This window comes from Lactuca saligna, chromosome 6 (assembly GCF_052625555.1).
Source record: "Lactuca saligna cultivar CGN05327 chromosome 6, ASM5262555v1, whole genome shotgun sequence".
In the NCBI taxonomy this organism is placed as follows: domain Eukaryota; kingdom Viridiplantae; phylum Streptophyta; class Magnoliopsida; order Asterales; family Asteraceae; genus Lactuca; species Lactuca saligna.
Window position 1 is genome coordinate 169,397,950 of NC_136422.1, and position 63,377 is coordinate 169,461,326.

At 34.5% G+C, this 63,377-nt stretch overlaps 1 protein-coding gene and 1 long non-coding RNA gene across 16 annotated transcripts; one reads left to right on the plus strand and one right to left on the minus strand.

Moving 5' to 3' along the window:
- The first annotated feature begins 21,060 nt into the window (after positions 1–21,060).
- LOC145000263 (MADS-box transcription factor 23-like) lies at positions 21,061–48,540 on the plus strand. 9 transcript variants are annotated; one of them, XM_078959459.1, is made up of 11 exons: positions 21,061–21,292; positions 21,654–21,851; positions 38,163–38,238; positions 41,043–41,121; positions 41,286–41,368; positions 46,323–46,384; positions 47,423–47,522; positions 47,631–47,672; positions 47,760–47,843; positions 47,918–48,078; positions 48,173–48,540. In XM_078959459.1, exons 2-11 carry the CDS (start codon positions 21,670–21,672, stop codon positions 48,177–48,179), a joined length of 876 nt encoding a protein of 291 aa, XP_078815585.1. In that variant the 5' UTR covers positions 21,061–21,292; positions 21,654–21,669; the 3' UTR covers positions 48,180–48,540. The 9 variants fall into 9 exon arrangements, with proteins under 9 accessions (XP_078815585.1, XP_078815586.1, XP_078815584.1 ...); XM_078959460.1 differs by having other exon boundaries at positions 21,062–21,292; positions 21,668–21,851; positions 38,163–38,232; XM_078959458.1 differs by having other exon boundaries at positions 21,063–21,292; positions 21,668–21,851.
- LOC145000265 (uncharacterized) lies at positions 40,570–50,342 on the minus strand. 7 transcript variants are annotated; one of them, XR_013661180.1, is made up of 7 exons: positions 50,076–50,342; positions 49,744–49,819; positions 49,494–49,559; positions 43,978–44,096; positions 42,716–42,807; positions 42,319–42,441; positions 40,570–42,249 (listed from the first exon to the last, which is right to left on the minus strand). It is a non-coding gene; the product is annotated as an uncharacterized LOC145000265 (long non-coding RNA). The 7 variants fall into 7 exon arrangements; XR_013661178.1 differs by having other exon boundaries at positions 42,319–42,603; XR_013661179.1 differs by having other exon boundaries at positions 40,570–41,380; positions 42,125–42,249; positions 42,319–42,807.
- Between the last annotated feature and the right edge of the window lie 13,035 nt (positions 50,343–63,377).

Here is a 63,377-nt window from a genome sequence, read left to right on the forward strand (position 1 = left end):
CTTCATGGAACTTCCTCCAAAGCCTGGAGGTGAATCAGACATTGCGGTCCGAGACCATGATATCGGCACTCCGTGCCTGACCACCACCACTTACACATAGATATCTGCTAATTTCTAAGCAGTGATACTCTCAGAGATCGGAATAAAATGGGCACTCTTCGTCAACTTGTCCACAATGACCCAAATGGAATCCACACCCCTCGCTGTCCTGGGTAACTTCGTGATTAATTCCATGGTGAAGCACCGCTCCTACAGGTCAAGCACCGCTCTGATGTTCGGCCTTGACCTTCCTACAGGTCAAGCATCGCTCTACAAACCAAGCAACCTCTCACTTCATGCAGGGCCACCAGTAACTCAAACTCAGATCTCTATACATTTTTGTATCCCCGGGATGAATAGAAAACTTGGACTCATGCGCCTCCTCCAAGACCTTTTGCCTCGCTCCCCCGGATACCGGTACCCACACCCGGCCACACTATGTCAAAAGACTCCAACCATCCTGAACAAACAATGGAATCTAACCCTGAATCCGCTCTATCTTCTAATTTTCTTTTTTAAAACCCTCCACCTAAGCCTCCTTGGTCATATCCAGCAACGAGGAAATCACAGTCATCCTCAGGCAAACATCTCTGATCGGAATACTTGCCGCCTTATGGCTTAGAGCATCGGCCACCATATCGGCCTTCCTGGAGTGGTACAAAATCTCGCAATCATAGTCTTCCAGTACATCCAACCACCTCCTTTGCCACATATTCAAGTTTTATTGATCCATCAAATATTTCAAACTTTTATGGTCAATATAGATAGTGCACCGAACTCCGTACAAGTAGTGCCTCCATATTTTGAGGGCAAACATCACCGCCCCCAATTCCACATTATGAGTGGGGTAGTTCGCCTCATGAGGCTTCAGCTGCCTCGAGGCGTACGCGATCACATGCCTCCTCTGCATCAAAACAGCCCCTAACCCTATGATAGACGTATCACAATACACCACCAAATCATCCAACCCCTTTAGGTAGTGCTAAAATTTGGGACCACACATAACCTCTGCCTCAAGGTATCAAAATTCAACGGCTGATCTGGCCCCCAAGATATCATCGATAAAAATGATCATGGACCGATACAACATCGGCCTACACACCCTGTTTATGAGGTCCATGAACGTTGTTGGAGCATTAGTGAGCCCAAATGGCATCACCATAAACTCATAGTGCCCATACCGAGTCCTGAAAGTTGTCTTCGGTATATCCTCATCCCTAATCCTCATCTGATGGTACCACGACCGAAGATCAATCTTGGAAAACCAGGATGCACCCTGAAGCTGATCGAACAGATCATCGATCCTCAGAAGCGAATAATGGTTTTTCACCGTTATCTTATTCAACTCTTGATAATCGATGCACATCATGTGTGACCCGTCCTTCTTCTTTACAAACAGGATCGGTGCTCCCCACAGAAATCTACTTGGATGGATAAACCTTTGATCTAGCAACTCCTGAAGCTATTTAGACAGGTCATGCATCTCAGGTGGAGCTAGCCGATACGGTGCCTTGGCTATCGGAGCAGCACCCGGCACTAAATCAATGTGAAACTCTACCTGCCTCTTCGGAGGCACCCCAGGCCACTCCTCGGGAAAGACCTCCCGAAAATCTTGTACAACCGGTATACTGCCCAAATCTTTCGTGGTCTCAACCCTCATATCTGAGATGTATGCCAAAAATCCTAAACAACCTTGATGGAGAAGTCTCTTAGCCCTCTTAGCCCAACAAAGGGTTGGCCCCTGTGAGGCCCTCTCTCCATAAATAATCAGTTCTCCCCCAACTGGGGTTCGAACTCTCATCAGTTGGCGCTCGCAGTCTATCATGGCCCCATTGGCCCCCAACCAGTCCATTCTGACAATCACCTTCATCCCTCATAACGGTATCGGAACCAGATTGACACGGAACCTCTCCCCAAACACATTCAGGACACAATCCCGATATACCCTCATAGCACCCATAGTGCGGTCATCCGCAATCTCAACCTCAAGCGGGGAATCCAATGTCCCCGGAGAATCCTAAAACTTCTTGCTAAGCACAAAAGATACGAACAATCAGGTAGCTCCCGAATCGAAAAGAACATGATTCAACATACCAGTGACCAAAAAGGTCCCTATATAGAAGCACATACATACATAAGCATAACAAATTAGTATCAAGCAGGAAAATAAATTACGTACCAGCCATGATCTCTGGCACTGCTCGAGCCTCCTCGGTAGTCAACTGAGAAGAATAGCTCTTCACCACGGGAGCTTCCTCCTTGACAAGGCAGCCATTAACCTCGGACAATTGACCTTTTTATGGTCGGTCTGGTTGTAGTGGAAACAAATCAAGCCCTTCTTGGGGCAGTCCCTACACACGTGGCCTGGCTTACCACAGATGTAACATACCAGGCCGATCACCTAGCAAACTCCACTGTGCGACCTCCCACATTTGGCACACCATCCATGGCCTTGCTGACCCCTACCAGAAGAATCAGAGGTCTTAGGCTTTTTAGCCTGACCTACAGTTGTTTGAGTCTGTTCTGGCTTACTCTTGGTGCAGAGTTCCAACTCCATCTCCTGCTCCCGGGCCTTCTCTACCATCTCATTAAGGGTTTTGGACCCTGAAAAGCTCACGAACTCACGGATATCATCCCTCAACATGGAATGATACCTCGTCTTCCTCATATCCTCATCCGCAGCATATTGCGGAATCAATAGTTCTCGTTCCCGAAACTTGGTGGTGAATTCCGTCACAGTCTCGGTGGTTTGTCGTAGCTCCTAAAACTCCCTCACTAAATGTTACACCTTAATGGATTGTGCAAACTCCAAGTCAAAATGCCTAACAAACTCCTCCCATGACATCTCAACCACTCCAGGTGATCCCACCTAATTGATGGGTTTTGGTCATAAGACATCCTATGTGCTCATACAAACCCTAATGCTTGGATCTAGGTTTCTCTATTGTACATGCTTTGAATCCAAGACTATAAACCCTAATTCTAGCATGTAAGTAATCATATTAACATGTAATTAGGTTTAGAACATACCTTGATTGTTATGTAGCAATAACAATCCCAATTCCTCCTTGAATTGACTTTGGAAGGCTTAGAGTCACAAGTGCCACTCCTCTAATGGCTCACAAACACCATAAGCAAGTGGAGAAGGTATAAAGAGAGAGGTGAGAGGTTAGAATTCGTATCTAGGACCTCTTGGGAAAGGATACCCGAATTCATGACCCTAGGGGTGTTTATATAGGTGTAGAGATAGGGTTTTAGTCATTATCCTTATCTAGTTGATTATCCATTAAGCAACCAATAAGATAATCCTTGAATCCTTATCATACTCGAATTCTAAGGCTTTCCAACCTTAAATTCGTCCACCATATAAATAAGATAATCCTTACCTTATTTTGTAACTATCACATAATTACAAATCAGCCCCTCTAGTTTAATTAATTACATTTGATCACAAAACTAATTCTTAATTAATTATTGACCAATATTAATTAAACAAATATGATTTCTCCTTTAATATATTATTCTTATAACATATTAATAAATCATATTATCCTCTCTCTCTTTATTCATTTCTCCAATCAAGTTGCTTTGGTGAAGGCAACCCAAAAGGACCATGCACCATCGGGTCAAGTACATACCAAAATAGTTATGGACTTAGACACTAATCCAACAGTCTCCCACTTGGATAAGTCTAACAACTATTCTACGTATGACTTCAGATCCTGATCTGCAATCGTAGCTTTCCAAAGCCGCTGTCAACTCTGGTCATATCAGATACGCGTGTCCTTAGATAAGGGATCAGATATTCCTCCATTCTAGATATCGTATGAGATATGATTTCTAATCATTCTCTTTGTACTATATCTCGATTTCCGATTTATGACGACAGACTAATTGAACAAATCATATTAGCCCTAGCCCGGCCGAGCATTTATGTATGTCATCACTAAACCATCGAGGGGCCCAAAGATATCGCTTTTATCCTACTTTGGATAAGAGGAACGGATAAACTTTGATACAATGCTCGCTTGCACTCACTCACCGAATTACACACAACAATATGTTTTATAACACCAAGTTACTGGTGCGTTTACATATTATCAATGTGCAACCGATTCGCAAGATACAACTCACACATCTCGGTTTCAAGAATATAAGATGTTATCGTCTCACTAATCACTCGTAATAGTGATCCAAGTGAGCGTGGGTTTAATCCAATGCTCAAATCATATTCATAAGCACTCATGAACATTGCAGCAAACATTTGCTTATGTCTAATACTTTTCTAGACAATCCACACACCAATTCATGACAGTCTTCATTCATATCTACTTCCAACATATGAACGACTGTGGCCCGTTTGAATAATTCGATTATTCTTAATAAACTCAATTATTCTGGAAGTCAAAACATGCAAAGTGAAACACAAGAATAATACTAATCCCATATGGCCTCAAACCTTTGAGTATAAACAAAACACGTTTTATTTATCACCATATTGATTACTCATTATTTGTCGTTTCGGGTAATCAACTTCTTACTTGAATTCCAATACTTGTCCCATGCTCCTAGCATGCACACAATGTTTACCTATGGTTCTTACTTTTGTGAAATAGACAAATTGAACACGTTTCCAATCCTTCTCATTTTACAACTCCAAATCCATTTTCTTAAGTGTATGAATATCAAATTCTTGTTACTTATAGAATATACTAGATTCTAACACTTTATGCAACGATCCTTTTGTAATGTCACTGCACTAAAGTCTCAAAGACTATTGCCAATGATATTACAAAGTCCTCTATCGGAGATTGTTACAAGACAATTCCTTAGATATGATGTCTCTCACTCAAAGTACATTCCTTTGAACATCCTTTTGCATAAAAGTTTCTAATCTAGACATAGATTTTCAATATTTACTTCCTAATATGGACACGCTTCCATATTTTCCATATGACAACTCATTTCTTAATAGAATCTTATCTATTCGTAATGATGTCGATATTGTCCATCCAATATGGAAACATTTCCATAATTTCCAATACTATACTTCCAACTACTCACAAGCGACCAATCCTCGTCGAACTTTGGATTGTCCTTTGATAGTTGTTTAATTATTTTAGTCAAAACCAATTCTAGTCCCTTTTCCCTCTAAATGCACTAGACATTGGAAAATTTTAGAATGGTCAAACATTAAAGCATTTGCAATCCATCCTATACCCGAAGCGTATGGGAGACGACGCATAATGTTTTATTTGTTATGTTCTCACAATTCGAATTGTGAAGAGGAATACCGTAATCATAATCGAAATTTTAAGAACACACTATGTACCCTTGACTAAATTTATTAACATTCCACAACCTAATCCTTTAGATTTGAAATGAAGCATAATATTCTCTCCCTTAATTATAGCAAAACAACTTTATAACCCTTACTACTTTGCAAGGTTTAACTCTTGTTTTCTATAATTAATATTGCTAACTTTGCAATACGTGTCTTAATAATCATACAATCATAACATTTATGCTCCCACTATCATGATGATTATTATAAAACATAACACTTATGCTCCCACTAGCTTCGACATGTATTCATAAACATCTTAACTTTCAGAAAACAATACTTATTGAATTTCTTAAGTTCATGTTTCTAATACTTAGTGCTTTGATAATCTTTTATCAAGGCTTCTTGAACTTATACACTTTTGTCTTAGATAGTTCATATGTGTGTCTTAACAATTAAGACTAATTGCCAAACCTCACAATTCAAATTATGGAAAGGGATGTCGTAACCATGATCGAATTCGAGAATGCAATTTTACAATCACTATCTTTTAAAATCTTTCTTAGTGAAAGCATTTTCTCACAATCATTTTCATGAAGGAGGAAATCTTATGACACTTAGATTTAAACGGTGTATGTGTTCCTATCCATGTGAATTTGTTAAAACCAAAGTTTACGACAAATTCAAACTCATATGGATCGAACTTCCTTAATCTTGATTTCTTGCCTTATGGTAGCACAGCTGCCCACCACGTTTTCCAAGTAGTTAAGCAGCTCACCTTTTCCTATCAATGTACTTTCCATTGATCAAGGTCCTTGCCTTTTATGCATTCAAATGAGAACTCATGCATAATTAACTCGATTGGATTGGCACAGAAACAAAATAATGTCTTCACGATAGGTTGTAAACCTCAACTCGTGTGCTAGTGATAATCAATAAGGTTTATTTGATTTGTTCTTGAAACTTTTCAAGACTATTAAGACTCCCACTGACTCCTTGACATATACGATTCTCTTATCAAAACATTTCTTGACAAACAAATATTCAATAGTTAGTGTAGCTTTTATCAAAACACTTCATAAATTGGTCCAAGTTGGTCTTTGTCTTATCCAAGACATCACAACTTTCCCCAATTGATGAATGTTATAAACCTTCTTAATACTATTCACTCAATGTCACAGTCTTGACTTTAAGACTTGTTTTGGAATGAAGTATGATTGACTTCTTGATTTGACCATTTCTTCAATCTTTGATTCCTCTTCTTGGACATACAATTGTACCAAGACTCACTTAGAGGATCAATTGAGATATGGTTCTTAATCATTAAGACCTATCATAAAGCATAAAAGCTACTCTCCCTTCTTCTTAGAATGGAGAAACTCTTATCTTTCTGCCTACCTGATTCTTCTTATTCGTTTTGCTATTGATCTAAACCCTTTAATCAATTCAAAATTACACTTAATCTTGTAAGTGTAATCATGTTTACTAAGCCTTTAGTAAATCATGACGAATATCTTTGTTACTCTTATGGTGAACTTGATCAACACACAACTTTGTGTACTCGATCTCCTAGTCCTTCACTTGACACTTTGTCAACGAATTAGTCTAATTTCCAAATACGAAATTTCTCATTCATCATGCAACCAAGTTGCGTGATTCCAAATTTCTGTCCAATTGAAACTTTGGGCGATGAGAAACTCTCCCTATTTGGTAAATTCTCGACGTTTCCATAAATAACATAACTAAGAATCATATCCATTCGTTGTAGAAATATGTAAACATCAATTTTCATAACGATTTCATTGCAAGGAAATAAACAAACAAATAAGTAAGTCAAAATTTGTTTTATTTATAAAAGCAGCGGAAAATCATTTGTCCTTACAATGCAAAATCTATTGAAAACTATGTAAAAAGAAAATTTCTAACAACTCTATCATAACTATCTAAGCTCAAAATCCAATCTTCAAGTCCATGCAATCAGGATCCATCTCTTGTGATTAGATTCATCTTGCTCTCTTATCAAGCTTCCTTTCTTTTCACCGATCCTTCAAAACATTCAAATGCAATCTTATCACATCATGTATTAAGAATCAATGAATAGGAACTTAATGGAGTTAGATAGTGGATTCTTACCTAAAGCGTAGTCATACTTTTGACTCTCCCATCTCTTAGATCTCTTAGGTAAATAGGGCAACTTCGTCTCCAATGCCCCTTCTCTTGGCAATAAAAGCAAATTTACTCCTTTGGAACAACACATGGAACTACTTCAGACATCGCCTTTCTCTTATGATCAAACTTTTCGATCATTGCATGTCTTTCATTGCCATTGTCTATACCCATAGAGGTCTTGAAGGCAGATTCACTAATCAACTTTGCTTTTCTATTGCGCCAAACCATTGCTGATTTAGCAGCAATAAGCATATAGGTGAGATCTATAAGGGTCACGTCGTAGCTCATCATATAGTACTCTCTTACGAACTCACTATACGAGTTAGGAAGTGACTGAAGAATCCAATCAACAGCCATCGCTTCACCGACAACGGATCCCATCATTCTTAATCTATCAATGTGTGACTTCATCCCTAAGACGTGTGCACACACCGACTTGCCCTCTTTATGTTTACTTGCCAAAAGGGCTTGAGTGATATTGAACCTTTCCATTTTACAATCTTGTGGGTTAGGGAGAATAATTGGAGGAGGAGGAGGAAGTGAAGCATGATTTCTTGTTCCTCGATCGAATCGTGGAATACCATCTTCATGTGGAATACTTGTTCCACGGGATTTGAGAAGACCATAGTTGTCGAACTTTGACATCGGGAGAAAAAACGAATTCAAGTTAGTTGATTGATTGAGTCCTTGGTAAATCACCCAAATGAAATTCCAAGGCTAGGACCCAACACAATATCCTACAACTCGAGAGAGGGATGCCGTAACCCAAATTGCAGAACATTTGAAGGTAAGTGAATGACGATTCACTAGTTTCCACCATGAAAAACGAAAAAGAAATTTAAGTTTTAAATGTATGAAAACTCCTAGATCTTTTGAGATTCATTGAACATTTCAATGGCATGTTTAAATCTCGATATGCCCCTCTTGTTTATGACTGGGATGCCGAGGATCACAAAGCGGGTGTGAATAACCATGCAAACTACATGGTGCCCTCACATGTTACAATCACCTATTCGATGTGCCGGTAAACCACACACGCTCCACCGAACTATGACAAATATTGAGTCACCCTTTGCTACCTTTGCTTAGAACCATTTAGTGTGCCGGCAAACCACACACACTCCACTAACGTCTTCGCAAGGGCACAAAGTGTAATTTCATGGAATTGCATCAATTCACTTTTGCCTAAGTAACTAAGATTGGGAATTTGAAAAACATTTAGTTACTTTGTATTTCATTATACTTATAATGGAAGGTTTCGTCCTATCCTACCCGTTCGGCTAACGACCCTCCACTAGTCAAGAGTGCGGTGGGTAAGAGTGGATACCCATTCAATCGCCATTTTATAGGCAATTTCCTTAAACACCCCTTAAAGACCAGCTTCGTGAATGAGGCCTACTAACGGTAAGACTGACTTTTACTCATACATATATATAATATTAGACTTTTAATGTTATATATAGTATAGGGTGTATTTTATACTTTTAAAATACTATATGGTTAACTTTAACAATTACACTTTTAATTCAATTAAAAAATTAACCTAAACCTTTATGGATTTATTAAATCTCTTTTAATTATACTCCTTAATTAATTAATAAAACCATAAGGGTGTGATTTGAACTTTTCAAAACATTACTATGGTTTTAGAATTTAACATTTCTAATTAAACCTTTAATCAACTTTTAAATTCCAAAACTTGAGGGCAAGTTTTGAAACCTTTTTCAAAACATTAGGGTTTTAACTATTTAAATTTCAAAACTTCAAAACTTTTGGGTTCAAATTTAAACTATAAAACCTAAAGGGCAAAATATGAAACTTTTCATAACAACAAGGATCAAATAACAAATAATCTAAACTAACATTTAGTTACATAATTATCCATATTTGATTGTTTAATGATTTCTTGCAAAACAATTTATCAATTTACTCAAAATAATTAATCAATTATCTTATAAGGAAACAATTATCTTGTTAATTGATAATTATCTTTAATTAGGTCAAGAATATAGTCATATATATCATAAAATCGGATTTATATTGATCTAATATGATAAGGTAACTATCCAAATGCAAAAACAGCAAGAAATCTCGAGATAAGCATTATCTGACGCTCGAACTCGCCGAGTACCACACTGTACTCGCCGAGTTGAGGTCTACTCGCCGAGTACACTGTGGTACTCGCCGATTTCCTCAGCCATAAAGCCCAAAAAACGATTTTCCAGTTATACAATGCATCAATACAATTGAAACCAAGCTAGGCTCTGATACCACTGATGGGTTTTGGTCATAAGACATCCTATGTGCTCATACAAACCCTAATGCTTGGATCTAGGTTTCTCTATTGTACATGCTTTGAATCCAAGACTATAAACCCTAATTCTAGCATGTAAGTAATCATATTAACATGTAATTAGGTTTAGAACATACCTTGATTGTTATGTAGCAATAACAATCCCAATTCCTCCTTGAATTGACTTTGGAAGGCTTAGAGTCACAAGTGTCACTCCTCTAATGGCTCACAAACACCATAAGCAAGTGGAGAAGGTATAAAGAGAGTGGTGAGAGGTTAGAATTCGTATCTAGGACCTCTTGGGAAGGGATACCCGAATTCATGACCCTAGGGGTGTTTATATAGGTGTAGAGATAGGGTTTCAGTCATTATCCTTATCTGTTTGATTATCCATTAAGCAACCAATAAGATAATCCTTGAATCCTTATCATACTCGAATTCTAAGGCTTTCCAACCTTAAATTCATCCACCATATAAATAAGATAATCCTTACCTTATTTTGTAACTATCACATAATTACAAATCAGCCCCTCTAGTTTAATTAATTACATTTGATCACAAAACTAATTCTTAATTAATTATTGACCAATATTAATTAAACAAATATGATTTCTCCTTTAATATACTATTCTTATAACATATTAATAAATCATATTATCCTCTCTCTCTTTATTCATTTCTCCAATCAAGTTGCTTTGGTGAAGGCAACCCAAAAGGACCATGCACCATCGGGTCAAGTACATACCAAAATAGTTATGGACTTAGACACTAATCCAACACTAATGGGTCACCTCCTCCCACTAGTCCCTGTCTCGGTCCCTAAACATGCACGAAGCAAACCCCACTTTTGCCGCCTCGGGGAAAAAGCTCGTTCAATGGGCATTCTCCATGTCTTCCACCTAGCATCGTCTGACTATGGGATCCCTGACCCCAAAGAACTCAAGTGCCCCGCACACCTTGAACTCCCGGAACGAGGGAGTTCGGGCCCCAACCTGGCCCACAGCAATCTCAACTCAAAAAGACCTGAGCCACTCCTCCATGATCTCTATCATCCCCTCCTTGATGGTCCTGAAAATCACTAGGGTAGCTTCAAGAATGCCCCTCTTAACCTCGGCTGCAATAAGCTCACGCAACCTCTCGTTAATAGGCTCGGTATCGTAGCCCGACCCAGATCTGGATCCTGATCCTGATCCTCCTGTTCCATGATGCGTCACCACCATTCTGATCTAACATACCATAAAATAGAATGATCAAGATATTCAAAAAGAGGATCCTTCCACACCGGTCTCCTTAGAGCTTCCAGATCTAACATTAGTTCGGGTATAAGTCCTGTACTTTTAGTAGTACAACCCCAATACTACCTTCCACACCTACACGTACCTTCCACAAGGCTCTACCTGATAACTCTAATTCATCCCAGAACAAAACATATCTCACAAACTATCGCATAAATCAAATCCTAGGCTATCCTAAGATTTGCTCCATTCCCATCAAACCAGAACTCAAAAAGAATCATAACAGGTTGCCTTATTCATGCAAATTATATATATAACAGGATCGCATAGATTGTTGAATAACAGACTCTACCCTAGGACCACAACCAAACGAGGAAACAGGTAATGATGCCAAATCAATTATTCTAAGGCTATAAGATCCTAACCGTATACAATTTTTAAAGCATACACATAACAAAATCCATCTGATTATCACATTCCAAATATCAATAGAGCATGGCTAACATATTGGGGAAAACACTTACTTAAGCTCGATCGATTACGCGCATTGCACTCTCACTTTTTCTTACAAGAAATCGGTTTAAGAACTTTTTAACTTTGATTTTTGAAAAAACAACTGTTTACCATTTCCTCGGTTTGAGTTCTAACACGCTTGAGAGTGTGTCCAAATCCCTCAAACCAAGGCTCTGATACCAACTTGTAACGGTGCAAATTTCTAATAAAAATTTTTCATTTTTAAGTAACAAAATCATTTCCATAAAATATAAAATTCCAATCACATTTGTTTTCAAAATCTATAACATCAGACAATTTATTCATAATATCAAAGTTTACCCAATAAAACACCAGAGAGTGAATGTCGCGCCATCACGCCAGGCTCTTTTGTGAAATTCTTCTAAATTCACCTCAATGATGTTAGAGGTGGAAACACGTTTATATAAAGAGAAGTTTACAAATTACTCCTATAATCAAGGGGATATTAGATACAGAGAGTATGTCTAAATAATTACAATTAATATGGCTAATAATAAAGTAAATCATCCAATATCCCCCCTCAATCTGAATGGTCACGGACCAAGTTGAAGCATAGTACGAAGTGTCTAAAATTGAGCATGCGGAAGACTTTTAGTAAAAATATCCGCCACTTGTAGATTAGTAGGAACAAATTTTGTGTATAGATTGTCAGGTGTAACAAGTTCCCTAATGAAATGGTAATCTAGATCAATGTGTTTGGCTTGTTTATGGGATACTGAATTTGAGTCATAAAAAGTGCACTTTTATTGTCACAAAGTATAGTTGGGCGGTCGGGAGGAAGATCATGAAGCTCTTGAAGCAAATGAGTGATCCAAACCAATTCAACAGTCATGTTAGCCATCGCTCCATATTCTGATTCACAACTTGATCTTGAGACTGTCGGTTGTGTCTTTGCACTCCATGAAACAAGATTTCCACCGAAGAATATGGAATAACCATATATGGAACAACGTGTATCTAGACAACGGGCCAAATCTGCATCCGAGTAACCGAGTAAGGATTATTTGTGAGGATGACTAAATGTAAGACCAAAGGAGATTGTGTCTTTAACATATCTGAGAATTCGCTTGACAGACTGATAATGATTTATAGTTGGAGCCTGAAGAAATTGGCTGACTTGATTAACTGTGTAAGACAAGTCGGGTCTTGTAATAGTTAAGTAGTAAAGTGCTCCAACCAATGAGCGATATAGAGTAGGATCAGAAAAGGGAACACCATCTGTTGTGAAGAATTCATGAGGCGCGAGGGGAGTGTTCATTGGTTTGGAATCATACAAGTCGAACCTTTTTAGGATATCAATAGCATACCTAGACTGAGTAAGGAATGCCTCAACAAAACGGTCGTGCGGAACGCAAACATAGGCATATTGTGGAAAAAGAATTAGCAATGATGTTTAATGCTAACATTACAGTCTTTTTTTGGCCCGATGCTTTTAGCTCAGCAACATACATCATCAATCGTTTACCAAATAAATTATCAGATGGCATTTCTCCATTTGAGTTGATTTTCTCTCAACCACCAAATTATGCTCACTTTCATGCCTATGGTTGTCAAGTTTTCCCTTACTTGAGGGATTACTCATGCCATAAACTTGCACCAAGAAGTATTCCTTGCATTTTCATTGGTTACAACTCCCAATATAAAGGTTTTAAATGTCTTAATCCAATCACTTCCCTCATTTATATCTCAAGACACGCTCTGCTCAACGAACTATCATTTCCCTTCGGCAGATCAAAAAGAAGCATTGATCTATCTACATTGGATCTTACCACTTTTGATAGAGATCCTCTTTATTCATTCTTACCCACCCCAAATTTCATTTCGAAACCTACAAGAATCAATACAGTTAATGAACCTCCATGTTCTCTATGTGATTCAAGGCCATGTTCAGCTACCACATTTAATATTCCTTCTTCTCCTAACAGATTCTCATCGCCTTCCATGTGCTATATCCAACCATCATGTGACATCCCCATTTTCATGGCTAGAAAAGACCGATTTTGTTTATGCTTTATAAAAATCAGAGTACCTCTTTTAATAAAAATGTTGCGGAATTTGTTCCCAGTAAAACATGATAACTACTTTATCAAAGCATTTCCGAAGAAAAGTATTTTTATTCATTTTAAAACATTTGGGATGTCATCGTTAATACAGAAACATAAGCATAAATAGAACTTACATTCATTATCACTAGTGATTTATATCTCCTTAATCTATCAGTGTAATGTGACTTCATTTCAACACCTATGATATAAATAAACTGAGTGGTTCAGGTTGGGAAACCTGGTGAGTACATAGGGTTTTCAACCCACAATAATATAATTATTATGTTTAATCATCAAACAGTTAACCCAATTACCCATCCCCATTATCTTCTTTACTCTTAAGGATCTACCCTAAGAATCAGTTATTTCGCATTCATTCATTCCTAAGGATTATCCTAAGGAATAGGTACGAAGTCCATCATTGTCAATGACACAACTGTCAAGCACAACTGCTAGTTCTATCACTTAGGCACAGCTGCCAGAATTGTGACATTCTCTATGAGGCGCAGCTGTCAGTTTTGTCCTTCGGGCACAGGTGCTAAGGTTATTTCATTTATTGAAAGTATCATTTTCAAGAGTCCATTCACAATACATGTCAATGGGTTTTTAGAGTACACCGGTGAACACATCGTTCACAACACCTACAAGTTGTGAGCCTACAAGTGTTCCACTGGACTGTTTAGAATAGTATGTGGTTGTCATCCATACTCTGCTAGATGATGGGGCCAACATTTGGGAACAAGGCTTCTAACATCCTCTACCTCTCACCCTTACCTCATGGTCTATATCACTTCTCAACTCATCATCCAACTTATATTTCATCTACCCATGTTTTACCCAGCATATTATGTAGATATTAATACATATATACAGTTTAAATCATATAAAACTTGTATAAAATCGTTCATCCAGCATAGATAGCAAGTATACAGATAATATGCACACATAGCACGTAGTTTATATAAAATACTTCATTTCTATGTGTAATATGAAAGGGACCATGCACTCACTTGAAAAGGTGGTGATTCCAAACTCAGACAGCGCTTCGCTTCTTAAAAATAATTTCCTTCGACGAAACCTAGTATTATTACCACTAGAGTTTAGTCTATTATTCGTCGAGACTAATTAATAGTCTAGCTATTATTATTATTATATAAGCGTTAAACAATACTTATATAACCCATAATAATAGCCCAGGTACTTATTATAAGTTCCTAATAATGTTGCTATAATTAAATAAAAACTATATTAAAAATAGCGTAGGAGTAGCTCACTTATAGCGGGTTTTATAAAAAACCGGGTTTTGATTTGAGCAGCATTCCTGAGCCGAAAAGCTCTTCTTCTCGGGGCCGTCGAGCACTCCGGGGCTTCTGCCTCGTGCTAGGGAGGTTCCCTAGCACATGTCACCATCTGGTAGTAAGACTTGGGTGAAATATGGGAAAGGTGTGAAAAAATGAATGGGAAAGGTGTGAAAAAATGAGGGTAGGATAGGTTCTATTTATAGGGTGAAATATGAATGAACTTGGTGCCACATGTCACCATCTGGTGGTAAGACTTGGGGAGAAAGCAATGGCCAAGATTGTGCCACGTCACCCATTTTTGCACAGCACACTTCCGACTTCTAAAATCCGTAACTTTCACATACGACCTCCATTTTTTGACGTTCTTTATATCCACGCATAGGTAAAAATAAGATCTACAACTTTCATTTTGGCTTCGTCGGCTAATTCTCAACCGATCTTAAATTTAAAGGGTACAAGGAGATTATACTGTTAAATGTCAGCGTAAAATTCATAACCTCTACATACGGACTCTGTTTTCATTTGTCTTTTCACCGTTGAGTTCCTATTCATGAGATCTTTAATTCTCATTTAGGTTGCATAGGCCAAAAACCGCTCGATCTAAAATTCGAGTTTCGGGTTGTGCACTACTAAGCCAAATCTTAGAAAATTAATAACTTCCTCATACGAAGTCATATTTGGGCGTTCTTTTTTTGTATGTTCTTGGTTTAACATATACAACTTTTTTTTATATTTCTAAGGCTAAAAATTCCTCCATCATAAGTTCACTATTTACGTCTCCCGATGTCGTGCAAGTTTTGCCGTAAAACTTCGACGGACCATAACTTCTTATTTATAACTCGGATTTCAGCGTTCTTTATATGTACGGAACCCTTGAGACGTATTCTAAGACTTGGTTAAGATTATTTATTCTAAGTAATATTTTGTTGAAAATTTGTTTTCGACCCCTATTATCTCTAAATTGACTAGCTCGGATCTACGAGCGTTACACATCACCCTCCCCACTTAACAGCCCATCCTTTAATCCATTACCTACTCAGGCCAATTCTCAACCTATTAACCAATCACCTTCAACACTCTCCCAAACGGTTCCTACCACCACCCATCCTATGACAACTCGATCCAAGGCATGAATCTTCAAACCAATATACCAAGTAATCTAGTTAGTCTTGAAACTCACATGGTATTAGCCACTCTTTCTTTCTACCCTCCTTCATGCATTTTCTTTTAAAACTTCATCATCCTTTTTTCTATCCTGGGCAATATGTCTTCTTCCATTTCTCAAGATAGTTCTCTCTCTATGAATACTATTCTCCATATGATAACTATTAAGTTATCATCCACTTTTATCTACTTTGGAGAAATCATATGACCCCACTTTTTACCTATCAAAAGTTATTTGATCATCTCAATGGAACCCTAACTCAGCCGCTTCCCACCATAAGCTCTGATACCATGTGAAATTCTTGTAAGTTCACCTCAATGATGTTAGAGGTGGAAACACGTTTATATAAAGAGAAGTTTACAAAATTTCCCATATAATCAAGGGGATAATTGATACAGAGAATATGTCAAAATAATTACAATTAATATGGCTAATAATAAAGTAAATCATCCAATATCTTGCCCTTAGATCCTGAAGTACCTGAAACAACCAACAAACTGTAAGCTAACGCTTAGTGAGTTCCCCATAACATACCACACACAATCTACATAATCACATAAACCATATCATCCATATAAGTTAATAATATAAGGATGCCATGGAAACCCTCCAAGGTCTTACATCGGGTGCCATTGGAACCCCCACATGGTCTTAACCCACTGCCATGGGAACCCTCACATGGTCTTAACTACCTGCCATGAGAACCCCCACATGGTCTTCACTTACTGTCATGGGAACCTCCACATGGTCTTAGCTAACCACATAAATTTCATACAAGCTAAAAATTCAAACATACTAGGATGCCTTGGAAACCCTCCAAGGTCTTATACCGAATGTCATGAGAACCCCTGCATGGTCTTAGTCCACTACCATGGGAACCCCCACATGGTCTTCACATAAATATCTAACACATCGATAGCACACATGCAATAAACATCCCAACTAACCAACATGGGCCGGCCTTAGTGCCTTCGATCCATTGGTATGGTGAGGAGACTCACCTTAGTCTGTTGAACATGAAAGTTGCTCATGTAACAGTCCGAAACCACCCACGCTAAACAATAATACAATTAATCCTAAATTAGGATTAAAAACAATCTAATCAAAGAGTCCATTTACCTAAGCTTAATTCCTTTCATAATGCCCCAAGAGTCTCTCCTTTGCTAATGGGCTCAAAGTCCATGTCCAAAGCTATTATTGGGATCCGTGGCCCAATAAAGCCCAACCAAAATCATTATGGCCCCAAAACACAATATCAGACCAAAACATTAAAAGGGGTCCAAACCCAACGTTGCATAAGTCTCAATGGCTTACAGGCCCAAAACAAAGCCCAAACCCATCTAAGTGTGTACACCTTACATACCACTCTAGTACACTCACCGTACTAGCTCCTCAAGCAGTACGCGCTATGTAGATGCAACTACGCACGGTATACAAGTCAGACATGCACAAACGACCATTAAGATCTTAATGCTTGGGATTTTAACGTCCAACTTCAGATTTGAGTCCATTAAGATGTCCTAAGGTATAAATTTGGCAACTTTATGCCTTTTCATGCTCCATATGCTCCCCACAACCCTTTACAACCCATTAAGACCTTTCCAAAGGTCTTAACTCATGTATAAGGTCAAATTTCCCATCAAGACTGCTCTTCCTAGGCACTGGAGTGCTTAAACTCCTAAGAGGTGATTTATGAACACAAAAGGGGACTACATAGAAAACCCTAGCTCTAGAAATGACAATGATGACCAAGGAGAAAGCTTTTTACCTCCTTAAGATTCCTAAGTTGCTCTAAATTCAAGATCCAGAAGCCCTTCCTCGTTCAAGCTTGATTCCTCTTCTTCCTTTTAGCTAACACACTAAGAATATGGTATCAAAGGCACTCACAAGCTCAAGAACACACAAACTAATGATTTCAAGGTTTTGGGGATGATTTAGGGTGAAAGAGGCTGGTTAAGGTGATGCTCAAATGAGATAAGGTTGCTTAAATAGGTAACAAGTCCGAGAATTAGGGTTTTGAGCATCAGTCACATACGCCTCGCGTACCCCTTGGTACGCCCAATATACGTGTCAACCCTTCGCGATCAACCATCCTTAGTACACTAAGTGTACTCCAAGAGTATGCCTAGCGTACGAAGGGACCATTGTGGAATAAATTATGATTCCAAGGGTACAAATGGTATCTACCTGATTGGAGTGTTACATCTCCCTTGATCAAATCTCCTTCTTTAAGTTTCTTCTTCCTCAAGGTTCAACAACACACACTAAAACACACACAAAGAGGTCAAATCTTCTCTAGATGGGCTAGGGTTTCAAAATGAGGCTCAAGGGGTAATGGAGGACAGGAAATAGAGGATCATGGGTCATTATGTTGCTTAAATAGGATCCAAACTCTAAAAATTAGGGTTTGTCCCTGGATGTCGTACGCCAACGTACTCACTCCCATCCCCCCCCCCCCCCCTAAAAGTTTCACTTTACACCCCATAGGACCAAATTTTGTAAATTAATTTAATATCAAGGGTTAAAATGTGAAATAACTTGGAACCAAGTGTTACAGTTTGATTGTTATATGTTGGCTTCTGATTTTATGGATATGTAGGTTCAATGCCTCTGCAATCGTTGGGATTTGTAGATTCAAAATCAATGAAATTGAGTAAGATAGAAGCTTTGGTTCGTAATTGGTAGGGAGATGCCAATGTAAACTTGATTTCAGAGGTTGTGATGGTTGTGAACATGAGAAAGTGGTGGTAATCGGACGTATATAGCAGTGGTTTGTCGGAGATGAAGTGCCCGAGATGGAAGTACCAGACATCAGTTGTTTTGATGGGGTGGGACAATTAGTGGGCACGTTGTCATTTTTTAATAATAAAAATATTTAAAAGATAATAAATAAATTAAAAAAATATATTAATAAGGGCAAAATACTCTTTATAATTCAGGCAGGGACCAACCACGTAATAAAAACATAAGTTGGCGACGATCCAAGTTTAAAAAAAGTTAGGAACTAAATGCATAAATTTCCCACAACCATAAGAACCATTCATGCAATTTACTCAATATAGACTAAATATGTATTTTGACACATGTAGCATGGACGAATGATGTAATTTATCCTAATGGGTCAATCTATTATTTACAAAGTGCAAATAAATCAAGTCAACAATGATAAAAATAATGTAATTATATCATTACAATAATCGATATTTTTTGAAAAAATAATAAATCATACCTATTATTAGGGTTGGCAAATATGTACCACAGAGAACCAACCAACATGTTACCAACCGAACCAATTATATCGGTAGCCAAGTTGTTTGGTAGCTAATATGTTTGGCTGGTAATACCATGTCAATTAAGTAGTCTTGGTACGGTAACGGTATGAAATTTTGAAGACCACGGTTGTACCGTACCAACAATATATATATATATATATATATATATATATATATATATATATATATATATATATATATATATCAATTCATAAATAGAAAGAGATATGAGTTCTCATATCTTCATATTTTAATTAGAATAAGAACTAACAAGTCTTAGAATTACTAAACTAACATATTGACCGACAAATTTCTTGATACTTATTTTTTAATGTACACAAGATTGGTGATACATACACTAAAACTTAAAAATGCATACTAACTTCTCATTCTTTCTATTGTTTCCATTTGTTTCCTCTAGCAACTTGCTAGGGGTGAACATATTTTAATCCTTTTAGTGGTTTCCAAAAAAATGCTACCAGAAGCAAGTGAAGCAACGGCCAAATGTCCACAAATTCAACTTATATTCATGTATAGTACATATTAGTTAAAAATTTTGGTATATACCAAATACCAATATGTACCAACCAAATTTATAAGTAGCCAAATTAATTGGTACCAAGTATACTTGGTACGGTACTGGTAACTAAAATTTTATACCAACTATAGTTGGTACAGTACACGGTGTGGAGAAAAAAAACTCGGTACCGTTCCAATTCCACCCCTACTTATGATAGCCTCATGCGGTTATCACATGAGAGGTAAGACATGAACACTAGCGACCAAAGATGCATGGTAATATTGTGAACCGGATATTTCACTGTCAAAATTTCATTCTTCAATCGTCAGACTCACATAGAGAATCAATAAATAGTTCGGTCTCATCTTTTGATTCACCACAAACAAGATATACGTGTATAACTTGATAATGTTTTATCAAGGTTCTAAATAACGTAAGGCGTGACTTGACGGCAATGTTAAGCCTCAAGTTTTTCCGAATCTTGACGAGCCACGTTGTTTGTAAGGCATGACTTAAGGCAGCAATTTTATATATAATTCATATTTTTGTATGTATTTTCAACTATTATTTATTTTCATATACATATATAAGTCAATGCGGCGTTTTGATAAAGATTGGCAACACATACAAGTATTGGAGTCTTGGCATGTCATGTCAAACTTTTTAGAACCTTGTGTTTTATTTAAAGACAATATTAATATTTTTTTTAAACGGCAAATATACTAAACTATTTTTAAATTATTCCACTTATATTTATTACCTTAAGAAGGAAAGATAATATCGAATACCGCTGGACTTATGTTTGTCTTTAAATATAAGGGGCTTTTATACCAAAACAAGAAATTGAAGGTGCGTAGGTAAGAAACATATTAAAGTTCATCACCCTGATACCAGAGGGCAGAATAGTATGAACACAAAATCTCGAAACCCTCAAAACAAAAAAGGAGCAATACCCTTCAAAAATGAAAAGTCGAGCTTTGTGCCAGCAAAAGCTCACACGTGTCAGTGATCTATAGGATATTTTCGTCAAAACCAACAAAAGATTTAGGATAATCATAATTTAAACAGCTAGCAGTCTGATTGGTCCATGTGGCATCACGCGATTCATTTTCTAAATCAAGTAAAAAAGTACTAGCGGTTTTATTATACAAGAGGGCGGTTTTATAGAGAGAGAAAATGTGTTTAATAATGAAAAGCGGTTTTGTAGAGAAAAGGTTTCATAGTACCTACCATATATAGAGAGAGAAGAGAGGCAACTTTCCTTATGTAGAAGACGACTGTTATCTCAATCGGGAAACCAGAGATACATACACATATAGATATATAGAGAGAGAAAGAGTGACACATAAAGTAGAGAGAGATCAAAGGAAGACGACGACTGGTTGATTGCTTTGGTCAAGCGTCCTTTTGTCTGCATCAGAAATTCACCCTCAAAGTAAGCAAATGATTTCAACTTCGATTATCACAACCCACACACTCGATCTCTAGATTATTCACAATTCTCTCTCAGTTCTGCGATTCGTTTTTGAATCCAAGAATTCTTGAAGCACTTTCGACCATGATGAACTTTTCTCTCTCTCTCTCTCTCTCTCTCTCTCTCTCTCTCTCTCTCTCTCTCTCTCTCTCTCTCTCATATACGGAGTCACTGCATATATCCATATATATCAATTTGTGGTATATACATTTAGCTGTATACAAAAGCACGGATTGATTGTAGATTGATTCATTTCTGTAAGTTGTTTCAGTAGAATTGAATGAATGAATTTGAATGATGAAGCATGAGATTGATTGATTAGGGATCGATTGGTAGGTATGGGGAGGGGTAAGATCGTGATTAGGAGGATTGACAATTCGACGAGCAGGCAAGTGACGTTCTCGAAAAGGAGGAGCGGATTGCTAAAGAAGGCGAAAGAACTTGCGATCTTGTGTGATGCTGAAGTCGGTGTTATGATCTTCTCTAGCACAGGCAAACTTCATGAATTCTCCAACACTAGGTCAGTCAGCACTTTCACTATACAGCTAGATCTATTAATACTATTACTCTTATATATCTCGTCATCTTTGTTTTTAATTTTTTTTTTTTACGTCATATATATATATATATATATATATATATATATATATATATATATATATATATATATATATATATATATATATATATATATATATATATATATATATATATATATATATTTATTCACTTCTTTCTGTGTAAAAATTAGCGACCTAATTAATAACCACGATCATTAGTCGTGTGTGATCTTGCTAGAGTTGCATTTGGTTAATATCTTTTTGCTTCTGAACGTTGGGCATATATCTAACTCATGCTCTAATTAAAGAAGTGAAACAATTACTTGATCCTCACTCATGCATGTTTATGGAAGTTGTTAGACACTTATACTACATGATCTGAAACATTGTTTGTTATTTAAATCAAACAAATTTTGTTAACCAAATGAATCACAACTACTTTAAGTGTCTAATTAGAGAAAAATGAAATTATATGATAAGCTGAGAGTGTGAGTGTTATTATAACAACCGGCTTACATACATATGTATATGTATGCTTCATTTGCTTAACTGTAGAGTGTCTTTCTAATGTTAATGAAACTTTGATCCTCGCAGATGTCAATAAAAGTTCATTACTTAAATTGTTCCACTTATGTACCATTCATGTTAAAAATAATCTTTAAGTTTACTAGAACTTTCTTACTAAAAAATGTTACATGATCAATTGACTATTAATATATAAAATGTGTTACGATATTTAATTATGATACAAAGAGAGTAACACATTTCTGTTATTAATTTGGTTTAATGCTTTTATATCTATTAGTAGTACACATACATGTATATATGCATGTATGTATGTCTAGCCTTACCGAGTTGAATGTTTAGTTGGCTGACCATAATAAACCTGCAGATTGGGACCTTTTCCTCTATATACTAGAAAGCCTGCGCTTTTGATGCCTCCAACATTTTTGTTGGTCCTAGGTAGAATAATATATTTGATTCCATTAATTTGACCCTCTAGATCAGCAACTTTCGTCAATTATATCATCATAGATACACAAATATGGATAATGATCGATCATTGGTTTTATCAAGTTGCATGGTAGGGGACCTAATTAGTTAATTAGTTTCAACTTTGCATGTAATTAAATTAATAAATCCATAACATGTAATCAATTGAACAAAATCAACACTAGCTTGCAGGTCCTTTTAAAGGTCTTGCAATGTACAAGGTGAATATGTTACACAATATAAAAAGAAGGCCTCGATATGCTAGATATATCTATCTATATAGGGGCTTTAAACATATTAACAAATTAATCTATTCCACCAAAAAATCGATCTTCTGATTGAAGAGCTTCAGTCAGATGGTCTCACAGACATCTCTAATTCCAGCAGCAATGCAAGATCGAATGAAAAAGAATGAGTAATTAAAAGTTCAATAGTTATAAGCAGATGAACAAATTACAATAAATAGTTGGTGGTTTCCTTCTTAAACAATGAATTACCACGTCCATCAATGTAGACTAGGATAACTATATTTGCGAACTTTTACAACTTTCTTCTATAACAAAATTTCACTTGTGTTTGACTCTTATCATATTTTGCTAACATTCTTTTCATGATATCCAGCTCCAACAGACTTATATACACAATCATCGTTGTCCATTTCATAGTAATTTAACTTGATATTCTCAGTCCCAACCACTACACACGTGTGGTTGATTCCTTCTAGATAAATCACGTGTTCCATATCTTCAAAATAGTTTCAGTCTATATTTCTATATCCCACTGCACATAATTACGAAATATTCTACAATAAAATATTCATAAACTTGATCTCATGGACCAAATAACTTCAAACACTAAAACTAAATACCACAAGCTATCCTTGAATAATGTGTGCAGGAGTTTATTTCTTCAAGACATATACTTTTTTCTCCTCCATAGGACATCCTTCAAGGAGTGAGAACACACTATAAAGTTTGTGCATTTAAAGCCGAAGGGTATACTGGCCACGAACATGGTTCGTAGGCAGGTGGCAACCTTGCCATGGTCATGCACACCATCCCCGGTGTCACAATGGTGGTGTCTCGTGGTAAATACCACAGAAGACCACAATCAATCTCTCTCTCTCTCTCTCTCTCTCTCTCATTGTTGGTGTGAAAGGAGATGGTGGTGAGGTGGAGAAAAACTACACTACATGGCATGTCTCCATAGCTCATGGCCGGCCTAATGATCTCCTATTATTTTTTTTTAGAACAACATAAATTCTAATAGTGAAAAGGAAAACACCTAGCAAGACGTTAGATGAAAAAAAAAACAAAAAAATTAAAAAAATAATTAAAAAGGTCAAAATTGCTACAACAAAACCGAGTATACAAGCAAGGGATTACAACACCAAACAATCCAATTCAGACCATACATATGTGATCTATGTTTAAACCAAATAAACACATGCAATTAGATTTCATCCATCAACTTACAGGGGCTGAGATCGTACGATTCGAAAATATAAACCACTTTCACACCTTCCATATAAGTCGGAACATAGTCTATATGTCATGATCGTTACTAGACAAACCATGATTAACATAGAAGAGCAACGAAATTTTATTTTCTAAAACCAATTGGCGATACAAAGGAATGCACATTGACTTATATGTTAGCATCTGGTTTCTATTTTTACTGATATGGAATTAGGTTTGCACCCCAACACTATACTGCCCCTAGGAATTTTGATGTGTATACTGCTTCTGGATTTGGTAACAAGACCTCTAACAATCATCCTCAGAAGAAGTATATCATTTAAAAATCCAACTCCAAACTTACAAAGTCAATATGTGTAGGTGAGCCTTATTTTCTTAAGCATTATTGCACATCAAACCCAATTGATTCTTTGCCAAGCTTCATGGTTCTTCTCTAGTTTCTTTTCCACTTAATATGGGTATTAGGGACAATCATCCTCAGAAGAAGTGTATCATTTAAAAATCCAACTCCAAACTTACAAAGTCAATTGATTCTTTAACCATTTATAATTGTATTGTTTTGAATAAAGCATTCTTGTTTTCATTACATTCATTTGAAACTCCCATGACTTTTCAATTTCTTTCTAGTAATGATTATAAGTTGGTTAATGGTTAAATAAATATCAAACCTAAAATGTAATCATAAATAAACTAAATTTAATATTAAAATAATATCTTTACTTCTACTTATAATGTTATATCTTTAACTTTTAACATATTATAATTAATTTATTAGTTTTAAAATGTTGTTGTATGTAAACCATTATCATTTTAAAGCTATAATTTTTGTATATTTTTGATAAAATACTTAAATTATTAATTTAAATATAATATTTTAGAGTCAACTTAAATATAAATTTTAGTTCAACCTAAACAACCAAAAGAATATCTTGTAAATAGTTAAAGGTGATAAATTGTAGTATGTTTCTATTAAGGATTATAAGTTGATTAATAAGGTTAAATAAATATCAAACCTAAAGTGTAATCATAAATAAACTAAATTTTAATATTAAAATAATATCTTTATCTCTACTTATAATGTTATGTCTTTAACTTTTAACATATTATACTTAATTTAATAGATTTAATATGTTGTTTTAAACTATTATCAATTTAATGCTACAACTTTTGAACAGTTTGGATAAAATACTTCAATTTTAATTTAAATATAACATTACGTTGTCAACTTATAACACCCATAAAATTCATGAAAAAATTAAACTTTTAAAAATATTCAAAATTATTGTTTACAAACTGTTTCCAAAATAAGATTCATATTGGAGAAATCCCAAAATCGTGAAATAAAAACATGAGGAGGTGCACGATCATGTCTTCTCCTTCCCGCGATCCTTAGAAGTACCTGAAACATAATCTAAAACTGTAAGCCCAAAGTTTAGTAAGTTTCCCCAAAATACCAATATATAACAAATAACACAATATAATAACAGCATGCAATGGATCCACAACTTTACAGACCGGATTACCCCTAAGTCCACAACATAAGTCTGGCTTACCTCACAGACCCAAAGCTTATGTCTGGCTTGCTTTCCGGCCTGGTCAGTCAACAGACTGAATAACGCTAAGCCCTCAGTATGAATCTGGCATGTTCGGCTCAGCCCTCAGCTCGTATCTGGAATGCTCATGAGTCCTCAGTATGAGTTTGGCATACCGTGCTCTGGCCCTCAGCTCATATCTGGCATACTCTAGGGTTTATTGGCTACAGCACAAAGCAGTACAACCTCAACCCAACCCACACAATATGTAGACATATAATAGATAATATCGTAAATAGATAAGATGCAATTCACACGTAGTCCTACAGTTCTACCATAGTAGAATAATAACACTAGCATGCATAATTATCTCATACTCAGCATATCGGCAATATCAGGTTATCAAACCAATGGGCCGACCTTGATGCATTCGACCTGAAAATACAGTGAGGAAAACTCACCTCACAAACAATTGAACTGATAAGCTCTAACTCCGAATCTCAGCTCCTAACTTAAAGCCTACAACCATCATGACCAACCCATCAAAATCTTAAAATACCCAAAATACCCTCAAAAGTCAAACTTGGTCAACCATGGTCAAAGTCAAAGTTAATTAGTTAAGGTCAGCAATCCATGTTGACCCAACTCGTTAAGTTCCTTTAGTATTTTGAGAATCGGGAAAACCCCAGCGAACTCGTCGAGTTGGCTAGACAACTCGTCGAGTTTTCCCATCTTAACACATTAAGTCCTTTTTCATTAAGTCTAATGCTTTAGAATGTAGATCTGGCACCCAAGGTCTGAAAAACCACATAAAGTTGCTAACTTTATGTCTATGCATATCACAAAGAGGCTAAAACACTCAAAGAAGGCTTAATACGGGACATAAAGCATGAGGGAGGCATAAATCTAGATAAAGCTTGAAACTTTAAGCCCAAAGAGGCCACAAAACGTCCAGATCTGAAGTGATCACTTCATGGAATACTCAAACCAAGAACAAACCCAAAAATGACAATAAACTTCCAAGGAATAGATCTAAGCAATAGATGAGCAAGATGTCGACTTTATACCTCAAAATGAATGCAACAACAAAGTAGGTTCTGGATCTATAGCCTTCTTTTCAATCAAGCCCCTTCAAACTTCAAGCTCCTTTAAAAGAACACCAAGAAATCACTCTTCAAGCTCACACACACACACTCACACAAATATGGGAGAGGGTGCACGAACTAGGGTTTTTTGGACAGAGGAGACTAGTAAGGAGGCCACCCAAAGGGTTTAAGGCCTTTAAAGAGGGTGCAATACCCTAAAAATTAGGGTTTCTTCATCAGCCACCAACTCGTCGAGTTTTCCTCTCCAACTCGTCGAGTTGATTTAAAAAGATTTGCAGCCCAAAAACTTTCAACACGTCGAGTTGAGGCTATCAACTTGACGAATTCCAAGGAAAATTTGCTTTTTTATTAAAAAAAATTCATACCTGGGAATCGGGATGTTATACAACTTCAATATAAATTTCAGTTCCACTAAAAAAACTCAAAAGAATATTTTGTGAATATTGAAAAGTGATAAATTGTAGTGCTAAATACAAAAACTAAATTGTAATCTCAATTTAACTGTAATATTTTCTAAAAATATTTTTATAATCATTAAATGTTTTCAAATAAATAGCTTACAATAACAATAGTTAAAAATTACACTATATAAATGATTATATTGTTACTTTTAAAAATAAAAAACAATGTTTTATGTTTTGAATAATTATAATGATGGAAATAAAAACGTTAAGCAAAGAAATTTTAAAAAATTAATTAACAATAACAACTATAAATAACATTAAATCATATATTTTTTTTATTTTCATTCATGAGTAACCCTTAGGTAAATGTCATTTAAACGATTGAGATTATCCAGTTTTAATAGATGTACATTTTATCATATAATTCAAAATAATTAATATATTATATTAACTTAGTATATTAATTATTATATCAAATTTAACAACGTTATTGTTATATTTAAAAAAACATATATTTGTAAAGATGTCAACTATATAGGTGTTTCTGCGCAACGCATGAAAATTCACCTAGTTTTATATAATTATAAAATGTTATTTCCGAAAAAATAGTTTTGACATGTAAAAAAAATAAAAATAATGAATGCCTATCATCCATCTTCGTGCCAAGAACTATTCATTAATTAAGCATTAAACATGTCTTTAATTCCAATTTACCTATCTTTCTAAATTACAATTCGAGAATAAACAAATTGTGAATTACTCTAAGCTAGAGGGGAGTTTTTAATTCCAATTTACCTATCTTTCTAAATTACAATTCGAGAATAAACAAATTGTGAATTACTCTAAGCTAGAGGGGAGTTTGGATAACATCTTTAAAAATTTCATAGATATATGTTTAAAATTAGGTAAATACATGAATAATTATTAAAATATGTGAAAGCTAAATCGCATAATAAATTAAAATCATTAAATCATACATGTTATTAATGCAAGTGTAAAGATTATCATAACCTCATCTAAATAGCATAGATTTTAAATAATATTGAGGTTTTAATTAATATCTCTGAAGTTAGCACTCTTCAATTTAAAGAAGTAAATTGCCAATACATTGCCAAAACCTCGATCTTGAAACAATCTTTTGTACTTTCGTACTCATGAAATTAAAGGGACAAATTTCATAAATTAGCCAATTGTCAATATTATATAGGGTAAAACATCATGCATGCAACTTACTACATCAACTTTATAATCAAATGTGTAATTGAACACATGTAAATAATCAATAACGATGATTAATAACTCAAGTATATTGAACATATATATCTTATAGCAACTCATAATAATAATAATATGCGCATCATTAGTGAAAGTGAACGAATGAAGTTTACTTCTTTTAGAAGTGAGACTAAACAGTTACATACTATTGGCATTCACTATAATGTTTCAAGCAACATATGCATTAGCCTTGATGAACTAGCTAGCATGTAAAAGCTACACATCAATCTTTAATCATAACTGTATTTATATTTAAATCATTAGATTCCTTTATGAGTAAATTTGTGCATTGCAACAATGATAATGTCTACATGTAAATTATGACACAACATTGAACATCATAACTAAATCACAGTGTAAAACATATCCTATCCAAATCATAACAAAATCAAGTGTATCGTTCAACTCAGAGATAAATAACAAGATAATCAATAAATATATATATATATATATATATATATATATATATATATATATATATATATATATATATATATATATATATATATTGTGATGGCATATCAAAACATATTTTATGGCTTAAAATCATAAACGTAGTTATTTGGCTACAAATATTCGCACCTGGCCACATATGCCCACATATGCATGAGTTGAAATAATAATTGCAAATGTATATATCAAAATGAAAAGGACTCCAATTAGTATATACATATCTTTTTCAAATATATGGACTCGCCTTAATGACCTTAAATAAAATTCCAGAGCTTCTTTTAGCGTTGTTTGGCTTTGTTTTTAAGAGGCTAAAAGTCATTTTAGGAAAAAATAAAAGGTAAAAAATGTTTGGTAAAAACACTTTTAAAAGCTACTTTTGAATTTTTGATATAAGGAAAATAGATTTTTTGGAAAAGTCAGCAAAACCTGATTTTTTGCAACTTTTCCAAAAAAAACTTTTGATCTCGAAAAAACTAAATCAAACACCCCCTTAGTTCCTTTTTGTTTTCTTGCCATTATTTTAACACATAAATAAATCTAAAATCATAATCATCATTGAAATATTTTATACACGTGCAAGGTTATTGATTTTGTCATACTTAACTTCATTTAGACTTAAGCTTAAACATAATCATAAGGTTGATTATTATATCATACTGGCTCATCAGATCTAATTTGTCATCTTACTTAGGGTACTTAGGGTGTTTGGAAGTACGGTGTTTGGAAGTATGTATCAAATGACTTATTAACTTATTAGTTTTATAAAAAGTCAATAAACTAAATTAAGTGTTTGGGTAATGAAAATAGTTTTTCAAAATAAATTTGCCCAACTCTAATAAGAGTTTTCAAGAAGTCACTCAGAAACACCCATTGTTAGGGTATTTTTTAAAAAGCATTATAAATAATTGATTTTATATCAAAAAGGTTTTAATCTTAATTTATATGGAAGATATGATCCCAGTATAAGTTCAAATATGTAACATCTCAAAAATCACAACAAATTTAAACTTTTCAAGACAACCCATTTACTAAAATAAGTGTTTGCATAACTATTGTTTCCAAAACATTATTCAAAATCAGAGTCTTTAAATATCAACAACATAAAACCAAGGATGTGTACGGTCATGTCTTCATCTTGTCACGCTCCTTAGAAATACCTAAAACAAAACTAAAACTATAAGCCAACGTTTAGTCTATCTAGACCGCTCAGCATGACTAGCCCACCTCATCGGGCCTACAGTCTATCTGGACCGCTCTTTAGGTATTCGGCCTGGTCCGCCTCACATGCATTCAGTCTCTCCAGATTGCCCTGGGTATCTTGACCTTTAGTCTATCCACTAGTCCGCCTCAACCTAGCAAACCATAACATATCAATGCATAACATTATCAATCAATAACAGATAACACATGTAGTCATATAGATCTACCAGTCTAATCACATAACCAGTACCACATAACTCTACATAATAACATACAACAAATCAGGATATCTAATCCAATGGGCTGGCATTGGTGCCTTCGACCCATAAGTACAGTGAAAAAAACTCACCTCACAGTCTGAATAGTTGAACAAAACATTGCTCTAAATATCGGCTCTACAAGTCACCTATTCAACAAATAAAGACTAAGGCTCAACTATAGCTTAAAATACCCAAAACACCCTTAAGTCAAACTTGGTCAACCCTGGTCATTGTCAAAGTCAAAGTCAGTCAACGAGTCAAGTCACCTATTCAACAGATAAAGACTAAGGCTCAACTATAGCTCAAAATACCCAAAACACCCTTAAGTCAAACTTGGTCAACCCTGGTCATTGTCAAAGTCAAAGTCAAAGTCAACGAGTCAAGGAGCCAACTTGGTCCACTTAGCCAAGTACGTGGGACATACTCAAGCCTTGACCAGAGTCGGGGAATTGACCACGTACGTGCGGTGTATGCTAAGGTACGTGTTGTGTACGCTTAGAACTCCATTTCCTTAATAAGAGCTTAATGCATTAAGCTCTCACATCCAACTTTCATATCCAATGCCAAAATACCACTAAGAGTCATAAAGTTTCCAACTTTATGACTTTGCATGTCCATTAAGTGCTTAATACACAAAATCTTAACATCTTAATGCCTTAAGACCTTCTATAGCATGCATGGAGCAAAACTAAGCATCAAAACCACATTTTTATGACTCAAGACCCCTCATAAGGTCTGAAATGACAACTTATTTGGTTAAGAGCATGACATGCACAAGATTCATCATATTTGGGACCAAAAATGCCCTAAATGAATAAATGACTAGATCTACAAGATAGGAAGATCAAGCAAGGAGCTTTTTACTTTTTGGAGGTAGCTAACAAGTAAAGATTCCCAGATCTATGCTTCTTCCCAAGCTCCAAGTCTTTGTACCAACTTCTTCTTTTTCAAGAACACCACCAAAGCACACAAATGGGCTCAAAATGCACTCTACTCACTTAGGATTTGCTAGAGGTCGTTTTTTTTCAGATGGAGGTTGGTGAAGGAATGAGAAATAAGAGATAATAATGCTTATATATAGGCAAAACCCTAAAAATTAGTGTTTGAAGGTTAACCACGTACGCCCTGCGTACGTAGTGTATGCCCAATGTACTAGGGTCCGCCCTAGTACGCCTAGCGTACACAACGTACTCTCAACATACTAATCCTTTGCCGAAATTACCAAAATGCCACTATGGGCCATTCTGCACTCTTTACTAAACTCAAGGACTAAAAGCAATATTTATTCATACATAGGGTCAAAACTAAAAGAGTAACTTAGAGTAACTTACACGAACGGTCCCTATGGTTTAGGGTAATTTACGCATTTGGTCCCTCACTTATTTTTTTAACTCGGAAGGTCCTTACTGTTTGTTTTTATTACGCGCTTGGTCCCTGTCTTACCTAAAAAAAACTATTTTGCCTTTGATTTTTTTTAATTTATTTAAATAAACACACCCCCCAACCCCACCCCCCTCGCCTTACCATACCTACCCTACCATTTTTTTCATATTTAAATAATAGTATTTTTAGGTAAGATAGGGGCCAAGTGCGTAATAAAAACAAATAGTAGGGACCAAGCGTATAACAAAAACAAACAGTAGGGATTTTCCGAGTTAAAAAAGTAAGTTAGGGACCAAGTGTGCAAATTACCCCAAACCATAAGGATCATTTGTGTAATTTACTCAAATTAAAAATACTTCAACATCGGGATGTTACAAAATACCTCAAAAGGATTTAGTGTAGTAAATAGGTTCTATTATTTAAAACATTTTTGAAGTACAAAAGAGGGAAGAAGTTAACAATTAATATCATAACATAGTTTAATATATCACACATGATGTGGCCTCCTCAAAATCCATACTAATTGTAGTCTCGCCTCTAAAGTCTTTAATCTGAGCACACAAGTCAAAATAGTTATAGGCAATAGAACTACCTAATGAAAATACTCGAGATTGATTCATTTTGAGCAAGTAATGATATCAATCATTACACTTGAATCAAACCTCCGAAATAAATTTACAGCCAACAAATACCATAAGTATCAATAACTAAAGCGTAGAATATGAAGAGTAAAATAACCAAACGCAATGGGTAGATATACCTAAATTCAAATATATGGATATGAAATTCATAAACCAAAGTCAAGAGTTTACTAATTCTTATCCCAAAACCAAAGATGTATTAATCATATCTAATGTCAAGGGCTTAATAACCCATAATAATCAATAATCTCAAATAAAAGGTAAGTCTTTTAATAAACCAAAGCATAAGGAGGAATAACTCATAAACTTAAATAAATGGTTTAACCTTTCAATAAACTAAATATAAGGATTGACAAAAAAAAATAGCCAAACAAAAGAATCTATGGAGTCATGAAAATTATGCATTATGCATCACCTTCAACTTTTGTCTAAAAACATAACAAGACTCAACAGGTTAAAATGGGGTAATTATATAACAAACATAATAATAATAATGTTATATGCATCTATCCCAACCCGAGCCAATCACATAACCTAAACTTTCGGCTTGTGTCCTAAAAAAACTAGGAAATATGGGCCATCACACAATGTCATACAAACTTGGAAATATGAGGTATCAAGCCACACTTGTACCTACGAGGGCTTTTTAAAATTCTGCTCACCATAACAAACAAACAAACATATATAGGTTCACAAAGTCTTGTGGCCACTCAATTCAACCCAATCCTAATATGAATGCTCATAGAAGGAAGCTCTAAAACCATTTCAAAACAATGCATATATTTTCATCAAAACCATAAGTAAGTTTCATGAATGTAAGCAACCATTGATACACATATAGCAAGTAAGATCATATTATATGATATACAAACCAAACAATCATATATAAAATGAAAACAAGAAAAAAAAATCAAAGTAGCTATAGGGAATTGATGTGTTAAAATCCTCTTAAGTGACCCATTAAGTCACATATTGAGATCTTAATTTGGAAGATGAAATTTTATCGTTCCAAAGTCTTCTTTAAGTTAAAACACGGATATAAGAAAAGAAACAAGGACTAATTTAGATATCGGTTGTGAGAGTTATGGTCTAAACAAGAAATGGTTGAATACTAAGCCCACTTGGGCTTAGCTTGAATGTGGGTTCGAGTCTGTTTCATCAATTAAGTACCAAAATCAACTAGGCATACCCAACTTGATTGAAAAGGGATTTTGGCATGTTTGGCCCAAGGTTTAAATGTAGGACATTGCCAAAAATATTTATCTTCACCCATTTGTCCATTGCACTTTGCTAGTACACTTTGCTTGGGGTCTTGATGTATAAAGAATGGTTCCAATGGACTCTTAAACATTTAATAATTATTAGGAAACTTCTAAAACAACTTAATAAATCATAAAAGTGATGATTCATTTCCATAAATTATAGATTAGATGACTAGGAGTTCAATAAAACTCAAAAGAAGCAACAATGAAGACAAGCTCAAAATTGGCATTTTCACTGCATTGACTCAACTAGATTGATTTGAATGACTTTAAATCATCAATTAAGTTAGTTGAAAAGTTCAAAACATTATAATACTTCTAATCCGCCCATTCAGTTCATGGTTCCATCCTTCATACATGATTCCAAGTCTAGTTGTGAAGTTATGAGACTCTTTTCTAATAAAACATTTGTGAGTTCAATTGGATTTTTAAAAAACCTTCAAATGCATGTAGTGTTAAAATCGTTACTTCTTTTCCAAATTTTACAAAATGGTTTTGAGGTTACCATTGATTAAAAACAAGTCTAAACCATTCCAATGATATGTCACCATTGGAATCATCAATCCCATTAACATTAGAGCTATAGAACTTTGGAATCATCATGAGGATCATCACAAATTAACAATTAACTTGCATAAATATAACTAGAACCTAGATTTGAATTCAAAACTTCAGACGTAATCTAGAGTACAACTCCAACATTAAGTTGAGGTTGCAACCCCTCACATTCCACCATAGAAGATGGAATCAACCATTAAAAGGATTTAATAGTGATACATTGACGTTTTAGAGCATGGTACAAGCATTAAAACTCATTTCAATCACAAATCAATCATCAAATTCAAGATTAAAAAATCTAGGGTTGAAAACACAAAAAAATCTCTATCAAAGCACCATACAATCAACTATGGAGGAAATTGATGATGATATGATGTTATAGAGATGAGATAAAAACTAAAACTTCATTGAATCACTTGGAAAAAGATAAAAATCGAATTCGACTTTACCACTCAAAACCCTAGATAACAAAATGAAGAAGCTAAAAGAGAAATTATAGCTCTAATCACTTAGAGATGAAGAGGAAATGGTTGAATGTATAATTTGATACAAAAGGAGTTTAAATTTCACCATGAGAGCTTGGGATCACCATCTTCAAAGTGTGTCTATCTCTCTGCATATCATTTGAATCAAATAAGAAAAATGAGGGAAGATCACTAGCTTTTATACTTAAACATATTACACTACAAACCCTCAAGATTATTATTTTAAACATTGGCTAAAAAATAACTAAACAAATAACTAACACTCTATTTAGTTACACTCTTAGTCATTCTCGTTAATTTTATAACATTTTAAGCCCACAAGGTTAAGTAAGCTAACCTATGGTTAAATCTTAAATTATATCATTATTTGGACTCTATTAAATTTTAAAATATTTCTTACATTAATTTGTATTATTTTATTTAGTTAAATTTTTTAATTCATCTAATCATCTTATTCTATTTTTCCAATATATATATATATATATATATATATATATATATATATATATATATATATATATATATATATATATATATATATATATATATACACTAAAAAATGAGTGAAAACTCCATGCCCAAATTAAAGGTGTTACACACTCCCTACTAACTTAGTGAAACTCTTTATGAATGTTTAAGATAAAAATGTCATAGTACCTTTGATGAACCTCAAACTCTCTTTTCCTTCATTTTTCTCTATCCCTCACTTTTTGGTCATTTACAAAGAATGTAGTTTTTTGTCAAAAAAACAAAATTATACTTATAGTTTTTCCTCGCCACATAAACTAATCTAGATACATTTTCAAAAATTTGTTTTGTTACCACAAAAGTTACAAGCACTTCTACCAAAAAAAGAAATTTTTATTTTGAAACACAACCCTTTCAATTATTTCAACGAAAACATAATAAATTAACATGTTATCATACTTGTATCGTTACTCAAAATATAGCATATCTTGGTAATTACATAAATATGATCAAATCATTGTTTACATATGCATAAAGTATACATGTACATATAATATACTTACATACTTATCACATTAACTTGATCAATTCCTTAAATCATAAACGTCAACTTGCTTTATAAACATGTAAGTGTTTGACGTATCAATGCCTATTCGCATGTTCCATATCGGATATTTATTTGTATATCTATACATTCCTACACATATGCACACACGCATGCACGCCCATTGTAAATAGTATGAATGTATAGATGAGATTGGTTTATTATTAATTCCCTGTTATTTTTTATTCTCTATTGAACCTTTGTGTTTGCATGTGACTCACACATATAGGTTCATACAAAAACATAAATACTTTACGAAAATACAAAAAGAAATTTTATATATATATATATATATATATATATATATATATATATAAAAGTTGTTAGAAACCTCTTTTTTTCAAATTTGTTGCAGATTTGTAATTGGTTGTTCATTTCATTTTAGTTAATATAAAATTATTATTAATTAATTTAGAAACGTGTATGATTCGTATAAATTTAACATATGAAAAGTTATATGAAAACGACTCGTCGACTCTTTGACCCGAAATCAATTCATTGACCCGTGAACCCATATATTTAAACGGGTTATGTTTGCATGTGATATGTTTATTAGACCGACTCTTTTCCTATATCATTGATCATGATTTGCATACTTTATTTGATGACCTGAGGAAGGATTGACAAAATGTAGATGCGTTGCAATAAGTTACTGTCTCTTATCCATTGAGTGTTTATGTCTACAACAAAACATATTCTTTATCTTTGGGTCTTGGGCTTCTAAGAAGCAACAAATTGTCTCTAGCTCATCTGTGGAATGGGAGTAGAAACTTATCATCTTATAAGTGAGATCAAACGAGTCTGTATAGTCTAATATGTGTTATGCAATCACAAAAAATATTGAAACTGATTTCATTCCATGGGGGAAAAGATCTCTAAATGTCAAAAATTATGAGTTACAATTTATTTACATATAAGTGTGTACACCAAGCTTGTTGTCGACACAAAGGTTTATGTTTCTTAGGTTCAAGCTTCAGATTATTCCCCAACCTTGTCTTGCAATCAAAATATATTTAATTTTAGTTTGGAGGTCTTAATGCACATGGTTATGTTTTCTGTTGAGTAGAAGACTTGACCTTAATTGAGATTTTATAGATATCTTGCAGGTGCTTATTAAACTATATGTAATTTTAGTTGTAATATTTTAGCAAGGTCTTATTCTTATAAACTCCAAACCGTTTTACACCTCGGGACTTGAATTTCCATCAAATGTTGGTTTTAGTCGCTATATACGGACGTTTCTTTCAATTCCTCCAATTTAATTTATTCCAATTAAATCATAATTAGATTAAAAAACCGTAGTCCTGTAATTTTGAATTCCTTAGGGTTCTTGCTATGTTGGAAATAATTGTAAACCCTGTTTATGATTATAGACAATTAGAGGTAACTTGTCGTAAGTACATTATTGCTACCCAAACAACAAGAATTAATTGTTGGTTCAACTTATCGCCTATTTTATTTTGTAGTAAAATTAAGTCGCTGTATGTGTTGTATTTGTAACCAATTCTTGTCTCAATTCCAAGAGTTTAGCATGAAGGTTGAGTGTTGGGAATTGGCGATGGTAAATTTTAGAAGTATAATACATAATTACATATGCTTTTATATCTGGCATCTATATGAAACGAGTTTTGTTATCATGTTATGTGGACTGTCTTAAAAAAGCACCATAGACAAGCAGGTAGAAAAAATTGGTCATATGGGTGAAGTCAACACAACACAGGTAGCTAATAATTTATAATACCAATCAAATCAAATGAACTTTATACAAGAGGGCATAATCTAAAAACTTGTTCAAACTTTCCATATTCTTTGCAATCTGATTTGCCTGGTAAACTGATAGCAGCAGTAGTGTATATTTTTATGGGCTAAATGCAAGAAAGAGCAATATACTTCCATTTGGTTATTTATTTATTGTATCCTATTTATTACAGCTGCATTCTACTTTCACTTCTTTGATAAATCCAAAGAATTCCAACTGTGAAAGATGCTTTGTATTTGCTATATAAGTTGATAGATTTTTCAAAGTAGAATGCTGGAATAGGAAGAAATGTATATATATATATATATATATATATATATATATATATATATATATATATATATATATATATATATATATATATATATATAGGATTAGAAACTAAAGAATATTTGTGCTACTCTTACCAGCATGAAGTCGGTGATTGATCGATACCACAAAGCCAAAGACGAACAACAAATGACAACCCCAATTTCAGAGGTCAGGGTAAGCTCTCAACCACCCTCTTTCATCCTATCCTAACTTTTACTACTATATATGCTTAATAGACACAATCAGCTCCTAGACTCAGTCAACTTATATTTACTTAAAACATCAGTAAATTTAACCATCATTTTTACACCCTATGAAACAACTGAAGGTAACGCTCCCTTCTTTCCTACTTGCAACTGGTTTTCAAAAAAAAAAAAAAGTTCTATAAAAGTATATTCAGATAGATGCTCCTTTTACATTAGACCTCTCACCATGCTTCCTGATCCTTCATTTACTGTATTATGTACACACCTTTTAGCCAAGATTCTTATTATATAGTAGTCAATCATAAATATCTATTTAATTAAATTTCTTCAGCTAAACAAGAACAATTTAGATTATGTGATATTTTCTTGTTATAAGGGAAGACCAAAAGATAATTAAGACACAAAAAGAAAGGAGAAGTGGTACTGGTACAAATAGTCAACTAACTTAAAAGCAATGGGAACCATGAGGCAAAGAAATCCGAAATCATGGGTATTTTATTTAAGTAGTCTTCATATAAAAACTAAACTGTAATTTGACTACACATTAATAATGTACTTTACTCTTTCGCCTCAGATTTTTAGTTGTCATAAATCATTTAAACCATAATATTCCAAACATATCCAGATCCACTCAAGTTACTCCTAAATAGCTATCTTTGTAAAAATACTTACTAGGGTAGTGTTTGGTACACGGGACAAGATTGGATGCGACTGCAATGAGTTTTTGTGTAGTGTTTGGTAAGATTAGGACAAAACAGAACAAGCTAGCTTTTATGCATCCGGTAAGACAGAACAAGATGTCAAAATTACCACATTGTCCTTGAGTTTTGTAGATATGTCATATCATAATCATATTTTAATAATTTTATTAAACAACCAAAATTCAAATCACATTTCAATACTTTTATCAAAGATATTTATTTAACAACAAAACTTAAATCCATTCATATTTTACTACTTTTATTAAAAATATATTAAGTATGGTACAAATGTAACACCAGCAGTTGCATTCTTGTGTCCAAATACTATCTATGTAGCTTCAAAATAAGGATAGAAATTTTGAATAGTATTAAATCAAATAGAGAAACAAAAGCAAAAAAGACCAAGTAACAAAAAACCTAATTCTAACAAACAACTTGGGTTAGGGAAATCCTAATATCAGGAAACCTAACCATCAAGTGTTGGGAAGTTGACAAGCAAGACAGGAGTGAAGAAGAAATAAATAGGTACCTACCTTTGCTGATTGATGTTTGATAAGAATCCAGAAATATTGGCCCCAAATGTGGGTAAGCCAACAGTTTTGCAGGTTTAATCCAGGAGGGTAAAAAAGGGAATTAAAGAAAGTGGATAGAAGGTGGCCAGATGAGAGAGAAGAATAAAAAGGGAGGAAGATCTCATGTTTCATTATTTTTCTTTGGGTCCTAGTGAGAGAGAGAGAGAGGGAGGTTCCCTGGAATTAGTTATTGTTCATCATTACATCATTTCATTCTACATCTTCTTCTTCTTCTTCTCAGAATTCTGTGACTTAATTGATTTTTGCGTTTTTAATTGTTCCAATTCCACATCAATGTTCAATGAGGAGACATACAAGAATGGATGGATAGAAGCCACAGATGAGAGAGTTTATAAAAGCTTCTTCTAGGGAACCCACAATTCACAACCAATGTTGCCAGAGCTTATTCATCCACATCTCCTGTGGTCTAATAGCTTTTTGATTTCCAAGGAAGAGTACATTTTGCTAAGTGCTCCAGGAATTGATGAAGCAAAAACATCATTATACCAAACTATAAACATGAAATCTGATCAACCAATCTATCACCAAGGCTAAATATACAACCTCCTGAGTGAACCCAAAGCCTGAACATGCTTTCTCTCAAGCACAGGGAGGATAAAGGCTATATAACACTTTTTAGATCTTGTGAAAGCCTGCATTGAAATGATGAACAGCACAGCATATAAAAGAAGCAGTGTGAATGTTAAAGAATCAAAGATTACTACACGTTTCTTTTCTTTGTGTATTAAGCTTGTATTATTGTACTATCACAGTCACACTTAAATATATGGTGGATTACTAGTGAAATACCTTTAACCTGTCTGCAAGGATAGGGTAGTAGTTGCATACATCATATATATATATATATATATATATATATATATATATATATATATATATATATATATATATATATATATAAGCCTTCTCAAGCAACATGTCATGTCTGGAGCCTTCCTAGGAAATCATAACAACCCCTCTAACTCTAAGTAAGCTTAAGATATACTACTCACTACGAAAATTAAGTTAAAACAATAGGAAATATGATTGCAGAATTTTAGGTTTCATCAGAGTATTCTTCCATTCCATAATCCATACTCATGAGAAATACAGGACTCCATTATTCTTTAAATCACCCCTGATAGGGTTACTATTAGAGTGACTTATGGGTGCTTCGTCTGATGAATGCTGATTACTGAGAGAGTATCAGATGAAGTCATAAGCATGCATTATAAGGCTTCTAATACTACCCAACTATTCTGCACAAGTTGGCAGATAGGTTGAGTTGAGCAGCAGAACTCCTGCTCCAGCTCCTCCATCACATGGGTGACTGATTCTGGCATACACAATGCACAAAGACTTCATCTGTCCATCTCTAGCTTTATCTTGTGTATTTTATTTTTAATGGTGATTTAAAAACTGTTATGGAATTAGGAAAGTGAAAGGAAGATGATACTGATTTCTGCAGACATGCATCACCCACTGCTCTTCTTCAACAGCTGCAGATGAAGGACGAAAAGTCAGAAACAAAAGCATCCAAGAGGCGGAAGGACTCTGAGACTTTCCCATTGAAAAATAGTTCGTTTTCTTAACAGATCACTCTTCAAGTCAACACAACACAGATTGAAATGTTCACTGCTGACAGCTTCAACATGCTTACTGAATTGAAAGAAGCAATCTGGTACCAAACAAAAACAATATTCTTTTTAAGTTTATTAAGCAGGCTGCTTCCTTCATCTCAGGAACCACCAAGACCAAAGCAGAAGGACCAAGAATCTGCATGCTTCATGGGCAAGGGGCAGATTCGGAAAATCTGCAGTCGCAGGTAAAATCCATCCTAGAGAAACCAATAAAGCTTTTTCATCAATCATATTACTTATCTGTTTCCTTCCCTCTCATAAAGGAAGGACCTCAGCCACAGTAATTAACCCTATTCAAAAGATTAAAATAGGGTGGGTGACTGGTCCCACAACTACAAGGCAAGGAAGGTGATGCCCCATGCTTGAACCTCAAACCTCTCTTACAGATTACCAACCTTGCAATAACATCTTCCTGCCTTCTTATTCATCTAAGATCACTCTTTACAAGGTTTTTTTTTTTTACAATTTCATTGAGAATTGAAAAACCATAAGAGAGGTCTTAGGTTCAAGCATGGACATCACCTTTCTTTCTCTGGGAACATTGTGATTTATCTACGCCTTGTTGGCTGTGGGGATGATTATGGGTGAGTGGCAATTGGCATATACCCTTTACAATTGTAGAGAGGCTAATCCACTAAATTTTTCCTCAAGGATTCAAATAGAAATTATTTGATGATGGATAAATCATTAATATATCTAGCCCTTGCTTCCTATATAACCCAACCATGTAGCTAATGACAACCTGTTCAATAGTTAAAAGGATTGGTAAGGTAGAAAAAGTATAAAAAAATTCCATCCAGGAGAAAGGAATATTGGCCTTCTAAGAGAAGAATGAAGCCAAGATGAAGAATAGCACTATAAAACATATGAAAAGGTGAAATTTGTGCAAGTAAATGGAATTAAGATATATCATCCATATCTAAACCTAATTCATGCCTTACCTTCAAAGTTCAAACCCAAATCAGCATTTCCCTGAAAGTTTAGAAGTTCGTACTTCATTCATCCAAAACTTCCTCTATTCAACCACCTTAATCCAACTTGAAGCTCCTTCCAAAATAATATGAAACTGCATAAAAATTTCACTTCATTAAGAAGAAACAATTTTCATTGAAATTCCCAAAACGTTCATACCTACCAAGGTGGTGGATATATTCATTTCCATGACCAATTCGTTCTTGTTCTATTTTATCAGCCTCATAATGTCCTCCATGCCCAATCACATAGAAACAAAATCACCATTTCCATTCGACAATGTTTTCTACCAAAATGTAGGAACACAAGAGCATATAGCAATCAATTTCAATAGACCACATAGCAAATGAAATCCTCTCTGAACCAAGTCATGGCTGATATCTCTTAAGTCAGGAAGGATCAAACACCATCTTAAAAAAATGTGTGTGAATAGGGCAATAGGCAAGACCTTTTATGAGATACATAGAAAGAGATAAGTTTAAATTGAATAGGGCAATAGCTAGATTGTGTAAAACCATGAGCATACTCCATGCCATTTGAGATTCGGCACCAAGAAATACCTCAAGCAACAAGAGCTCCAGGAAAATGAGTGAATTGCTTGTGTTAACAAACTAAATCATTGTGATATGAAGCTTTCACATGCATTGAATCTCTGTTTAAGATGAAATGGATGTTAGTAAAAAGAAGAACATGTACATGAAAATGAAGAAGGTTGACATTATTGTGCAAAGAGTAAAAGCAATCTGGAGTAACACAATCTCAAAAAATGAAGTGCTGGTTGATGCAGTTTACATAACACTTGGTGTATGAAGAAAGAGTTGGGACAATTTCGCTAAACCCTAAACCCAAAATGCCAAACACGCATGACTTGATTAGTTTTTGAATTGGGGAGCCAAAAAGGAAATAGATACTAAATAACAAGACTAATGAGAACTACAGACCAGGAGAAGCTTTGACTTCAAAAACATACTTGCTTCAATGGGATTAAAGCCAAACAATGTATATGATTGTCAATTTTGACATACATAAGCTAGATTTCGATAATTCTCAAAGTTACGATCATGATTTTCTACTCAAAACCATAGGCGTGATTCTAAAAGAAGCCTATACAAAATCAACATTGTGCTTTGGTTTACATCCTGAAACTTTATGCAACTTTCAGAAAAGTATCTGTTTCTACCAGTGGACATGTCTTTAGTCTTTACATACAAAGAACATGAGATTATGTGTAAGACGGACTATATCCATGCAGAGAACATTGAGTAACGACTTTTAAGGGATTGGTTTCACTTGTATTTGAATTTATGGACGAATGAGCCACATAGTGTTCCGAAAACATGTAGAGGGCATCATCATCATGAATCATATCATAGGATACAAATTTAATTAGAATACATCTGATAGATATTATTATTGGTGTTCCAAAAAATCCTACTTAAGCATCCGCTGGGTGTTCTCCTTATCAGAAAGGGTCACTAAATCATCCACCTAGCTTAACCACTTATATTAGCTGCTAATCGTCAAAAATAAGAATTCAAAAAATAACAAGGGGACTATTTCTCATACAGGAAGTTATCTTCTCAATCCTTAATGGCTAATTGGCATCATTATTTGGAACAATGAAACTAGCCATGTTGAAGAAGTAACTTAGCTTTTAATTCTAACATGTGATAATATACATATCATGTATTGTGAAATGAACCATGTATCCACTTGGATGACCCTTGGTAAAACAATTAAGCCCTAGAAGTACAAACCACATATAACATCAAGTTTTTGAGGTTTGAATGCAGAATCGATATCACTTAAGGAGTATTTTTACCATGTTTGGATAACTAGTCTGAATTCTCATGTGCATCCATCTGCCCACTCAAGGATCACTTATCCCCGCATGCCCTTCACGGATAATGCTCCCTCGATACTTAAGACATGCACATGTAACTGCATGATACAATGAAACAAATTAGGGTTTGTCAATGCAATGAGGTTTTTAAACATTCAACAACAATCTAATTACAACTCCTTTCTCTATCAATTGGTAAACTGCAATGTCCCCAAAGTAAGGAAGGTGATGCTAGGCTTCAACCTATAACCTCACTTGTGGATTCTCACCTCATTACCACTATGGCAAGCATGGAGGGACTCCTTGCGCTAACAAGGATTAAACCTAAATATGGATGCTTCTACCACTAGTGTCTAAAAATTAAACAAAATAATGAGCATACATTTACACAGTCTTGTATTAATTTTTTGTGAAGTAATGGGTTTTTGTTTGATTTTAAGAGTATTGTCAATGAAGAAAATAAAACATATAGATAAATGAAAAGGGAAAAATGCAGAAAAGCACAACCATTTATCTACTAGCATTCAGAAAAACCTTTCACATTTTGTTTATATGCAGAAAGCCCTTATATTTTTAGCTACCTTTCACATTAACCCAAATATCCGGCTTTTTTAAGAAATTACCATTTGTTTTGTGAGATGACATTTATCTTTTTCGTTTTTAGGTTAACATAGAAATAAAAATAAGTGACGTCGCCTCTTATCTATGGTAAAACATGAGAAATAGATCATTTACTCAACAACCATTTACTCAGGCAAATATAAGTGACATTGCTTATTTTTTTTCCATGTCATCTTAAAAACGAACAAGATAAATATATTGTCATAAAAAAAAAAAAACGATAATTTAAATATTTAAAAAAAAGAAAAACAGATATTTGGGTAAATCTGAAATGTAACTGAAAATGGAACGGTTTTTTGCATATAAACAAAATGTAAGGGTTTCTCTGAGTACTTGTAGATAAATGGTTGTGCTTTTTTGCAATTTGCCCAAATGAAAACAAAAAAATCTGAAAAACCAACAGTTGGTTTCTCCGAAGTCAAAATCAGAAATTTTTGGTTCATTACCAGTTTCAAGTGAAAAACCAAACAGAACCATATTCACCCTTATCTAACACTAACAAATTAAAAGGGCTACACAGTGACTTATCTATTTTAAGTATCGAGACTACTACAGGAAAGTAATCTTTATCGAACAATAAAGAAACTCTACATCGACTCCTCATAAAGTTATATACATAAATTGATATATTGAATAAAAAAGACAAAATAACTAATTCACACATTGAAACAAAAACAAAAAGAGTGTCCATTTTTCTATAAGAACAAAGACCATCCACAAAGCTAAAACAATATATTACTCCCTCCATTCGAGAAAAATATAAAGTTTGATTTATCATGTACTTCAATATATAGAAGTCTTTGACTAATAATCAAATACCAAAAATACCCCTAGGACATAGGACATAACTAACTGAGAAAACTTGTGCATCAAAATCAATGTCACCAATTTCTTGCTATAATTATCGAGGGAAAAATAGATAAATTTGGACTAGAATTCTCAGAAGTTTTGGTAGAACTCAAATAGAAAGTTGCTCCGTTATAAAATAATCAAATACAATAAAAACTTCATTAGAAGGCATTAAGTAGATCATGTTCAGATTCTTCTCCCACCAAACATCTTCAACGTCGTCGTTTTGCCTAATTTGTATATCCATTTTCTCGTGGCTATTAAAACATCTTAATCTAGTTTCTAAAAAAAATGAATTTAAGCAAATCAAACATTCCATACTTAACATGCATCCTAGAAAGTTGTGGAACTACTCATATGATACACAAAATAAAACATAGGCAAATTAAAAATAGTCTAGAATAACAAGTGACATCTAATAAAGCCATCTTAATTGCTTAATTTTTTTACTAATTAGTTGCAAATTATGGGAAGACAACAATCATATCATATGAATATAACATATATATCCCAAAAAAATCTAATTAGTGGATTTACCCTCAAGTGGAACTAATTCAGGAGTTGTATCATTATATTATTGTGATCCTTATTGTCTAATACATGACCACACCATGATGAGGAATAACTCAGAAACAATTATCCTTAATTATTTAGATTTTATCTCTAATTGGTGGTAAAAACTGAAATAATCAAAACTCTAAACAGTAATTATCCAGTTTGGGTGGATAATTACCAAAATCGCACCTGAAGTTATTTTAGCATACAAATTCACAGTTGTTTTTGTTGCATAAATTTTAAAGTGTTTATGATGATTACACAGATGACCATAAAAAATCTCTATTTATTATTTACAGTTCTGGCAAAGGGAGGCTGCAATGTTAAAGCAACAACTGCAGAGTCTGCAAGAGAATCATAGGTAAAATTTCTATCTAACAAGATTCAATAAGTGCAAAGCATGAAAGTAGTGATACAGACTATGTTCTTAATCCATAAGGATAACTTTTTACATGAATTTCTAAGAGGGCAAATAGTTTGACATGTTACATTCATATACTACATTATTACAGGGCTAAAATGGGAATAATCCTGGAAATAAAAAAAACTAATAATTAGACTATATTGTTTCATGTCCAGAGAGGCTATGCATTACTAAAAACAGGCGGAGTTAATCCTTGCAGAAATCCTTAATTAATATCATCCACAATGGTTAACCTAATGCGATGACTTATTATATTTTGTCAAATCATCTTTCTGCTAATTTTATTTAACAAAATCTATTAACATGAGCCTTCTCTAATGGTTAACCCCTTTCAAAAGCCTTCTTTTTTTAATTAAATATATTAACTAATTTTTCATCATCTATATAAATTGTTTCATAAAGCCACCTCATCTTATTTATTGTTTTTTAAGCACACACACCATATCAATATTTAAGAGTAAAATGAAATCGTGTGATATTGTACAATCGAAAATAAAAAATAAAAATGAAAACTGTATGGATGTAGTTATGAAAATAAAATAAACAATGAAAATATTATATAATAGTTATAAAGTTAATATTTGACATTGAGAAATAAAATGAAATATTATTGGATATCTAATAAAACAGAATTACTAGAGAAAAACTAATAAAGATTTAGATATTTAAATATAATTAGGGGAGTAATGTGAAATATATTGAATAAGGGGGTTAAATATACAAAACATAAAAACAATATAAGCATTTAATAGTAGTTGATACAAAAATAAAAATAAGTCGAGTGTTCCAATGTAATAACCTTTTTAAACATTATTTCATATAGTAATAAACTATTAAAAAAAAAAAACTCTCATTGGAGATGCTCTAACAACAAGTAATCCTATACTGGTAATGCAATCTAGGATCCTTAAGAAACTTATGGAAATTGATTATAAATATACAAGCATATATTGAGTTTAACAATAACAATTATAGGCGAATGATGGGTGAAGAGCTTTCTGGTTTAAGTGTGAAAGATCTACAGGGCATGGAGAGCCAACTTGAAATGAGTCTCAGAGGTATCCGTATGAAAAAGGTTTGAATCTACTACCCTTTATCTAATGCTAATCTTGTGACTCATATTCATATACTTACTTATGTAACCAAAAAACTTGTCTTGATGACAATTGATGAATTGCTATAGGACCAACTTCTTTTTGAGGAAATCGAAGAACTCCACAAAAAGGTCAACCCAAAACCTAAGACCATTTTCAAATGTCAATGCTAGAGAAAGTATATCTTCAAGTAACTTGATCTTTTTTTACTCATTCAGGGGAATCTCATCCACCATGAAAATGTCGAACTTTGTAAGAAAGTAACCCAAATTCGTGAAGAAAATACCGAACTCTACAACAAGGTATTTAATATTTATCAACTGCAGTAAAAAAAATAGTTTAGTAAAATCATGAAACTAATTTTGTCACCTCCTAGATTTATGGAATAAGAGATGGAGAAGCAGCAAACAGAAATGTATTTTTGACAAATGGTTCAAGCATGAGAGAGGACCCACATCCCCCAATCCATCTTCAGCTTTCTCAGCCAGATCAACATGAAGCAACTGATCAAGCACCACTCCATTCTACAAATTTGGGGTGATTAATAATCTTTTATTCATTTCGTTATATTAATATCAAAGGTTTTTAATCATACAACTAGAATGAACAATTATTTCTGAAAATGATGCAGATTATAACTACATTAATGAGAAGATGGGTGAACTCCAAAGGCTGTTAATTCATTCCTCATCAAAGATAAACCCGTCTAGTTTAAAAGTTTTATAGTGTTAGTCAGTGGTTACCAGATCATAGACAGTTCAGAAATGATGGAATCAAATTTGGAAAATGGAGGGGACCAAAAAAAAAAAAAAAAAAACTAGCTGCCTGTTAAAGATTAAAGGAGCAAATAAATTGAAGGTCAAGGAACTACATGAGTGGGGTTTTATATTTTATTTCATGGATATTTTCGCTTAGATGAAAAGTAAGATTTGTACTTGATTTGCTGAAATCTAAGAAAGAAATGTACATATATATATGTATAAAGATTTGAAGTTTGAATACCATGCCCCAGACCACTAATTAACAAGAAAAACAAGTATGCAAGCAAAAAATAAAAATCCACCATTTGATTTGTAAGAAAGTTATAAACTTATAATACATGGCAAGATAAGGGACATTTTGAAAATATGAATAAAGTTATAAACTTGTATTTAGTTGAACATGCAGAAGTTATTCATGTTGTTGAAAACTGTATAACACTTTACTTTCATAAATTAAAACATTTGTAGTGTACGGATATGACCACTCCAATTATTCAAATTACACATTGGTTCTCTTCAACAAAATCTCTTAGTTGATGATAATCTGCTAAGAATTGCAGAAAAGATTGCAAATACATGCTTTTTAAATGATACTAGTTCCAGATCATACCAAATCTGGTACTCATCTTTGTGTATTGTAAATAGTGACCATTGACTCAATCACTCAAACCATGAAACAAGCAACAAAACTACTAGAATGCGTCATAAACTTATATCTGAGCAAAGATGAGAGTTGTATATATTAAACTTAAAGATTGCTTCAAAACTCCAAATTAGAAACACCAGTTCATAAGGACCCCTTGTGCTTCTTACTTAATACAAGATATTCAAACTACTCCACATGTGTGTACTAATATTGATATATCACAAGTCTGGTAATATTACTTAATTAACACCCTATTTTCTTCCAAGATAAAAGGGGAAAAGTTCTACTATGTAATCTCAGGCAAAGGTAGAACTTTATCTAACATCAGCATCAATAGAACCTTTTGTTAGAATAAAAGATGGTTATGCACTTATGCATACAAATCTCAGGCAACTCAATAACCTTTTAGCAAGTAGATTAAGAAGGTTAAAAAATTGTTACTCATAAACAAGGCCAAACTAAGTTCAGGAATTTCATGTCCTTAAAACTGTCAAGTTCGTTATTTTGGAAAATTAACAAGCATAATTAGAAAAAATACAAAGCACCTGAAATTTCAAGCCATCCACCTTCCAACATGCATTTGACTCCTTTTTTTGGTCTACATGCATCAACTGCAGACAATTTCAAAGAGAAATCAAGATGTAATCCAAGCAAAACCTAGAAAGCTGAACCGTTTAATCGTACACAAAACCGAGCGAAAGCAAAAAACAAAAGATTCTTTGTGTCCTCGACAATTATGTCAGGTTTACAGACTTTGGAAGTTTCAAAAAAAGAGAAAATAAAACTTCACCGTACCTGTAACTCATGCCAAGTTGCCAACAGGGATCTGCCTTCGATGATTCGATCAATGCATTTTCCTTAATATATTGACCTGCGAGAGTAATTTACAGGCAAACAAACATAAAATTATCTTAAAAAATGATAAGAATTTTCTGAAACACAGGAAACAACGAACTGGATCAATTCAAATACAATTTACGTTCACAAATCGTTTTCAGAAAACAGAAATCAAGCATTTTTTTCTTTGTTCACTTTCATATTACTATCCACATTAACATATATCGACGCACGATTAATATCACATTTTTGTGATTTTTTCTCGATTCATAATTGATCGATTCACTTACCAGAACATGTACAAAACACGTGCACTGTTATCATCGAAGCTCGAATCGATTTCATGCTAACACCATATAGACATGGTGATATCGAATTTAAACTGTATGTTTCATTGAAGGAGACAGATAATTTAGCTGCTAGAAAAGATGATGAAGAGAGAAGGAGATATGGTGACGGTGAGGGTTGAAAAATATCTAGAACAAGAGGCGTGTCGACTGGTGCGTGGCTGGGTGGAGGGCTACATTTGGTCGATGGGGGTACGCTCCCCCACCAGATTTTGCAAGTCATAATAAATTATTGAATAAATAGAGTAAATTATACGATTGGTCCTCGTGGTTTAAGATAATTTATAAGTGGTCGGTAACATATTTTTTTTAGAGTAAATTACACGAATGGTCCCTATGGTTTAGGGTAATTTGCACGTTTGGTCCCTAACTTATTTTTTTAACTCGGAAGGTCCTTATTGTTTGTTTTTGTTACACGCTTGGTCCCTGTCTTACCTAAAAATACTATTTTGCCCCTGATTTTTTAATTTATTTAAATAAACACACTCTCAAACTCACTCTCCTCACCTTACCCTACCTATCCCATCATTTTTCCATATTCAAATAATAGTCTTTTTAGGTAAGACAAGGACCAAGCGCGTAACAAAAACAAATAGAAGGGACCAAACGCGTAACAAAAATAAACAGTTAGGACCTTCCGAGTTAAAAAAGTAAATTAGGGACCAAACGTGCAAATTACCCCAAACCATAGGGACCATTCGTGTAATTTACTCTTTTTTTAAGTCGTTTTTATTTGTTTTTGTTATGTATTTGGTCCTGTTAAAAAAATAAAAAATAAAAAATAAAAAAAAAACTATTTTCTCTTGATTTTTTAATTTATTTAAATAAACACGCTATAACCCCACCCCTCTAACCTTACTTCACTTACTCCGTTATTTTTTCCTATTTAAATAATAATCTTTTTAGGTAATATATGGACCAAGCGCGTAACAAAAACAAACATTATGGAGCAAGGGCGTAACAAAAACAAACAGTAAGAACTTTCCGAATTGAAAAAATAAGTTAGGGACCAAGCGCATAAATTACCCCAAACCATATGGACCATTCGTGTAATTTACTCGAATAAATATAATGACATATATATTTTTTTTATGTTAATGTATATTCTGTTTTTTGAAACATAATTTAAAAATAATGTTTTTCGTATGTTTGATAAAAATAGTTGGTAGTTGGTAGAGTGGGGTTTTTAATTGTTTATAAGTGTTTGATAAAAATAGATGTAAGTTTTTAAAAATAAAAAAAAAATGCATAAAAACTAAAAAACGAAAAGCTCTTGCAAGTTATTTGAAATAGTTTTTGGATTAAGGGTGACTCATTAAGAACACATAGGAAACAACCTCCTCACGAATGATCTCCCTCACCTGGTCCTTAATCAATCCTGGCCCATCATGGCCACCTGCTCCGACTCTTGATCCTGAACCTCCAAAAGTTGTCATACTGAAATACACCAAGAAAAGATCAGACAACACAATACAGAGTTCCGCACGCCAGGCCCTACTCCTATTAGTCACGTATCAGCCTCGAAATTCCTCCTGAATCTCATACGGATCATGTGTTTTCACTAGTACGTGCCCATCCTACCTTCTACACCTATCCGTAGTCGATTCAGAATTCCCTCCCAAGGTCCTAAGTCACTACACTAGGCCACTCCTAGATATTCTAATACCAATTTCGCTACAAGCTACAACCGACTTCCTAGGTACTCTTCCTAGGATCACTCACGCCCTCGCACCATTGGTTGCTTTTGTGTATGCATGTTGTACACAACACAAGATCAGCTAGACTATCGAATAATCAACTCCGCCATAAGTCCACAACCAAACAAGGAACAGAAAGAAAGTCCAAATCGATTATTCTAGGGCTATCTAATCCGGCTATATACAACTAATCAACATACATGCAACCATCACAAATAAACTACTATACATCAAATAAGCAACTACCTATATCTTAAGGCATCACAGAGATCAGGCGTTTCTATCCAGCAGTTCCTAAAATAATTTTATTCACTAGCATGTTTTTTTAACAATTAATGTATCAGCAAAATCAAAACTCAACAAATATAACCAACATGGGTAATTTGGGAGCTACTCTTCTTTTCGGGCTCTGGCTAACTGTACACACCGCATCCTCCTGAAAAAGTCAAAGTTAAGCCAAGATCTATGTTCCAGATCCCAAGCCAATAACCAAACAAGAACATGACAAGAGACTAAGCCCATGTCCTTAGCTCAACCCTTTTTATTACAAATCATTTCTTTTAAAAACATTTTTCAAAATTTTTGGATCCTAGTTTGAGACTGGATTCACACGAATGTTTCTCCAATTCACTCAAATCAGGGCTCTGATCGTTTTTATAACCAAAAATTTTTCATTTTATTAATATAAAAACTTCCCAATTTATTAATCCATTATTTTAGAAAGCCATCTATTCCAAATTACATTTATTAAAATTAGAGTATTGTAGAAAACGTGGAATCTTCAACGTTGTGGATGAGTGTGTACAGTCCTGCCTTTGCCTTCCTACAGTCACCGATGATACTTGAAACCATAAAAACAACTGATTAAGCATAAAGCTTAATAAGTTTCCCCCAACATACCTCATACTAAAAATATACAAGCATGCAAAACTGCTGCTCTTCAACCTTCGGTTTAACCAGACCAGAATACCAGGGTTTTTTGGCCTACCGCCTGACCGCCTCAACCCAACCGTTCCTCTCGAGCCTAACATGGTTTAGTGGCCCTTTTCCTCAACCCAACCACTCCTCCTAAACCTTCGTGCCTTCAGCTTACAGCTGACCCGTACAGGTTAGGGTATGTTGGCCTACAACACAAGATAGGACCACCTCAACCCACCACCACTATCACCATATGTCGACATGTAAACAAATAAGGATCAATCAGGCACATAAAACAAGCAAACGACAATCATACAGCTCACTCCCTCCTAATAGTCTTCTCGCAACACAGAGTCCCACTACCGGCTAACCTCCATGAAATGTGTAACCATAAATACCCAGAGGTGAGATAGGCACCCGAACAGATGATTTTACTATAGAGCCATAGCTAATACAAGGAATGGGCAAGAGAGCCTATATCAAGATTTCTCAAGCTATCCTACATAACCACAGACAGTCCTTAGATCACTCCACAAGATGATAACCATGAAGTATAGATAACCTCCCGATCCAACAATGCACTATAACATAGCAACATCCTACATACCATTATACCGATCTAACAGATCACTACAACATAAATGCATACCCAATACCATAATATATATCTAACAGATCACTAAAATATAACAACATACTCAATGCTAGAATACAGATCTAACAGATCACTACAGCATAACAGAATACTCGATACCAGAATACTGACCTAATAGATCACTACAACATAAACGCATACCCGATACCAGAATATAGATCAAACAGGTCACTACAGCATAACAAAATACTCGATATCATAATACATATCTAACAGATCAATATAACATAACAGCATACTCGACACCAGAATACAGATCTAACAGATCACTACAACATACCAAATACTCGATGTAACATCTAAGATTGATCAAGTTGGCTTCTAACCTTTAGAATTCGATTTAATGACAATTTTGGTCCACGGGAGTGGAATCTTGACTTTTTCATGTACGTGGAGCGTAACCCTTATTACGATAAGCGTAGTGTCATCCGGGTGCGTAACTTGTGCATACATCTTAGTACTTTGGGTGTACGTGGCTCAGACCAAAACCTTAGTGATTAGGGTTTGTGCACTATTTAAACCTCATTATGACCTCAAGTCCTTCCCTTACCTCATCCCCCATTTTTATTTCGGCCCTCCTAGATAACCCTAGCCATTTTTTGAATATTTTGGGCTTTTTAGAGAGATTTTGAGCTCCTTTGGTGGTGAAGCAGGTGGTTCAAGAAGAAAGCTTTGTCTCCAAGATTCCAGATCCAACATTTTATACTCATTTGGCACCACTTTGAGGTATAAAGTTAAAACATTTGATCATGTTTCCTCAAGTTCTTATTTAATGCTAGATTTCTCCTTTTTGACCCAAAAGTTTAGATCTTGGTGAGTATGAGCTACTCCCAAGCTTTCAAGTTGCATTTCTTGGCATGTTTAGGCATCTCAATTATTAAAGGTGCAAGCTATATGAGGTTGTTTAGTCCCCATTCCAAAGACAGGATGTAGGAAAGGGCATAAGAGGCTTGATTTTTTTCATTGGGCTTCAGGTAGCCATGCAAGGGCTTAAAGTCAGCAACTTTATACCCCTAGAGGTCCTAAGGGGTTCATATATGGGTCTTGGATGTAAAATCTTAATGTATTAAGTCATTGCATGGATTGTTGCATGGTTAGTGCGTACATCGCGCGTACTCCCATGTATGTTGTGCGTACTGCCTCCGGTCGAGTTACGCCGCGCGTACCAGTGCTTAGTCGGGAGTACGACCCAGACAGCTTTGTAGTTTTGGACTTTAGTCTTTGGGCCTTATATGGGTTTTGGGCTTTCACCTAGTCTAAGTGCATGGGCCTTAGGGTTCTGTTTTGGACCTTAAATGGATTAATTGTGCCTTTTGTGTCTTAAGGCCCATCTTTATATTCGATCCACAAATGGTTAGGCCCAATATGAGATTGGCTAATGGCCTATATCATAGGAGTGTGGACATGGAGCTTGGGTCCACAAATATGGGTTAAGACCCAATTTCGACTATGGTTATTTGTTTAAATAGCGTGAAGATTCTTATGTACCGCAGCCCGAGCATTTACTAGGGATTCCAGCAGTTGAGGTGAGTATTTTTTGGAAAGGGAACTTCCCTAACGAGGATTTATGGGCTAGCTTTCGCACACTGACTAATCCCCCGCTGCAAACATGAGGCTTTTGCCTCATGCCCTGGACTCACTACAAGCGAACCTCCATGGCCATAAGGACTGAGTGGTGCCAGGATTTGAACATTGGTCAATAGGTTATCAACCATATCTTCCACATGTCTTACCAAGTCACCACAACCCAAATTGTGACATCCCCAAAATCACGGCCAGAAAAGACCGATTTTGTTTATGTTTTATAAAAATCAGAGTACTTCATTTTATAAAAAGGTTGCGGAATTTGTTCCCAGAAAAACATGGTAAATACGTTATTAAAACATTTTCGAAGAAACGTATTTATTTCATTTTAAAACGTTTGGGATGTCATCGTTAATACAGGAACATAAGCATAAACAGAACTTACAATTATTCACACTAGTGGTCTACATCTCTTTAAATCTCTCAGTGTAATGTCACTTCATATCAACACCTGTGATATAAATAAACTGAGTGGGTCAGGTTGGGAAACCTGGTGAGCACATAGGGATTTCAATCCCACAATGTTATACCATATATATAGTTTAAAATTCACAAAATATACAATTTCACCATACATATATATAAACAACTCTTATCCCACCCCGTCGATCCTCGCAACGAGGCTATCCATACTCTCGGACCTAAGATTAGTCGTTTTACCTACTCCATACTCTCGGATCAGAAATGAACGAATTTACCAAATCCATACTCTCGGACTAGGGACGAATGACTAATCCATACTCTCGGATTAAAGATGAATGATTATGCCTAATCCATACTCTCGGACTAGGGGCAATAGCTAATCCATACTCTCGGATTAACGACAAATGATTATGCCTAATCCATATTCTTGGACTAGGGACAATGACTATGTCTAATCCATACTCCCGGATAAGTGACATATACTAACTTCTATTCTCTGAGTTTAACTCACTTGTACTCGTAAGAATATACTACCCAATATTCCTCATATTTAATTTAGGTCTACTCTTTATCCTAAATTATCAAATATAATCAGGTATGTTCTTTAACACGAATTTCAAGCAATATCAATTAACTCGCACATAAACATATAATTAATACTTCAATCAATACTTGTATTAAAATCATGTTCATGAAAGGGACTATGCACTCACCTGAGAAGGTGGTGACTCGGTACTCGGACAGCGCTTCGTTTACTTTAAAATAATTTCCTTCGACGAAACCTAGTATTATCACCAATAGATTTTAGTCTATTATTCGCCGAGACTAATTAATAGTCTAGCTATTATTACTATTATATAAGCGTTAAAAAAATACTTATATAACCCATAATAATAGCCCAAGTATTTATTATATGTTCTTAATAACGTTCATATAATTAAATAAAAACTATATTAAAAATAGCGTAGACGTAGCTCACTTACAGCGGGTTTTATAGAAAACCAGGCTTTGCTTGGAGCAGCATTTCCGAGCAGAAAAGCTATTCTTCTCGGAGCCGTCGAGCACTCCGGGGCTTCCGCCTCGTGCTAGGGAGGTTTCCTAGGCTTTTCGGGGGATTTCGGGGCTAGAGAGAGGTTCTAGAGAGAGAGTAAAGAGAAGAAAGAATGGGAAAGGTGTGAAGAAAATGAGGGTGGGAGAGGTGGTATTTATAGGGTGAAAATGGCTGAACTTGGTGCCACATGTCACCATCTAGTGGCAAGACTTGGGGAGAAAGCAATGGCCAAGATTGTGCCACATCACCCATTTTCGCACAACACACTTCCGACTTCTAAAATCCGTAACTTTCACATACGACCTCCGTTTTTGACGTTCTTTATATCCACGCGTAGGTAAAAATAATATCTACAACTTTCATTTTGACTCCATCGGCTAATTCTCGACCGATCTTAAATTTAACAGTACGAGGCGTTTAGACTGTTAAATGACCGCGAAGAATTCGTAACTCCTTCATACGGACTCCGTTTTCGTCTGTCTTTTTACCGTTGAGTTCCTATTAATGAGATCTTCAACTCTCATTTATTTCACTTAAGCCAAAAACCGCTCGAACTAAAATTCGAGTTTCAGGCTGTACACTGCTAAGCCGAATCTTAGAAAAATCATAACTTCCTCATACGAAGTCAGATTTGGGCGTTCTTTTTATCGACGCTCTTAGTTTAACATATTCTACGACTTTTGTTTAGATTGCTAAGGCTAAAAAGTCTTTTATCGTAAATTCACTATTTACGTCTTCCGGTGCTGTGCCGGTTTTGCCGTAAAACTTCGGCGGGCCATAACTTCTTCGTTATAACTCGGATTTCGGCGTTCTTTATATGTACGGAAACCTTGTGACATATTCTAAAACTTGGTTAAGACTATTCATTCTAAATAATCTTTTGTCGAAAAGTTATTTTTGACCCCTATTGCCTCTAAATTGACTAGCCCGGATCTGCGGGCGTTACACAAATGGTTCTCACTATAACCATGGGTCTAAGGCACCAAAGTCAGCCCATTGTCTGTTTATTTGATATGCTTATTATTGAATGATACATGGTGTGATTGGGTTGAAATAATTCCTCAGGCAGGGCCTAATATGGTATGTCGGGTTGAAATATACCCCAGGGAGGGGCCCATTGTGATATGTTGGGTTGAAATATACCCCACGGTGGTGGCCCATAATTGTGTTGGGTTGGTAATGAACCAGGGCTGGGCTCATTGTATGTTTGGTATGTGTTATTTTGAGAAACTCACTAAGCATTAGCTTATAGTTTTTAATGTGGTTTTAGGTACTTTCGGTTGTAAAGGGAAGGGCCCGACGAGCACTCTCTACTATTTTCTGTATTTACTATTATTAAAACTCTGATGATTTTTATGTGATGATGATTATGTATTGGATTTTTGGTATCAGACTTATGTTTGTAAAACTTAATTAAAATTGAAAATTTTTATTTGGATTTTGGGTCGTTACACTCGATACCAGAATACAGATCTAGCAGACCACTACAACACCGTGTCATACTAAGTAGCCATAATCTAAGAAATGCTTGATTGTATATAACCCAAGGTTCTAAAAAGCTTGTCATGGCTCTGCCATTGCGCGTTATGGCTCCAAGGCTTGTATATGCCGTCAAGCTTTACCAAAACGCCGTTATAACTCATATATGTGTATAAAATATAATAATAGTTAAAAATACATATAAAAATATTAATTATATACAAAATTGTCACCTTAAGTCACGCCTTATTTACGTTGTGGCTTTCCAAGACTCGGAAAAGCTTGAGGTTTGATATTGACGCCAAGTTACGCCTTATGATGTGTGTAAAATGCACTAGTTTTAATCCCACTTTTAATTATAATTTAGACACACAAAAGGCAATGTACCTATCAATTGGTGGTATAGTTAAGCAAGCAAGGTATCGAAAACAAGGAATAGTAATTAAACTAACTACTAGAATTATCTAAAAAAAACAAATAATAAAAGAAAAGAGGTTTTCTCTAGTTTTTCAAGACTAGAAACTTAAGCATTTAACTAACACTCAAACAAAATAATTAGCAACTAAAACAAATAAAAATCAATTAGATTCAATATTGACTTATGTTCAGGTTCAACTTCTTTATTCCTATGATTGATTTTATGGAAAGTGCAATGAATTAATTTGTCATTGGCTACCGATTAATGTGATTAGGTTCATGTTCACTATTACTAATCCTTAGAAAACAAATCAATTCAAATAGTGGCCAATTGGTTAAATTAATGAGTTTACTAGTGTATAGATTCAGGTTTGGTAAGACTTGTAGTTAGCTAATTAAATTACTAATTCAATTAACTTCTTGTATAATGGTTCGTCGCACAAGCTTACACATTAACTTACCTATTTTCTAGTTAACCGTAGTTTCATGTTCACTATTCTTAGGCATACAATAATGTTTTCACATAAATCATATGAGATAAGCAATTAAGAGATGTTCATGCAGCTTAATATACTTGTTAATTAACAGAAAATAATTGTTGTTAACACATAAGGATCTTTAACAAGCTTAATCATACAAAATTCACCAATTAAAATTAATCTAACCACAAAATTAAACCATAGTCATAAAGTTGTCTACCCTAAACAAAAGAAACGAGTTTTTAGCTCATATTCATAGCAGAAGAATTGTTCACAAGCTACACCTAATGATCTAAACATGATGTAAACACTAGATTATGAAAAAGAGAATATGTTTGTGCCTTTTGATCTCCTCAAAATTGAAGGCTAGGGTTGATCCACGAGTTCTAGAGCTCTAGTTGCACTTCCAATCGCAATTCAATCCCCAAGGGTTCTAGAAAAGGTTATTGTTTCAGGCTATTATGTCCTATTTATAGAATTTTGAAAACAGGGGTGACTCGCTGAGTCTAGTAACCGACTTACCGAGTCCCCCATTAAGAATTCGTGTACGAAAAGGACTTTTGTTGCTTTGCGAAGGTTCGTGCCTACTCGTCGAGTAGGCACCCGACTTGCCGAGTAGGTATGGTTTTTTTTACTCTTTTTCTTCTTTCTTCAATCCTCGAGCTTTCGATTGCATTTCCCGCTTCCTTTTGCTTTTGGGCATGTCTTTAAGGCTGAAAATATAATTTACACACTTTTTAAGTACCTTTTGTTCATTAATTGAAGTAAAATAGCCAATAAGTATTAAGATTCTACACAAAATATATAACCAAATATGCACATATCACCTCACGTTATTTAGAACTTTGATATAACCAAAGGTGATATAGCCACCCGGACAGATGATCCTACCCTAGAACCACAACCAAACGAGGAACACGTAAAATAGCCTAAATCAAAGGTCCTTAGTCTGTCCTACATGACTAGATACAGTCCCTACAACATTCCTCTACCAACAGATAACCGAAAACTAGTAGGCCGGCATTGGTACCTTCGACCCACAATACAATGAGGTGAAACTCACCTGAAATGAAGAACTCGATAATAGCACGATCCAATCCCTGCTACACTTCTTGCTCCCACTGATCCACTAACATCAAAATCATATAAAATCTTAGTTAAACTTGGTCAAAATTCAACGTGGTCCACAAGAATTAAGGTTCGTGATCAAACTAGACAAAATCCATAAGTCAACTTAGTCAACCCAACCCGGGTCAACCCAGTAAGCGTACACGGGGTGTACCCTAGAGGTACGTTAGGCGTACTCATTTAAAGACCAACATCGGGTTGTTGACTGCGTGACTTGGGCATTCTCCTAAGTATGTGGGGCGTAATTCTAGACTTTGCTTTATTCTCATTAAGTGCTTAATATAACGACTTAATCCATCCAAATGCAGATCCAAGGTCAAAATGTCATTAGGAATCATAAAGTTTCCAACTTTATGACCTTGCATGAGCAATAAGTGCTTAATCCATAAAAACCCAACATGTTAATGCATAGGACAAAACCAACCATTGGGAGTCCATTTTTATGACTTAAGACCTCAACTAAGGTCTAAAATAAAAATTAATGAATCAGGACCATGCTAAGCTCAAGATCTAACATTTTTGTACCAAAAAGCATCATTAAACACCCATTTCTAGATCTATGAGATGAAGGAATAAAGTTGCAAGATTTATACCTTCAAAAGGTTGCAAATATGGGAGAAATCTCAGATCCAAAGTGCTTTAATCCTCCAAGATGAGCTCCACTTCTAGCTTCCTTCTCTCTTCTTCAAGGCACAAAATACACAATCTCTTAAGCTTGGAATGGCCTCATAAGGTGAAATAGGATTGCAAAATGTTCTAAGAAGATTGGGGCTGATGAAATGAGGGGAAAGGAGGCTATAATGAGGTTTAAATAGGAGCTACACCCTAAAAGATTAGGGTTACCATAACTGGCAAGCACACCCAGCGTACTAGGTCGCCCGTTAGTACACTCAGTGTACATGCATACGCATGACGTACTCCCCCAAAGTCAAATTCATGAAAATGCCACTAGGCCCCTCTTGGATTCCTTCTTGAACTTAGGGACTAAAATGCAACATAATAAAATTATAGGGTTAAGATTAGGATCATCTCATCATCGGGATGTTACAATCATGTTCTTGAGTTTAACTTAACGAGTGGAAAAGATGGAAGTGGGAAAAAAATACAAGAAATTGATGTTCCTAAGGTTCATTTTCTTTCCTAATGTTCATTGCAATTTGGAAGAACATGGAGAAAAATGAAAAAAAAAAATTATTTTCCTTTCACTTTTTTACAACTTGTAAATAGGGGTGTGCAAAAAAAATGCAAAACCCGAACCGGTCAATCCAAAACCGAAAAAAACCGTAACAAAAAAAAATCGGATATCAATGGGTTGGTTTTTCATTTTGATATCTAGGTATCCACGGATACCTGAACCGAACTGTTTGATATATATATATATATATATATATATATATATATATATATATTATATATATATATATATATATATATATATATATATATATCCCAAACAAAAATCTCTATTCTATTTTGGTAGTTCTAAATTCATCAGTTTTTCTTGTTATAGGTTATTATTATATTTACTATATCAATTAAGTGTAAGACTCGTATATGATACAGGTTGATTAAATATTAAAATTTAAATAATAAATATTTTTTAAAATAAAATTTTGAAATAAGGAATAAAGAAACATATTAATTATAATTGCTATCATATATTTATTACATTTAATACTTTAAATATATAAATAAAAGTATTATGTGGGCTTTTTAATTTTACATTTTAAAAAATCCATAAATTGATATGTGGATATTATTTATTTAAAAAAATATCACAAAATGATAAGTATCAAAATTGATGAGAGATTGACAAGTAATAAAATTGTTTTCATTTATTATGAAAGATTAGACAGGAGGGTACGGGTGGAGAGTTTTCCTCACTTTTTGTGGGTCACACCATTCTTTCCTTCACTTTCCTTTCCCTCGCTAAAACCGAGGGAGTGTGTGGGAAACTCCCCTCATTATTTTATATATATATATATATATATATATATCATACATATATTATATTAATTTTGTAGGGAATTAAAAACCATGAATTTTGATATATATTTTTATATTTTTTTAGTAAGTATATAATTTTATTAATATTAAAAAAAACTGGCCAGTAGAAAGAGGAGAAAGACTGTGGCACCCCATGACCCATCCCCCCGCCCCCCCTCACCTCCCCGCAGGTTGCTCCCCTCACCGACGATGCAGTGTTCTGGTGAGACGGAAGCCCTCCCGCACTTATTCCCCGCTCCACACCCTCCGACCTTATAATGTATGTGATATTTGAACTTCATTATTTATTTTTATTTTTTTTTTGACTTTTTAACTTACTAATTTTAAGAAATAAATGATTAGAATAGAGTTTATAGTTTCAATTGAATTTGATTTTTTATATTTCAATGGGTACTCATGAACTGAACCGTGGTTCCCCATCGTCATACGGTTTGGTTCGGTTTTGTCAATTCAGTTCGGTTTTGGTTAGTGCAAATGAGGTACCTGCCCCGTGGTCATGGTTCACAATTTTATTACTATCAAAACCGAATCGCCCAGTTAACACTCCTACTCGTAAACAGATAATACAAATTTCTTTATGTTCATTTCTCTTCTCTTCTCTCCTTATTTTTTTTTCCTTCTTAATTTCTTTTCTTTGAAAAACTCGAAATCTAGACGTAAATGACTTTGGACTAGCTAGGCAAATTTGTAAACTATTAACTTTATTAATTTAGCATTTAGAATGTATAGTGAATGAAAAGTCATGCAATACATGAGGATAATAAGATAATGATGATACACAAAAAAAAACTTCACAATATTTCAACAAGTATGAAAAGAATACTAATCATGATATTGATAGCTTTTAACTCTAATAGTAACATGACTAACATCCATAATATCTATCCTAAATCCTAATAGTAACATTTGTAACTTTACGCTTTTAACTCCAATAGTAATTGGATTAACATCAATAATATCCATCCTAAATCCTAATAGTAACATCCTTAGGTCATAGAATGTCATACAACACTTACCATATTATTACAATGATATCATTGTCACGTTATTTTCTCCCTCACCTTACAAAACCAGTAGGTGCTATATAATACCTTTACTCCACTTTTATTTTTATTTTTGTATATTTTTTTAATCGGTCACAAATAATTAACAGTTACAAAATGGAATAAAGGAGGTGCAGTAAGCTAGCCTCTTGTGGTGGCCATACCACAATGGAAATTGTGTTCACCGCCCACAACGATGCCACCTCAACAACCGTAATGTACGGTTAAAGGTGTACCTATTAGTCTTAACATTGATCTATCGCATGTGATAATTTTTATCATTGACATATAAATGGGTCGTTTTGGATTATAATACACTAGTTGTGAGACCCGTATAATATACGGGTTAATTAAAACAAAATAT

What these genes read in the sequence shown, in the direction of transcription:
- LOC145000263 (XM_078959459.1), top strand. Translation starts at nt 21,670, where the DNA reads ATGGGGAGGGGTAAGATCGTGATTAGGAGGATTGACAATTCGACGAGC. An exon ending in GAGGTATCCGTATGAAAAAG is followed by an intron (nt 47,523 to 47,630) that starts GTTTGAATCTAC and finishes GAATTGCTATAG; the next exon opens with GACCAACTTCTTTTTGAGGA. An exon ending in TCGAAGAACTCCACAAAAAG is followed by an intron (nt 47,673 to 47,759) that starts GTCAACCCAAAA and finishes TTACTCATTCAG; the next exon opens with GGGAATCTCATCCACCATGA.